The sequence below is a fragment of the Malaclemys terrapin genome, chromosome 3 (genome assembly GCF_027887155.1).
Source record: "Malaclemys terrapin pileata isolate rMalTer1 chromosome 3, rMalTer1.hap1, whole genome shotgun sequence".
In the NCBI taxonomy this organism is placed as follows: domain Eukaryota; kingdom Metazoa; phylum Chordata; order Testudines; family Emydidae; genus Malaclemys; species Malaclemys terrapin.
In genome coordinates, this window is record NC_071507.1 from 44,989,045 (window position 1) to 45,059,028 (window position 69,984).

Sequence of the window (69,984 nt, forward strand, 5' to 3'; positions counted from 1 at the left end):
GAGTAGTGTGATGTGGCATACTACTTCCATCTAAGTCCCATGAAGACTCTGGAAAGTTGGGCCTTGATTTCTAAGCACTTACATGAGTTAGGAACACGAAGTGCACTCTTGGCAATCCTGAGAGGGCAGACAATCCTTTTGGGACATCTCCCAGCTGGCACAGATCACAGCAGTACTTAGTTGGCTCAGGATATGGAACCAGGGAGCTGCAACCAGTTCTTTTACACACTGTGGTGACCACTTTAAACTGTTGTCCTATTAGCTCTATACTTAGCCCCTGACAACTCTTGAAATGGCTGAAGCTTGTGATCAATAAAACCCCAATGTATGTGTCTTAAAAAAGATTTGTTAGAGTTAATAAACTCCAGCACTTCCTGGTCCCAGAAAGCTGCAACTAGTACCAGGTTGATGATATTTAGAAAATGGAGGAACTGTCTGAAGCATAACACTTTAAGAGCTGCTCCTCTCTCCCTATCTAGAATCCAGGAGGACGCCAAATTCTCAGCTGGTGTGAATGGCAGAGCTTCAGAAACTATACTGATTCATACCAGCTGAGGATCTGGCGCCTTATCTGAATCAAACGTAATAATGCATGTTTTGAAAACATATACGCTTCAGATTGTCCACCTATAAAATAAAAATATATTGTTTTAGTTGCTAATAGGAAATTTCATTCTTCTGTCTAAGCATTATACTCACTAATGGTATCTCACCTGTCAGTAAAAGTTCAGTGCAACTAAAAAAATCAAATGTTATAATATGCATTTATACAGTAGAGCAGTGGGAACATACATTTACACAAAACTTGAAATCCAACCCACATTTGTTAAAGATGTAGTCACTCACAGTCTTGAACACTTCAGAACTAATTGTTTTTGTTGGTAGTGAAGCAGAAAACAAAAACTCTTCCTTCCAATCACCCTCACTTTCAAAGCGCACATACACCATCAGAATTGCCCTATTAGCAACGTCTGTACGTTCATCAAGCTGCAAAGAAAATTACTTTGCTAATTTAATCTGTCCTATGAGCTGATCTTCAATATCGTGAGCCAGATTGTGAATCTGTCGAGCTATAGTGTCATTTGAAAGTGGCACTTGAGCCACTTTCTTTGCTGCCGGCTCGCCCAGCATTTCCATGCAGACATCTTTAATACAGCCTATCACTAGTGTCTCACTGATTGTGTATGGCTTTTTAGCCTTAGCAACGCGAAATGCTACTTTATAAGAAGCTCGCAAAGCACAAGTATTTGTGTGTGACACTTCAAAGATCTGTTTCTGACGGCCTTTTAAATCACCATGCTTTCTTTCGAAGAACTCTTTCGGCTTTGAACTAATTTCATTATGTTTTGTATTTAATTACCTCTTGAGCTTTGACGGCTTCATTGCGTCGTTAGCCAACACATCGCCACAAATAACACACTGTGGTTTTGGCACTTCACCATCATTCATGGCTATGAATGTATGAGGAGTCAAATTTCCAAGTGATCTGCTGGTCCCGCGCCTTCTGCGTGCCCGCCACCGAAGCCACAGGACCAGCGGGCTGACTGCCGCCCTCACAGCTTGCTGCGCTGGTGCCTGGAGCCGCCCCTGCATACAAAGCACACGGGATCTTTTCAGGGGGAACAGTCACTCTCTCTCTCTCACACACACACACACTCACACACACACACACTCTCTCTCTCTCTCTCTCCTGCCAGTTGATGTTTATAGTTACCAGTCTGTTGTAGCTCGAGTAAATCTAATGGCCAGTTAGATGAGCACGAGTGAGGAGCTGGGCTCTGTCGGTCGTGATCCAATGCTCCAAGACTTTGCAGGACTGAACCCAGAGTTCCATGGCAAAGCACCCCGGCTTTATAGTTGTAAATTCCCATTTGAGTCCATGCATTTTGCAATGTCATCCTGTTATCATTAGTCCTTAAGTGGTGTTAATATTGGGGGTTTCTGCTGTTATCATTTGATGGTTATTGTCAGGCTTCCCATCATTATCTCCTATTTGTTGTCTCGCCTTCGGGGGTGCCTGCCTCACCACTGAGGTCGTTAATGCTGCTAACATGTTTAGCATCCAATACAATGGATGTTTTCGGATTGTCTCCTCATCTTTCCAAGTCTCTCACTTTTTCCTGACCATCTGGACATTTGTGATGGCTTTCACACCTTATCTTTTCCTGATTCATTCATTCCTCATTCACACAGTCTCTCACAGAAACCTTCTAACATATACAGACAGCAGTATTTTATATTCAGCAGAATACATTGTAAATCAAGCTATGCTAAATGTTATAACTAAAACAATTCACATTGGGGCTTCAGGCCCTCAACATTTCTCTATTCTATTTATCATAGACACAATACAAAATCCTGTCTCTTACTAACTAAACTTCATAACAGGTCCTAATTGTAATGCATATTGGAAACAGGATCCCAGTCTCCAGACATTCCTTTCTGTTGTTCAAAAAGGGTGGCTGGCAGAATGAAATCAAAGTTTACATCAATTCTTAAAATACAATTAGTACAATTATAAAATCCTGTTCCTACAAGGACTATTTGGCTATAGGTGTGTGGTGCTCAATTGTCTATCTACTTCGTAAGGGATACGGCAGGATAGGATAGAAAATAATTATTCAAATTTATATTATTATTAGTACTTACATTGTCAGTGGGTTCGGATGGGGTCCCAAATGACGAACGCGCAGAGATCTGTATGACGCTCTCTATTTAACTTTTCGATGGTAACTGCCAGTGGGGTGGGATCTTTATATGCGAAGGAGTGGGGTAAGCGCACGCTCGCACGTCTCATGCAAAACATGCTGTAGCACTATGGCATAATTATCAATATTATAATATGTGCTTCTGAAAACATAATATTATTTAATATTGTTGACTTTTATCGACTGATAATTATTCTTGGTGGAATTCCGGTGTGATTTTGAAATTATACTATTATTTCTCTTTCTTTCCTGGAAACTCACCACGGACCGGCAGCCAATGGCTTGCGGACCGGCACCGGTCCATGGACCACCACTTTGAGTAGCACTGAACTAGGGCACCTAATACCTGAAAAGCTTGTAGGTACACATTTGTGCAGACAACTCTTTCAAAAGGAGGGAGGAGGACTTTTTATGACTATTGAATAAATATATATTTTGAAGTGTCGTAAGCCTTGTATTTTTCAGTACAATTTGTAAAGTATAATAACTATTTAGAAAAATCTATAGAACTAAGTTACAGCAACGTTCTGTGTGACTTAAGCTCACTAAAGCCAAACATTACACTTAAAGATGAGAACAGATCCTTAAACAAATCAGATTAAAGTGTTGTACAACACTGGCAGATCTAACAGATCATGCTTTTTCCTGTTTTCATAGGTTCAGACCAATCGTTCATATTTTACTAGCTTTTCTGTATGGGATCTATGTGGGCTCTCTGTAAGACCAAACAGTTAAAAGTTGTGTTAGCATTTCTACTAAAAGCCTCCAATTCATACTAACCTAAAAGTAGAAATACTACTCCTCAAGGTTCTCCCTTCTATTTACTCTCACTTCTCCAGCTGCCTCTCAAATCATCCTCTTGGATGCCACACAGGTTCCAGCTCAGTCTCTTCAAATCTGAAGTTCTTGGATCAGATTCTGCTGCCCTGCACCGTGTGTCGTCATTTACCCCACTGCAAAGTTACTTTACACTTGTGTAGATGACTACCACACAATGCAGCACAAAAGAGAATCTGGCCCTTTATATCTTTGCTATTAATTAATCTCCACCACATTTCACCTCTATCACCTCTGATATAATGAGACACCTACTTCACGGAGATGTTTTGGGGCTTAAATAATTCTTTGTGAAACAATGAAATCCTGGGATAGAAGGACTAGTATTATTATTACACCTCTATCCCATCACCTTCAACTCTTTTCTCTCTCTCATATTCAGTCTCTTCTCAAATCCTGCCGCGTCCTCCTTTTAATGTAATCACAATTGACTCTTTCCTCACAATCCCCAATGCTGTAACATTTGTCTTTATGCCTAGATTACCATACCGTTAGACCCACTCTACCAAGCCCTTCCTCCCAGGAGTAGTCCCAGTGAAGATGTGTGAACACAACATTCAAAGTATTACGTTTATGACATACTATACACATTCATTTTTCCCATAATAATTATCGGAAGAAAGTGCTTTGAAATACTATAGCTAAGACAACCTCTTTTGGGGGGATATTATATACACATAAGTTGTTTGCTGAATATTCAAATCTTCCTTAAGATCCCCCGTGCCCTTTTCTTGTTTGCTTTACCTTTTTCTTTGCTTCTGCCAGAAGACCTTCATGGTTTTTCTCTACTTGATGAAGTCTGCTCTGATATTCGGATATTTCTTTTTTCATTTCGCTCTCTTTTTCCTCCAGTTCTTTCTGAACCCCATCCAAACCTCTTATTTGGTTCATTTTTTCCTGAAGTAGTTAGATCCAGTTGAATCCACAAACAAAAGTTGCTCAGTCTTTGGTAATTACATTTTTATAGATGGGGAAATAGCTGACAAGGTAAAAGAAAACTATTTAATGGCCGTATAGCTACAGTAATGTAGCCCCAGACTCAAACTTTTTAACATAAAACAATAGCATATAAGATTACAGAGAAGATGGGCCTCTCTATCATATACAAAGGCATTTTAGCTCTGAGTTGTACAAGAAGCTTCATCCCACCAATGATGTTAGCAATAAAGCCAAAGCTAACGTCACAACATATACAGTAATTGTTCCTACTGAGGGTGTTCTGAGAGCTTCAGGGTCATTAGTCTGACCTTGACAAAAATGTTGCAACATTCTTTTAGTATTTAAGCTGTCTATTTTTGTGACTATTCTGCAGACATATTAGGATATAGAAAGTTACTTCTGGGTATGATTCCTAAAAAATCATACTGAAATTCATGGTATAACATCTATTGACATCCAGGAACAGGCCCATAGTCATGTAGTTTTGCACACAGTTTCTGCAGCTATGTAGAAGGGCTTGGCCGAGGCTCGTCCCTCAGCGGGACTGTGGGGTATCCCACCGCCTCGCAATAGTTCGCTATGGGCCCAGGCCCTGGATCAGGACGGGGCAGCAAACAAACAGTCAGGAGTTCAGGGTTCTGAGCATCTGGTGCAAGGGGGAGACTGCCACCCATGAGTGGGGTGGCAGGGGGGACACAGGCCCACCCACTCCACTGCGTCCCAGCCCGGGGCCCTAGCAGCGGCAGAAGACTCGCTGCTGTGTCAGTAGGGATCCTGACTGCAACACGCTGACATTGGTTCTGGCAGGGCTGCGACCGGATCAGGGTCGGCTGCCCCCGGGCTACTTCCGGACTCCCCCTCGTATGGTACCTGGATTAGGGCGGTGTCCTCAGAGGTTTCCAGCATCATCGGTTCCTCCGGGTAACTGGCAAGGGGTAGGCTCGGCTGCTCCCCTGGGTAGCTGGCCAGGGGTAGGCTTGCCTGGCCCAGCCAGTCCTCGGGTCGGCCGCAGCCTGACGGCATTTCCCAACCCGGAGCTAGGCGACAGGCATCTGGCCTCTCCAGCGGCTGGCTTTCAAGTGAGCTCTTTGCAGTTGGGCTTTTCTACTTCCTATCCTGCACCATGACGTCTGGGGTGCAGGTGCAGGATCCACTGGCTCCGTCCACGTTGGTGCTAGGGGAGGCTCACCCCTCAGCGGGGCTGTGGGGTATCCCACTGCTTTGCTACAAGCTAACACGCCTATTTAAATTAGAAGCAATGGTTAATATTTTACATAAACGAAAGCATAGCTGCACATCATATGATTTGTAAGACATCAAACTCGGAGAATGAAATATGAGCACTTTAGAATAAGAGGCTTAAATATGAACCTAGGTTTTATCTACCCTAGAGAGAGCTGTGAAAATGTTTATTTTTTAAAAATAAATACTTGAGGAACATTATACTTGTTATCTAATTGATCTCAGATACTCCACTGATGGAAAACATATAAATGTCCGAAATAGAGAAGAGCCCTTTGTCATATCAGCCTTTCCAGGTTGACATCCTGAGGCCCCCTATCCCCAGTGAAACAGTTTTCAAATACAAAGTATGAAGGAAAGGGAAAGAGCAGTGAGTTCATCTTCATTCTGTATTAGAGGAGAATATTAACAGAGTATTAAAATTCCTAAAACGTTGGAGCCAGAACCTCAGTTGCTTTAAACTGGCAGAGATCCACAGACTTCAGTGAAGATACACAGATTTACACCAGCTGAGGATCTGGCCCTCAAACCTGGAAAAGTCAGTTCCTCATTCAGTAACTAACTTGGCTGTTTTCTCTGTTCCTGAAGATTATTCATCTTTCTGACTGCTTTTTCCCCAAACTACCTTTATTTTCCCCCATGTTAATTTCATTGTCCTTTCTCCTCTTCCCTCCTCAGGGAAGAGAAAGATTCTGGCATTACACTTACTCTTACTCGCGTGATCTCTCCACGCCCTAGTGGCCGTCTCCAGCTCTATAACCATCACACACCCTCCTGGAATACCTTGATCCAGGATACATTTTAAAGGGCCATTTTAAATAGGCAATAAGAATCTGATTCAAAACCCAATGAAGTCAATGGGAGTCTTCCCACAGACTTCCATGGACTCTGACTTGGGCCCTAAACCTGCCAACAGTACCACAGATACAAAAATTGAAAATACAGAAAATACACAGAAGTATACAGAAAATACACAGTAGGCCTGTGGGTATGGGCAAACAAACAGCTACATTGCGTACACATTACCAGGTGAATGAATGTATATCTGTTAGTGCATACACCAAAATCTTTGTAGACTTGCAAGTGCACACATACAATCTTATGGCTTTTCTACATTGAGAAGTTAATTCGGATTAAAGTAGGGTATGATTTTAAAGTAGCATAGTTATTCCTGATTAACTCCCTGCATGGATGATCTTATTCCAGAGTAAGAGTATCCACACAGGGAGTTAATCACAAATAGCTATTATAGAAGTCCATGTGACAAACGTTCGCTGAAAATCAGACCTATTCCTTCCACAGCACCACAAATTTTTGTCAGTGATTACTGTACAACCCTCAGTTTAAACTCTTTTGGACTTTAATTTGGCAAGGAAGTGGTCAGCCCAGAGGACATTCTATCCCCATTCTTACAAAGAGGACTGTACAATAGCTTAAACTGAATTATCTTTTCAACAAGAGCAGATTTTTCAGACCGTGTGGACTCCAGCTCCTTTTCAAGATCTTTGGGGGATGCTTTTAGATTTTCTAGGTTAGTGTTCAAAATTTCATTATTAGATAGATGTTGAACCTTCTGCTTCAATTCAGCTATCAAATTCTGCAGCCCTTCTTTTTCCTGCATCCAGCATTCACGTTCACTTTCCGCATGTGACAGCTGTACAGAGAGCTGCTCTGCATCTTTAATCTTCTTTTGTAGTGCACCATTTTCTTGGATCTTCTCGTCCCGGGCTTGTTTACAGTCTGCAAGTTCCTGTACAAGTGCGCCTAGTGATTGTTCTAGTTTGGTACTGATGTTTCTTGCTTCCTGAAGATCCAGTAATAGTTGTGTTTTATCATGTTCAGGACAACCCACTCGATGAATTAAGTCTTGTTCTTTTGCCTTACAAATTTCTAGCTTATTGAAAGAAAGCTTTATTTCGTCACTTGCATTTTTCAGCTGAGATTTTATCAATACCATGACATTTTCAGACTCTTCTTTAATTTGCATATTTTCTTTCTCCTTTTCTTCCAGCAGTCTTACAGTGTTAGAGTTAGAAGATTCTAATTCAGATATCTTTTCTTGCTTTTCCTGTAGTTCTTTATTCAAACCTTCTTTTTCTGACCTGAAGGCATTAACTGTTAATTCTAAACTTTTCAACCTTTCAGCCATCTCTTCCATCTCAGTTTTTAATGTTTCTGTCTCTGTTAGCAGTCTCTGCCTGAAGAATTGCATCTTCTAGATTTTCTTCTGACATCTGCAATTCTCTTTCAAGCTTCTCAATTTTGTCCAGAAGAAAGTCTGCTTTCCGTTCACTCTCTTTCATTTTTTCAACTGTGTGGCGCTTTTTCTTCTCATCCGATTCTATTTTTATTTTCAACTTCTCAATTCCATATGGCAGTTGATCCACCTCTTCTTGTGTTGAGTTCAGACTAGCAACAAGTTCGCCTTTTTCAATTCATGAGCCTTCCAAAGTTTTGGAAAGCTTAGAGTTTTCCATTTCTGATTCACTTAACTTAGTGTGCAACATTTCAGACTCCCTTAGAATCAAATTTTTTTCCTCCTCCAGATCCTGCATTTGGTTTTGAAACTTATTTTTCTAATGTCAGAATCCCTGCATCCTTCTCCACATTCTGCAAGTGCTGAACAAGATAGATCAGTTATCAAGGGGAAAAGACTACATCAGATTTTGTGGTCTGAAGCAGTTTGGTTTGGGTCTTAGCTTCAGACCACAAAATCTGATGTAGTCTTTTCCCCTTGATAACTGATAACTAATATCCCGATAAATTCAGTAGCATCCACTTTGATTCTAGCTCTTTTATTTTCTCCTGCATTTTTGATACAGTTGATCCAACTCCTCTTTGTTCTCTGATAAAATGCTCAGTTCTTGACTGAGTTGGTTTCTCTCCGTTGTGATTACAGCAAGTTGCTCTTGAAGAGTTGAAATAGTTTTCAGTTTATTTTCACTCCCTTTTTCTAACTGTTCATTTTTTCTCTGAAGTTCCTCTGTGTCACCTTCTATGGACAGGGCATGGTTCTCAATGTTCTCTTTCTCAGATTTTGTCCTCCTCAATTCGTTTTCAGTTTCAAGGAACTTCTCATGCCAGTCTCCTTTGGTCACTTCTAAGTCCTTCAGCATGTCTGTTACATCAGATAATCTAACTTTGTACACATCCAGGTCAGACATTGCCTTGTCAAGTTCTTTTTCTAGAATCATAACTTTATAAGATATCTGCTGCTTATCAAAAGAAACCAGATTCAAGTTTCTCATTTAAGTCTGAGTTTTCTTTTTTAAGAACTGTTTTTTCTAGTTCTGCATAAGCAGTTATCTTTGCAGTTAGTTCTGTATGCTACAAATCCAAACTTGAGTTTAATTCTTTGATTTCTATGAGCAGAGCATCAACTTTAGTATTGTTTTCTTCTATGCCATGGAACAGCTTCAGGTTTTCTCTAGATGTCTGCTTTATCTGTAGCTGAAGAGTTTCAATTGTTACTTGATTTTCCAAGAAATCCAGAGGCGTTATAGAAATGTGATTGGAAAATGACAATTCACTGTGGCAGTCTATCTTTTTCTCCAATGTATTTCTATATTCAGTCTCTGAGATCAGTTTTGCTAGACATTCTTCTGCAGATCTTGCTTCCGTGACCTCAGCTACATTTTCACATTCAGAGTTTTCTTCTATAGTAATTTGTTCACATAGTTTTATCTCAGGTTTCTCTCGCTTGGGTGCCTAGTTTTCATTAGGCAAACTATGCACTTGCAACTGATGCATGCCATTATTTTCTTGTTCAGTAGGAGAAGTCTGCAATTGGTAGAAGTCAGTGAAAGACAAGAGTGAGTCTACAAAGAAGACTGAGAAATTTCTTACCTGGTAATTTTCCACTAGCAGCTTCTCTCATTCATAACAAATGGGTAATGTCACTCACCTGTGCAATTTGATCCAGTGTTGTTGCTGGAGGCTACAGGACTAAGCCTTGCCCTTCAACTCAGACCATTAGAAGAGTGATTCCAAAGCTATAGAAACACTAGCAAACTATTACTAACCTTAAGAAAACATTAGTTATTATAACTGCAGGTTAAGACAATTATATATTTAAATCTCCCTTTAGAAAAAAATATTCTATGGTAATTTATCAGATAAGGACAGTGGGCTGAATTAAGAGATACTACTAGTAGAAAGAAAATTATCAGATAAGACATTTTTGTTGTTGTGGATTAATTGCAGTTAACTCACGTGATGACCTCAAAAAAATTAATCGGTTTTAATTGCACTGTTAAATTTCAATTGCTGATCTATTGTTTGTTTATTAAATATTTTTGGATGTTTTTCTACATTTTCAAATATATTGATTTCAGTTACAACACAGAATACAAAGTATACCATGCTCACCTTACATTATTTTTATTACAGATATTTGCACTGCATAAATAATAAACAAAAGAAACAGTATTTCTCAATTCACCTCATACAAGTACCATAATGCAATCTCTTTATCGTGAAAGTGCAACTTACAAATGTAGATTTTTTTTGTTACATAACTGCACTCAAAAACAAAACAATGTAAAACTTTAGAGCCTGCAAGTCCACTCAGTCCTATTTCTTGTTCAGCCAATCGCTAAGACAAACAAGTTTGTTTACATTTACGGGAGATACTGCTGCCTGCTTCTTATTTACAATGTCACCTGAAAGTGAGAACAGGCTTTCGCATGGCACTTTTGTAGCTGGCCTTGCAAGGTATTTACGTGCCAGATATCCTAAATATTCATGTGCCCCTTCATGCTTCCGCCACCATTCCAGAGGACATGCTTCCATGCTGATGATGTTCGTTAAAAATATAGTGAGTTAATTTAATTTGTGACTGAACTCCTTGGGGGAGAATTGTATGTCCCCTGCTCTGTTTTACCTGCATTCTGCCATATATTTCATGTTATAGCAGTCTCGGATAATGACCCAGCACATGTTGTTTGATTTACGAACAGTCACTGCAGATTTGACAACATGCAAAGAAGGTACCAATGTGAGATTTCTAAAAATAGCTAAAGCACTTGACCGAAGGTTTAAGAATCTGAAGTGCTGTCCAAAATCTGAGAGGATCAAGGTGTGGAGCATGCTTTCAGAAGTCTTAAAAGAGCAACTCACTGATGTGGAAACTATAGAACCTGAACCACCAAAAAAGAAAATCAGCCTTCTGCTGGTGGCATCTGACTCAGATGATGAAAATGAACATGCGTCGGATCATTATTGAGCAGAACCTATCATCAGCATAGACAAATGTCCTCTGGAATGGTGGTTGAAGCATAAAGGGACATATGAATCTTTAGCATATCAGGTACAAAAATACTTTGCAATGCTGGCTACCACAGTGCCATGCGAATGCCTGTTCTCACTCTCATTGTAAACAAGAAGCGGGCATTATCTCCTGCAAATGTAAACAACTTGTCTGTCTGAGTTACTGGCTGAAGAAGAAGTAGGACTGAGTGGACTTGTAGGCGCTAAAGTTTGACATTGTTTTGTTTTTGAATGCAGGTTTCTTTGTACATAATTCTACATTTTTTATTTCAACTTTCATGATAAAGAGATTGTATTCTAGTACTTGTATGAGGTGAATTGAAAAATACTATTTCTTTTGTTTTTTACAGCACAGATATTTGTAATAAAAAAAAATAAAGTGAGCACTGTACACTGTGTTCTGTGTTGTAATCGAAATCAATATATTTGAAAATATAGAAAACATCCAAAAATATTTAAATAAACGGTATTCTATTAACAGTGAGAATAATCGCGATTAATTTTTTTAATTGCTTGACAGTCCTAGAAATTTCTCATTATGATGAAGAGCTTCTCTTCATTCATCACAAATGGGAAACAGAAAGCAGTGATTCACAGAAGTGTATGTGGGAGGGAAAAAGGATAAATCAGAATTTTAGCTTTTGATAGAATAGGACAGAATTAGGAGTCCCCCCCATATAGAGCAAGCGCTTCATATTGAAGGAATTATTTGGGAACCAACCAAGTAGCAACCTACAAAGGATGCCTCTGCAGAGAAATGGGAACCTACTTTGCAAATCTTCCTCAGATGAGGCTCAGATTCTTCTGTCCCACAATACCACTAGGGACCTTATGGAGAGAGCCTTGATTCACTCAGTGAGTGGTTTCTCAAAGGCCTAGCATGCTAACTAGTGAAGGATTTTAACATCTTGTCTGTAGCAGCTTTGAAAAGCCCAGGTCCTGCATTTTGGATGGAAAGAGATGAAGAGTGTATGACTGGCATAAATATTTTTATATGCTTAAGATACATCTTTTAGATCTCTAGCAATCCCTGCTAATGCCACAACTTTTCCAAAGTTAAGTTGAAAAACTAATTTCCAAGAATTGTGGAAAGAGAAATTTACTTTGGGCAGAAAGGTTTCCGGGCTGTAAGAATAACCTTTTCTTTACAACCAACCAAGAGTGGTTCTCGTACAGCTGCAGGAACTAATTCCAAAATCTGACTTTAGGAACAAATAGCAACTAGAAAAAACAACTGCTGGCCAGTCTGATGAATCTTGACATTTGGTGCTCAGTTGGGAGTTTGATGTACCTGCATAAAGAACACTTATGGCTGGTACCCAAATTTTATTATGGTGCTTGGTTGTAGCTCTCTAATCAACCATATGGGAGAAACTCTAGTGTAGCTAAGATCATCAACATTTTGTGATTATTAATTTTTTGTACTAATTAGAAACCCAGGACCCCATTGTGCCTGGCACCAAAAAAATATAACATGAAGATTTATTGTTACTGTTTCCTTTGCACCATAAGTGAAACTTTACATGAACAATAAATGAAATTTCCTGATTGAATTCTGTCTGGATACCAAAATGTATCAGTGAGGGTAATGGATAATCTCTGCTGAACTACACTTTTCTTTTGACACCCAGGCTGTTAATTGTAGGCAGCTCAGGTACAGATGAAATAGGGGCCCATACTTCAAGAGATCTGGTTTTTCTGCAAGTATAGAGGAGATTCCTTAGCTATCAATCAATCGTGTCCAAAAATTCCCAGGACTTCTGGCTAGTGAAGAACTAGACGGAGGACTTCAGCTCTGCCCTCTTCCCTTTATGCGAACTGTCTTGTAAAGCAGCAGATTCTTCTCTACATCTGACATTATTTCCGTGGCCTCTGAGAGAAGCTCTGACCTGTTGTTACTTACTTATTTTCAAAAGGGACACAAACATTCATACTTCAGAGCACAAGCCAACCTCTTGGCTTCTGGAGATAGGAAGAAATTTCCCTTGTGGGTCAGTTATTCCATAACTGCCCCCAACAGGGTTTCTTGAACCGTCCTCTGAAGCAACTGCTACTGGCCACTGTCAGATGACACAATGGACTCAATGGACCACTGGTTTGATCCCATCTGTCCATTCCTATGTTTTTGTTCTAACACTACTAAATTCTGTAAAAATAAACTAAAAGGACGTGTACCCTGACATACTGAAAAACTGTACAGCACAAGGTGTGAGGTTGAGAAAGCTGGATGCTCTTTTTTCTGAGTGAGGGACCATAACCCTGGGGTCATCTTGTATTCCAGGTATGCGCTTCACCAAGTGAGGTTTGTTCCTGTAGCAATCATACAAAGTGAAAACTGGGTTGTTTTAAAATATGTTGCTTGTACTTACCTGCCCAAAAAGAGACATTTGGACAGGATCTGAGAATGACATGTCCATAAAAGGAATTTCTAGAGGCACATTGTGAAATCCCACTCAGTGGACAGTACCAATGCATGGCATCAGCAAATCCGGTCACTGGAGAAGACTGGCTACAGGGTGATTGCTGCCAGGATACAACTGATGAGATGAAATTTTGGGTCTTGGTAAATCTTTTCCACAGTGGTAAATTTATAGTCAAAGCCATGCCTATTTTTAACCTGGTTGAACAATTTCCTGCACTGGATTCAGAATATTCTTGATTTTGAACTCCAGGTGGGTTGGAATCCTTTCTAGCAGCTGGCAAGTTATAAATGGATCTGTTTCTCTGGACAGGGCACAAATAGTGATGTTGTTTATAAATGGACAGGATTGTGTAACTTGAGACCTCAGCCTTGCTGTGATACTACTAGCCATTTAAACCTCTGGACACAGAGGGTAGGCCAGAACGAAGAGTCTTGTATAGGAATTGTAAACTCTTCGCACACAAATGGTCATTTTGTCTTTGTGATGCTGAAGATTTAATTGTTTGGGAAGAAAAATATTTAGGTCTTCCATGTGAGCTTCTCCTTCATACTTTCCCCTCTGCTAGGCAAACACTCCCTTCATGAATACCTTTGGTGTTGGCAGTGACCAACAGATTACTATGCCAGTTTTGACAAAGAGGGTTCAGGCTTCTGTTGTCTCAGCTACTAATTTCACTGGTTTGCCAAATAGCCTTGCACTTGTGAAACTGGAATCACAGGGTATGGATGATTTTTTTCACATTCATGAGTGTAAACAGTTTATAGCCAGAGAGTTAGAATGGTTTGTCACAAATCACATCAAGATAGAGGAAAAATTGCCATGTAAGAGTATCTTGCACACCACTTCAAGGATTTGACAAGAATGTAACCCAGAGACCTCTCACACTCAAATCATACCCTAGAGACTATGACCCACTTGCTTGCACCAAGTTGATTTATAAGTTGAGTATAAGAAATGGCCACAGTTGAGGTTTTGAAATTTTGATGCAGCATCCTCATCCTTTTGGTCAATGGAATCTTTTGAAAGGAACCCCCTTCTGAAGGCATGGCCATCTCTCTCTGGTAGGACTACTGCTACACTTAGGTTCCCCAAACTAATACATTTTCCTTATATTTTTATATAACGTTTTAGTTTAACATCTAGTTTTAACCGGAAATGATGATCTCAAAGGAGGAAAGTATGAGAAAGTATTTAATTTTGAATGAAGGGATAGATAGTTTATTATTATTGAGGGTTTTTTTTTCAAGACACTGGCTTCTAGTGCTGAGAGAGTTATATGGGATTGGGTGTTTTGTGTGTGTGGTGGTGGTGTACATGGGGTACTTCTCCCGATTGTTTACAGAAGTGAGGTAGCACACTAATCATCCTGCTCTGGGAATCTCTCAACTAAGGAGGGGTACCAAATGCTGATTGTTGGAATAGCCTACTAGATGGCCCCAGGTGCCTGAAAAGGTGTCTGTCTACACCCTCAGGCTGGCTTGGTTAGAACACAGTAAGTACTTTGAAGAGAATTAGTACTACTTAGGACTTTTTACTCAGTAAAGCAGGAGCTATTTTGAACATGGGAAGGGATTTCTCCTTGACACCTCTGTAATCCCCTGATGGTGCAGCTACATAAGGAATGGAATTCTTATGTGCCTCTGTTCTGGGCACACACTGTCTAAAGTGCTCTTTAATCCTTCAACGCTGAGCAAGCCTATGGAGAGGGGGCGGAGACTCCAAACTCCTTTCCCTGGTAAAGCCTGGGTCCTTGACCTGATAAACAGACAGGGACAATTCCCACTCCATTGTGGCCTCAAATTTGGGCCCCCTTCCCTGGTTGAAAGAGGGTCCCAGGTTGAAAAGCAGAGATGAACAATTTACATTACCCTGCCACCTGAGATAGGGCTTCACAGAAGTAACGTGTCTCTGCACACCCAGATATACTCCAGGGTGGGAGGGGGCAGGGAGCCTGATACAGAATACTCCTGGAGATCCGTATATAGGAGAAAACTCCAGCAAACACATCCTAAGAGTGGGGAGGCAAGAGAAAAGGTTTAAAGCCTGATGTTTATACAATCTGCTCATTAATTATACATATTACTTCCTTACAAAGGGGACAATTCCTTGTGTCTTTTTGGGACCCAGAGCATATGGCATTTCCAAGTGTTATTCCTTAGCAGACTATGTGGGGTTCTCATCTCCTTGAGAATCCTCATGCTCCTGATGAAGCCTTCTCACAATGGAGTCAAGGCTTCAAATGGGTGTGTTTATGTGCGCATGCAGGGCACTAGTATGCTGGTTCAACAAAGCCCCATCCCCTCACAGAGCAAGGATTGGTTGTTTGTAGCAGCAGGACATAGGTCGCCTTCTAAGACTCCTAACAAGTTGCCCACTGCATTACTTGGACTTAGCTTGATCTTGCAGGGCTTGCAATAGCAGTCAAAGGGAGTTACTGAGAAGTGCTGTGTTTGCGGATCCAGAGAACTTACTAAGGAGAGGGAGAGAGGAGCAAGAAGTTGAAATGAAATCCGTATTGCAGAAAAATGAATAAAAATTAATTATAAAACAAAGTTGTTGGGAGAAACTGAACTGCCAACTTGTTCTGCTACTGGACACAATTTCTGGTGGCCTAAGTTGAAGGGTGGAGCTTAGTCCTGGAGCCTCCAGCAATAATACTGGTCCACCTCCCAGTTCTACAGGTGAGAGGAATCACCGCTTTGTTACGAATGAGGAGAAAAGCTGGGACGCAGAACAAACAAAACTTGCACAGTTTAGCATGTTTTCAGGTGTCCCGCTAAAGACCTCCTGTATCTTTGATAGCCAGAAGTTTGTAAGATAACAGATTTAATCAGATTTCCATGCTACTATTAGAATACAGAATAGTTATTAAAAAGGACACAATTTAATATTTTTGCTGTTTATAATACTCTTAAAAGCTTAAGTATAAAATCTCTTATTAATTGTCAGCAAAGGATATTGATTTTGCTCTTATCCAGCTATTGATAACAGAGACTGAAAATAACATGGTTTTGCTAGTTTCTGTACTGTACCATTTCAACTAAGATATAGGACAAATCATTTTAAATAGTTTCCGTTTTACCTAAGTGAACTGGTTTTGGTTTTACTAAAAATCAAATGAAAACAATGATGTACACAAAATTCATTACTTACATCTTCAACATCTGTGCATAATAGGGAACGCGAACTTAAATCAAGATCTTGTAGCTGGAGTCTTGCTACTTCTAGCTCCAGAGACAAGTGCTCAATCTGTTTCTACTCTGCCGCCAGCTTATATTCCATCTCCATGGTCACATTACTCAGTTTTTGTTGCCACTGTTCATAGTCAGATACATTTTGCTTTCTGAGGTCATCCGATTCTTTCCTTTCAGAAATAATTTGTTGTTTTAGCTCTTGTATCTCATTTTTCATATTTTCACGAGACTGAAATTGCTCTTCAAACCTCTTGATGGACTTTTCATATGTTTGACATAATATCTGAAGTTCTTTCATTTTACTCTCCAGACTAGATTTTCTGTGTATAACGCTCTCTCATCGCAATGAAGTCCAATGCCTGATCATTATGGGGCTCTTCTACTACACCAATTTCTGTTGTATCTCTTTGAACAGATTCTTGAGAAATATTCAGCTGAATACTTTCTTCTCTCCGTTTCCACAGATCACTCTCAAAGGACAATTCCAAAAGATTTGCGTCTGCAAAATATGGCATCTCATTAAGACATGATGGAGAAAATGTGGATTTGGTTTCCTCTCATTTAAATTCTCCATCTTTTTGGGAAGAAGTCACCTGGACTTCCACTGAATCAGCATTAATTTTATTCAGACTTGTTGACAATGCAGAATTTTCTGCCTTAAGAAATTCATTACAGGACTGTAGTTCAGACACTTTGAAGATCATACTACAGTGTTGCTCATGTAAGATTTTATGCTCTCTTTGTAAAGAGAAAATTTTCTCTTTTACCTCAAAGTGTATTTTAACTGCTTTGTTGGACAGTTTTAAATCTTCATAGTTATAGTTAGGTTCAGCACTACATTCCAGAGATTTGAAAGACATTTGCTCATTATCAAAGTGTATTCCCACTTCATTTAACACTTTGATCCATTAATACATCAGGAAAAATAGCTTTTTCATCTTTTAATATTTTAACTTCACTCACTACTTTTTCTACCTCTTCTGCCATTTTATCAGTAGTGGTGCATTCAGTTTTTGAGTCATTAAGTTCAGATGTTAACGCTAACTTTTCAATCCGCAAAATTTCACACATTTTCTCCAATTCATTTAGTCTGGAGAATTGGACATCATCATTCTGGCTTGGTGTCAGCTCATGAAGAACCAAAGAATACTGCTCATCTATTGCTCTTTCAGAGTTGACCTGGGAAACAGCATCAACAACAGACTCCATTGTTTGGTCATTCTCATCCACCACTATAAGCTTAGGATCTGGAGTTTCTAGTTCTTCTTTAATAGTTTGTAATTCTTGCTGCATCCTCTTTTTCCTTTTCACTTTCCTCAAGTTTTCTTTCCACACTTTTTAAAGCAGCCTCCAACTGTATTACCTGTGTGCTGTAGTTTTCTACAGATATTTCTCTGTCCTCAAGATCCATCTGAAGTAGCTCAAGTTTAACTTGATATTTATTCAGCTCATTCTCCTTTTCTTCCATGGACACACTCAACTGTTCTGATGTAGGCCCTCTGTCATGAACTAAGTCACGTGTTAGAGATTCACTCTTTGTTTTTAATACCTTGCTCAATTGCTCATTCTCTTGAAGCAAGATGTTATGTTGTTCTTGCATTTTGTTTTGTTCTGCCCTGACATTTAACATTTCCTGTCTTAAACAATCCAACTCGGCTGAAGATACATTTTGGATATGAGCAATCTCAGCTTGTTTAAATTGCAACTCTGACTGCACTTTCTCAAGTTCCTGAATCAAATCTTTATTTTTTCCCTCTAAAGACACTAGTTTAGAGAATTCATTACGCTCATCCCTATGCTGTTTCTTTTGTCGTTCTGATTCTGCTTTACTCTCCTGAAAGTGACTTTTTTGCTGTCTTAAAATGCCTTCTATGATGACACTTTTTTCTTCCATTGATTTGTATTTTCCTTGTAGATCTACAAGTTCTTTTTCAATTTCTTCATATCTTTCAATGAGTGACAGTCTTTCCTCCTTATGTCTTCTGGACAACTCAGAAATGCTTTTTTCTCTTTCGTTTAAACTATTAGAAAAAATTATGTTTGTTTCTAATAAGTTTATTTTTCTGTCTTCAAGATCCAGAATATATAAAAATGATCAAGGTGTTTGATGGACTGATTTATGAAGTAAAATTAAGAGACGCAGAGAATACAAGAGATTTCCTGAATTACAAATAGAATTCTATTGAATGACACCAACTTACCATAAGAAACAAGACTAAGCATTCTCTCTACAGGACAAGTAAAATTCAGTGTCTCCAAGACCCCAGAACTTGGCGAGAAACAGTGACAGAGGGAGGGGAAGGGAAATAATAGCAATCTACAGTTATTTGAAATATGTCAACACAAAGGATGGAGAAGGACTATTTAGAGTGGTGATTCAAAGGGGGGAAATGGTATAACTAGACAGGAAAATCAGAGACTAATTAGAGAGGAAGAACTGTCCGGGGTTTAAGGGTGACAGCTTAGGACTCTGGGCACCCACATTCAGTTATGTTTCAATTAGGAAAAGTTATTGTTGGTTGCAGTGAAGAGCTACAGCACAAACATCTTCTGACTTATTTTTTTATTCATAATTCTTCCCTCCAGAAAACTGAGATAATGCTCCCATTTGACACCTTAAGAACCAGATAAAAGATAGCGAAAGCAAGAAAATGGACTTAGAAGGCATTACATTTTATTAACTAGCCAAAAGTGCTGCCACTTGCCAAGAATAAGATCAAAATACAAAGCAGTTATTTGGATGGCCTCATGGATTGGAGAGTGCAGAAATACTGATTAAAATGGGAGCAGGACTAGGTCCATAAATTTAATTTTGAAGTCTCATTAAGTGAGGTTAGATTTCTACAGAGATAAGCGGGAGCAGTCTCCTTCTTTACAATGGCTATTTAGCAGAATTACCTGTTCTCTTAAACCTCAGTCTGCAAAATGCATTTTCCCAACCAAATAGACAAATGTAGGGAAAAGTCAAATTAGGGCTCCGCAGGTAACATTTCATCATGTTTTAGCTTGATGGAGTCCATATACAAGCTAAAGGATAAAAGGTATATTACCTTTTAAAACACAGGAGCACATTGTTGTATTTAATTTGCTGACCTTATAGTTTTGTTTGGGACATATTTATTCCTCATTTTAAATCGCTTCAAAAACATATAATTTTATGAGTTAGTATATTTGTATAAAATAGTTCCATCTCAGTTTGGAAAGAGAATTGTGTGTATTAGCTAAAAGTTAATTTAACTATATCACACAATGGGATTTTTTTTTTCTTGGGCATGCTTCAAATCACCATTTATAATGAGGTTTACAGATCCTCCACACTGAAGTAATAGTTTGTAACAGGATTTAAATAGGTAGAAATATGTATCTCACTTTTCATCTCTTCAGCATAATTCTGGGTCTCCTTTAGAAAGTGTTTGGCTGTTTTTAGCTCTTCTTCCAGCTGATGGATTTTTCGCGATTTTTGGTCAGACTGGCAGCAAAGAAGGCTTTTTTCCTTCTTCATTTCCTACAACAAAACATTAGTTACAAAACAGTCGATTAAGTCAATCTTAGAGTAGTGTGATGTGGCATAATAACCATCTGAGTCCCATGAAGACTCTGGAAAGTTGGGCCTTGGTTTCTAAGCAGTTACATGGGTTAGGAACACGAACTGCACTCTTGGCAATCCTCAAAAGGGCAGACAATCCTTTTGGGACACCTCCGAGCTGGCACAGATCACAGCAGTACTTAGGAGGCTCAGGATATGGAACCAGGGAGCCGCAACCAGTTCTCTGTTGCCTGCCCATAGCAGATCTTGACACAGGATATAATCCAGTCCACAAAAATGGAGTCAGTGAAGTTAAGTGACTTGCCCAAAGCCACAGAGAGGAGTCAATTTCACTGCCAGTAACAGAACTCAGGAGAAGTTTCCAGTTCCTGTTCTCAGACCACCCATCTCTCAGTGCTGGTCCACACTAATCCCCCAGTTCGAACTAAGATACGCAACTTCAGCTACGTAAATAACGTAGCTGAAGTCGAAGTACCTTAGTTCGAATTTAAAGGTACTTACCAAAGGTCCACACGTGGCAGGCAGGCTCCCCTGTCGACTCCGCCTACTCCTCTCGCGGAGCAGGAGTACCGGCGTCGACAGCAAGCACTTCCGGAATCGATTAATCGCGTCTAGGCAAGACGCGATAAATCGATCCCAGAAGTTCGATTGCTTACCACCGAACCTGGAGGTAAGTATAGACGTACCCTCAGTGTGGATGATTAATATATGAAGTTGCTCTTGTTAGCAAGATAGCATTAGATGTAAAGTATTATTAGTCAGTAATACCTGGGGGTTCAGGATAGTATGTTTTCTAAGCCTCTTTTTTCCAAATAAGTTAAGAAAAGTTAAAATACCCCATACAACTATGTCCTATCTGGGAACTTAAATAAAATTATTTCTAAAAAACTAACTCCTTCTACCCAAACTCCTGCATTGCTGGGTAACAGATGGCATGGCACTGGTGGGACTCTACTGGAAGCAAGCCATCACTTATTCATCTACTTACTACGAGCAGATGGGCACCAGTGCACAGAAGCCAAATTCAAGAAAAGGAAGGGTCTGGATGGAAAACAAATTAAAACCTTGCTGGCACAGCAGGTCTGTATTTTCAGCTATTTAAACAAGTCACCCAAAGAACATAAATAAAACCATTGCTGCCTCTAGTTATTTTCCTTTTGTCTCACAACCTTCTAGTCCAAAATATCCAACTGTTATACCGAAATACACATACACACACACACAGCTATCAATCATTCTAAAACACACAGGTGTCAAGAGACAAAATTTTCAGACAATGCTGATGTCTGACAAATGTCTCAAAGCTGTATAAATTGTCAGCTTCCTGTGTTTAAAATACCAATGAAATTCAAGGGGTTTAAATGGCTGAAAAGCCCTCCCCTCTTGCTGTGACTCAGCACAAGTGGCTCTGATTAAGAAGCATTCAACAAAAACCTGGAACCAACAACCTAACATAGCTGCAAAAAAAACCCATGCTCTGATTCTGGACTTTCACAAAACTATTTGCAAGAAAGGCATTCTCCCACCTTAATCTGGTAAGGCTACATCCCATCTTTTGCAATTACAATTTGGCCTCAATCACACAGGCCATCATTAACTCCTGATTGAATAAATAAAATCCAATGTATTTGGAATTGAATGCATCAGCCCTGAAAAATCTGCAACAGTTACAGAACACAGCAGTACATCTCCTCAGTAATACAGGTTCACCTGAGTACATCAGTCCTATGTTTCACTCACAACAGAACACTGAATCAAATCTCACTCTTTATTTTCAAAGCTATAAAGAACATGGACCCAAAATACATCTTACTTGCTTAGACTTCAGTAGCTGTGTTCCTCAGGAACAACTGTCTACAATCAGAAGTAAAACTAGCAGATGCAGAAGACAGGGCCTTTTCAGGAGCTGGCCCAATACTATGAAATTCACTCCTGCAAAATGATAACTAACATCACCATTTTTCATATTTACACCTCCCCAGACACACACACCCTTTTCCCTCTGGGACAGTGGTTTTCAACCTCTTTTCCATTTGCAGACCATAGAAAATTTCAAATGGAGGTGCAGCCCCTTTGGAAATCTTAGACATAGTCTGTGGACCCCCAGTGGTCCACGGACCACAGGTTGAAAGCCACTGTTCCATTGTAACGACAACCTTTTGAGGACCCCTTAGACAGTCTGCGAACTCTCAGGGGTCTGTGGACAACAGGTTGAAAACCACTGTTGTGCGGATATGGGAGAAATAGAAACCTCAAATGACAGATGCTAGTCACCTTAATTATTCTTAACTCTGGAAAGCATTCAGATACAACAACAATTGGCACAATATAGGAACTTAAAAAAAAATCTCCGATGTTGCTTCTATGACTATTCTGAGCTCTCATTTTCCTTCTACCGACAAATTAAAGGAAAAATCTTGTACTGAACAATCAAGGTTTTTTAAAATCAAAACTTACAGCCATATCCTTCTAGTGTAAATTGGAATACCTTTATTGATTTCAATGGAGCTATGCTGATATATGCCAAGTCAGGATCTGGCTTCATAGCTAGAATGTTGATAATGCTGATCTATAGTGCTTGCAAAAGTAAAAATGTACTTGTTTCGGTTGTTAACAAAGCAAATATAACTAAAAAGACAGGTAATGGAACATTATACTGGAGGAGGAGACTTATCCATGTGAATGCTAAGAGGCACAGTTTGCCAGTACTTCCCAGTGATTCTTTATTTATACAAATCATTTTGGGGATTTTCTCTTGCGTGTGTCCAAAAAAGTACTCATTCCACCATGAAATCTTGGAATTAGGCAAAACACACTTATACTTAAGAAGCAGCTAATGATTCTAGAATTTCCAAATGAACTCAAACAGATATTTAATATATTTTATTTTTAGGACTAAACAAAGTCTCTTGAACCATATGACATAATTAGATTAGACAAATAATTCCATGTGAACTGTAACCCTATCTGTAGTATGCTGGTGCAAAACAATTTTTTTAAACCCTCACCGTACAAGCAATTTTGCGCATGGGGTCAGTCCACATGGAATCAATTGCAAAAACTGCAAGATCAGGGCCCTATTTTGTATTACAGCTATAGGCCTTTTAAGATGGTCCAAAAAAGTACAGCCAGAATAAGACAGTATCAAAACAACTTCTGGTGGAAAAACATTATTCTCCAACATACAGCTTGCAGAGTTGAGTTGCCCCTCTGATTTCTTTACCTCAAGTTTCTCCTCAACTCATTTTCCTTTGACTGGTTTCCTAGTAAAGCCTGTTCTGCTCTGCACAGCTTCTCTTTAAGCTCACTGGAGTAGTTTTCCAAACGGTGTTTCACTGCTATTGCCTATGAGGAAAACACATCACATTTTATTTATAGTCATATTTAATCTATTTTAAAAAATTAAAAATTCCTGATGTCCCTTTAAATGATGAGCTCCAAAGATACGTTATAAAACAAAGCAAAAAGAATAAGTTATCTTCTGCTTCCTCTTACAGAAAGAGAAGTCTGGAGTAACTGTTGACTTCTGTGTTGTATAACTAAGAGCAGAATTTGACCCTAAACCTTGAAACTCAGCATGATGGCTTTAAAAACGTGCAATTAAAAATAGTCCAGATATCTGACAAATCCATCCTCCTTTCACTGTCCAGTCCTGGGTTCTAGATTCTGTATCATACCAAAAACAGTACAGGTTAAGGTAACACAAATCTTTAACTCAAGACTGGGCAAGGATATGAAAAATATTTTCAGGCACATTTTCAAGTATATATATATAATGTATAAATATATTCATAATTTAAGCAATATTTATAGTACAGTCTTAATCATTGGGAATCCTAACCAGTGCTTTCTTTTAAGTTCAATCATAAGGGCAGCAGATTTAACATTTGCTCTCAATTTTTTTAAAGTAACATACTTTGTCAAAGCAAGCACCTATTAGGTTTAGAACAGTGTTTCCCAAACTTGGGACGCCGCTTGTGTAGGGAAAGTTCCTGGCGGGCCGGGCCGGTTTGTTTACCTGCCAGATCCGCAGGTCCGGCCGATCGCGGCTCCCATTGGCCGCGGTTTGCTGCTCCAGGCCAATGGGAGCTGCTGTCCTCCAGTCCTCAACTGCTCATTTGAGAGGTAACATTTAGGTGTTGGACTGATGATCAGCTATCACCAAATATGCCATTGAACAGCCAACAAACAGAAAGGATCAATACCAAACTAGACTCAATTCTGTACAATCCAAATACCAAGAGATTGACAAGTTACTCTACCTTTTCCACTTACTGTATATCCAAGGAATAGGCTATATGTTCTTAAAAGCCAATATTTATACACCTTAGTTCCCCGTATTTATGGACCAACAAAGACATTCAGCTTGCACCTCTGTCTCCAGAACTACAGTCTTCAGGGGGAAGGGAAATTAGTGTAGTGCTATCCTCAATCTTAAATTTATCACCTGACTTTACACTGCTATCTAAACCAGGAAGTTAACAAGATCGTATCTGTAACACCACCAAATTCTAATTGGTTTTCAACCTTTGTAATCTGTTTTATATCTGTCATAATAGCTCTATAGTACTCCAAATTAAAGAGGAAGTAAATTTATTACCAACATCAAGAGAGAAAAAAATGAGAATGAAATAATCTAGTTCCATTCTAGAAAGGAGTACGCTTTTCTGGATAAAAACCTATAGACGTCCAAGTTTCAGTATGAATCGAGTGTTTCGAGAGTAAACATGGAAAGAAGAGTATGTGTAGAGAAAATACTAACCACCTCTGTAGAAAATGTTTGATTAGTATGCTCACACAGCTAGGATGACACATAGCTATGCCGGACAGCTATCGTGGACAAATTTAGAACCTCTGTATTAATTAAGTCAGTATAGACCACGTATATCATAAATAAAAAAGCAGTTTTCTATTAGAGAGTGTGGGTAGAAAAGAAGCAGTGCTCAAATAAGAACAAAGCTAAAGGGAACGGTTCAGGGCATTACCCCCAGACTGCCTTGGGGCCCATCTGCTACCTCAGTTTACCTTCAATCTTGCATCAAACCAGCTATCACATGTGGAGATTTTACAGTAGTGCTCTCTTCCAGTTTGGTTTATTATCATAACACAACACTCAAACATACCTTTACCAGCCTCAATTATTGCTTTCACTTTATAATACCTCATAAGTTTTCCCAGGTCTTTATCAGAGCATGCCCATCCTTGTAGTCCTACCCCTCTCCTAGCTGGGATTTCTGCATCCTGCAGGTCCATCAATGGAGGTTTATCCCTGCACAGTTTCCAGTTCCTTGTAAATCTCTTCCCCCAAAGGTCTTCTGCCTTGGAGTTCTGGAAAATTGTCACCTGTCCTCTTCACAGGCTCTCTGCCTGGGAACTAAGGAGAGAGAGTTGAGCGTTCCAACAACTGTCTCTGGTGGAAAGAAGAACCTGAGAGGGCGTGGGGCCAGAAGGGCCCAATATACCGGCGCATAAGCACAGGGCTCCAGAGATTGCCAGAGCTAACCCTAGGGATACCACTAGGGGGGAAATTTCTGACAGCCGTGCATGTGGGCATGCACACAAACATGGAATCAACATGAGCAAGCACTCAAAGAAGAATCCAGCCTTGCGTGCCTGAGGTACATATGCACCTAGAGTGGGATCTACACGGACAAATACTCAATGAACAAGTTGTTCACTCTGTTAATAGCAGTCTGGAGGCAACTTTAAACTTGTGAAAAAAATGGGTCTTGCCTTACACCTTTTGGTATTCCTTTTCCTTTTTTTTAACTTTCTATTCTAATGAGCGACGAGCACTTTCAGCATTTGGTCTTCGACAATTTAGTTCTTCTGACAGTTCTTTCATCTTTTGCTCCGCCATTTCATACTACAAAAAGTTTAATCATAAATCACAGTGATGTAAGGGGAACATTTATTATTTGTACTACAATAGCAATCCCGTCCCCGCAATCAGGATTGAAACACCACTTTAGGAGGCACTGTAAAAAAACAAAAACAAAAACCACATACATACGAGGAAGTCATGGTCTCTGCCCCAAAACTGCTTACAGTCTTCCATGACGCAGTGGTATCCCCGCACAGGTATCCCATACCAAACTGATAACAGATTACACTTGGCTATAGTACAAGTGTGTGCTAAGTTTCAATAAGTGAGCAGCAAAAACTAAAACACTAGAAGTGTTTAGGCACAGGAGATAAATTCAATGCAACTTTCAATTTACAGTCAATCAGCACATTGATTCAACAGAAAAAAAAATTGAACTATTTTAGTCAAGCAACTATTTTGAACAGAACAATTTTCATTGTTTAAAGTAGGCTAGATTGAAATTTTAAACTGAACATCAATATGCTAAGAATTTCCTTTCTAGAGGAAATTCTCCTATTAGAAGTGTTTGTTTTTTATCTGTTATTTTATTAAAATAATATATTGCTTGTAATTTTGGTGGTTTATAAAGAACCAGAGTACGCTGAAACCCCATTTAATAAATTCCCAGTGTAATTTCTATTGTGAAAACAATCTCCAGATATAAGTCTGAAAGTTCCCAAAGCACATTTTCTCAGTACACTATGCTACATTTGTAATGCTACTGCTCCTTTGCCTCTTACAGTTTTGTTATGTTCACAGAACTTTAGGGAGACTTACAACCTATTTAACAGAAAGCTGCCATAGCAGAAGAACTGTTTTTCTCTCTACAGGACACATTTTATTTTCTGAAATCTTTTCTTTAAGGCAAGTAACTATTCTTAAAGGTAACAAAAAAAGTGAACCGCTGATAAGATTTAAATCATCTTCATGGCTGGATGCTTTTAAAGTAGAAAACGAACAACCTATCCAACCCCCCCTGCTTCTCACCCCCTGATGGCCCCCCCGGGACTCCTATCCCATCCAACCCCCTCTGTTCCCTGTCGGCCCCCCAGGGACCCCTGCCCCATCCACCCCTCCCTGTCCCCCTCCCGCCCCATTCCTGACTGCCCCCCCGGGACTCCTGCCCCATCCAACCACCCCTTCTCCCTAACCGCCCCTGGAACCCCTGCCCCGACTTCCATATCCAACCCCCTCTCTCCTTCCTGATTGCCTCCCCCGGGACCCCTGCCCCCATTCAATCCCCTGTTCCCTTCCCTCTGACCATCCCGACCCCTATCCACATCCCTGACCACCGCGAACTCCCCTGCCCTCTATCCAAACCCCCCCCCGCTCCCTGCCCCCTTACCGCGCTGCCTGGAGCACGGGTGGCTGGCAGCGCTACAAGCCAGGCTGCCTAGAGCACCGAGTCAGGCCGGGCTCTGTAGCTGTGCTGCCAGGCAAGAGCTCGGAGCCCCACCTCCCAGAGCATTGCGCTGGTGGCACAGTGAGCTGAGGCTGCGGGGGAAGGAAACAACAGGGAAGGGGCTGAGGGCGAGCCTCTCAGACCAGGAGCTCAGAGGCTGGGCAGGAGCGTCCCGCGGGCCGGATGTGGCCCGCGGACAGTAGTTTACCCACCTCTGCCTAAAGAGAACAGAGATTATTACACACCTTTTTGAATCATAGAATCTTATCTGAAGGGTTCAGTGATAGTAGGGTTACCATATTTCAACAATCAAAAAAGAGACACGGGGTGCCTCCCTAGCCCCGCCCCCTCCCACTTCCCGCCCCTCCCAGAATACCCTTACCTGTCCCCCCCGACCCTAACTGCCCCCAGGACTCCACCCCCTATTTAAGTCTCCCTGCTCCCTGTCCCCTGACTGCCCCAACTGCTCTTTACACCTTCTCCTGACAGCCCCCCCCGAACCCCTGACCAATTTAACCCCCCGTTCCCTTACCTGCCCCAACCGCTCTCTACACCCCCTTCTCCTGACAGACCCCCCCCCGAATCCCTGACCAATCTAACCCCCTGTTCCGTCCCTTGCCTGCCCCAACCGCTCTCTACACACCCTTCTCCTGACAGCCCCCCCCAGAACCTCCGACCAATCTAACCCCCCCATTCCCTGTCCCCTGCCTGCCCCAACCGCTCTCTACTCCCTCTTCTCCTGATAGCCCCTCCCAGAACCCCCGACCAATCTAACCCCCCCGTTCCCTGTCCCTTGCCTGCCCCAACCGCTCTGTACACCCCCTTCTCCTGACAGCTCCCCCCAGAACCCCCGACCAATCTAACCCCCCACTCCCTGTCCCTTGCCTGCCCCAACTGCTCTCTACACCCCCTTCTCCTGACAGCCCGAGAACCCCCGACCAATCTAACCCCCCGTTCCCTGTCCCTTGCCTGCCACGCCCCCAGGCCGAGGGAGAACTGAGGGCTCTACGTGCAGCCAAACAAATAAGGCGCTGCTCTGCGGGGGAGGAGGGAGTGACTCTGGCTGCTAGAGACCCCAGTGGCTGCGAGCGGCTTTCAATCAGGCACAGCCGTCCAATCAGCCACACCGCAGTCTGCATGCGGGGAAGGGGGAAATCCCGGACATTTCTACCTTATTAGAAATCCCCCCGGACGGCCATTTAAAGCTAAAAAAGCCGGACATGTCCGGGGAAACCTGGACGGATGGTAACCCTAGTGATAGCGTAATCTGTCATAAGCAGGTGACTAAATCCCCAGGTAGCTGCTTTACATATTTCCACATAGAAATATATCAGCGATGATGCCTGAGCTCTGGTAGAATAAATGCTCAATGAAGCAGGAGAATTCATATTAACCACTTATTAAACAGGCCCTCACACAGTCATATATGCACCTAACTAGACGAAAATCTAAAAGGTTTCATCCTTTGCAAATTAACATGCCAAAGTGCATCTGATATTCGACATATGGAGTATAGAATCAGTGTTAGAAGCGGGTGGTTCAAAGAAAAATATAGGCAGATGAATCCTGGTTTAGATTTAAGTCTGTGACAATTGTCAGTAGGAACACAGAATATGTCCTAAAGACACTTTGTCTGGACATAAGATAGCATAAGTTGGGTCTGCATAAAAGCTTGGATTTCTCCACAGTTCTCTTTGAGGAGATCTTAGTCTGGGATCATCTCTGGGCTATTCCATACCCTGTACATTTTTTACAGAAAGCTTCTTGTCCAACATGCCAGATTTTGAAACAGGATGTTGCTGATGAGGCCCAGGAAGTTAGGGACCCAGTACTAGCACTCTAAGGAGCAGAGAAGACATTTACAGGATGGTTATATGACACAGGGCCTGAAGCTAGTCTCATTGCTTTACCCATTAAGTGCATCTGGAGCAGGGCTTCTCTAGATTTGCAGGTCCTACAAGTGAAGGACTTGCAAACAGTACATTTTCCAGGGATATGTGATTCCCCCAAACAAAATAAATATTTGAAATGCTAAACATTAAACGGTATAGTGCCCTTGTTTGATGGACAGTATGTAAATCCAGGGATCTTAGAAGAAGCCATTCTGGTACCAGAAAGAAATAGCTATTCTGGTTAAAAAATGAAACCTATTCCTAAGAAAAACCAAAATGCCAATGGGCAACAACTATCCCTATCTATGCTATGCACAAATTTGAAAAGAGCCAGCTATTTTGTTAGCACTGCTTACTGCCCATGTTCATCTCGAAGCCAGGAGGCATGAGAGGAAAGGACAATTACCTGTTCCATAAGTGGCATTCTTCGAGATGTGTTGCTCAGGTGTATTCCACAGTAGGTGTGCGTGCTCGCCACCTGGTGCTGGAAGTTTTTCCCTTAGCAGTACCCGTACGGGGGGAGGGCCACTGCGACCCCTGGAGTGGCACCTCTATATCGCGCTATAAGGGGAGCTACGCACTCCCCCCACCCTCAGTTCCTTCTTGCCGGACAACTCCGACAGAGGGGAAGAAGGGCAGGATGTGGAATACACCTGAGCAACACATCTTGAAGAATGCCAGTTACGGAACAGGTAACTGTCCTTTCTTCTTCGAGTGATTGCTCATGTGTATTCCACAGTAGGTGACTCCAAGCTATATCTGATGGAAGTGGATAGCAGTTTAAGGGTTTCCGGGACGGAGTACTGCCCTACCAAACCCAACGTTATCTCATGTTTGGGAGACGATTGCATAATGTGAAGAAAAGGTGTGGACAGAGGACCACGTGGCAGCTCTACATATGTCCTGGATAGGGCCATGAGTTACATAGGTGGCCGACGAGGCCTGAGCTCTCGTAGAATGCACCTTAACGATAGGGGGCGGGGGAACCCCTGCCAGATCATAACACATGCGTATGCATGAAGTGATCCAGTGGGAAAGGCGCTGGGTGGAAATTGGTTGTCCCCTCATACATTCGGCCGACGCAACGAACAGCTGCGAGGATTTCCTGAACGGCCTGGTTCGGTCCAGGTAAAAGGCCAGCGCCCTACGCACATCTAGCATGTGTAGGCAGCATTCCTCATTGGAGGAATGGGGTTTAGGACAGAGTACCGGTAGGAAAATGTCCTAATCCATATGGAAGGCAGAGACCACCTTCAGGAGAAAAGCAGGGTGTGGGCGAAGCTGGACCTTATCCTTGTGGAAGACCATATATGGGGGTTCTGAGATCAAGGCCCTAAGCTCGAAGACACGACAGGCTGATATGATAGCAACCAGGAATGCTACCTTCCATGACAGGTGGGACCAGGAACATGTGGCCAAGGGTTCAAAGGAAGGACCCGTGAGGCAGGATAACACTAGGTTTAGATCCCATTGCAGGACAGGGGGCCTGGCATACGGGAATGAACGATCCAGGCCCTTTAAAAAGCGGGAGGTCATATGGTGGGAAAAGACTGAGTGGCCCTGTACCGGGTGGAGGGAAGGCCGATATGGCCACCAAATGCACCCTGACGGAGGTGGGAGCTAGCCCTTGGGTCCCAAGGGACAGGAAATAATCAAGAATGAGTTGGAGCAATGCAGACGATGGGGAGGTTCCCCACTCCCCCCCCCCCCACCTAGAGAATCTGGACCATTTAGCTAGGTACGTCCGTTGTGTGGACGGCTTTCTACTTTCCAACAGAACTCGTTTGATGTTCTCCAAACACCTCCCCTCCTTGGCATCTAACCATGGAGCAACCACGATGTCAGGGCACAGTCCCCGCTCCGAGGACCGCTTGACCCCTCGCTCGACGGCTGGGTGCCGATGCTGAGGTCACCATCGACTGCACAGTACCATAGGAGCGGTGAGAGCGACAGTGTCCGTGACGGTGCCGTCCACATGACTGGGACCTCAACAACGAGGATCGGGACCCGTCCGAGTAGCTGCTCCTGTACTTGCCCCAGCGGCCGGAGCTACGATGCTTCGGTGCAGGTGAATCTCAAGAGGAGTTCCGAGTGCGATATCTTGTGGAGTGGGACCTTGAATCAGAGTGTCGACGACGGTGGCGTCTAGATCGGCTCCGGTAGCTGCGACGCGAGGAACAGCGTCAGCCCCGCTTATCCCGGTGCCTCTGTCTCCGATCGCGGGGCGTGGAGGAGGCCCGAGGCTCCCTCGCGGGCAGCGAGCTGGTCAGCCTGAGTGGAGTAGGGGGCTGGCGCAAGCTGTGGGAAGACTGCGTTGAGCGAGGGGTTGAGCGGTCCTCAGAGCGGGGACTATGCCACGTCAGGGAGGGCTGTTGTGCTCCCAGTGGCGGCTTCCCTCAAGACTGGGGGTCCGTCTCAGGCGGTGCCCCAGGTACCGGGAGGGCTAAGATGTCACACATGGCCTGTGCAGCCTCCGGTGTCGACGACATTCTCACCACAGGGGAGGCATGCGTGGACGGGACTGAGCTGCTCCGCTCAATGCGAGTCGGAGGCCTGGGTCCCCAGGGGAATCGCGAGCTGCCCAGCTTGGGTCTGGCCTCATCCTTATCCTTCTCTCCGCGTCGCTGAGTCTTCCCCTGCCTCTTGGAGGGGGAGTGGTGCCGGGGACTTCACTCTGTACCGAAGACGCGGTGCCGGGCGTCGAGTCTGTTCGGCGTGCCAGTGCCAGGTCCAGCGCTGATTCCATTAGGAGAGCGCGAAGCCTAATGTCCCGCTCCTTCTTAATCCATGGCTTGAATGATCTACAGATCCTACAGCGTTCACTTACATGGGTCTTGCCCAAGCAGTGGTGACACTGAGTGTGCAGGTCACTTCTTGGCATAGAACTGCGACAGGAGTCACACGAATTGCAATCTGGGGCATGGGGCATGCTCCGAGCCCAGACAACTAACTGGAGAAACTATTCAACTATTAGAAGAACTGTACTACTAAGGCTAACTAGAGACAGTGTCCCTTTAAGGTCATAATTGGCCACCAGATGTCATTCTTGCTCTATGCAACCTTATTGGTAGGGCCCCACAGTCCATTTTGTTCAATTTCACGGTCATAGGATTTTAAAAATCATACATTACATGATTTCAGCTATTTAAATCTGAAATTTCACAGTGTTGTAATTGTAGGGGTCCTGATCCAAAAAGCAGTTGGGGGGGGAGAGTAAGGGTTGTTGCAAGGTTATTGTGGGGCGGGTTGCAGTGCTGCTACCCTTTCCACTGTGCTGCTGCTGGTGGCGGCACTGCCATCAGAGATGGGTGGCCGGAGAGTGGCAGCTGCTGGCCGGGAGCCCAGCTCTGAAGGCAGAGCTACCATCAGCAGCAGCACAGAAGTAAGGATGCCATGGTATGGTACTGCCACCCTTACTTTTGCGCTGCTGCAGGCGGGGCACTGCCTTCAGAACTGGGTGTCTGACCAACAGGCACTTCTCTCCGGCAGCCCAGCTCTGAAGGCAGCGCAGAATTAAGGACCCCCAATTTGAGAAACACTGGTCTCCCCAGTGAAATCTGTAAAAAGCAACAGAGGGTCCTGTGGCACCTTTGAGACTAACAGAAGTATTGGGAGCATAAGCTTTCGGGGGTAAGAACCTCACTGCATCTGAAGAAGTGAGGTTCTTACCCACGAAAGCTTATGTTCCCAATACTTCTGGTAGTCTCAAAGGTGCCATAGGACCCTCTGTTGCTTTTTACAGATTCAGACTAACACGGCTACCCCTCTGATACTTGACACCAGTGAAATCTGTATCGAATAGGGTAAAAGTACAAATAAGACCAGATTTCACAGTCCGTGATGCATTTTTCACACCTGTGAATTTGGTAGGGCCCTACTTACTGGGGAAGATGTTCCAGATCTACAGTGAATAATGCCCAAAGGCATGAGGCTGCAAGATGCTAAGTACCTGCTAAGAAGTGCTTGGAACCTTGCAGAAAATGATAAGCTAATTAAGCACTTCAGGCTGTCCAACATAATACATACTTTCAATTTATTATACTCAGGAAGTTCTAAGAAACATTATTCAAGTGTCTTGAATCTTGTAAATATGACTGAATGTTTGACACACACTACTGCTAACAATAATTATAAAAGCAGCCAGAAGAGGCCTGGTGCAACATGGTACAGTACCGGGGCAGAAGCTTGATCATGTTGTGCTGTCATTCTATTCAATTCATCTCTAATTTTGTGCAAAACAGAATCTTTTTCTGTGAATTCCAGTTTTGTTTTCTCCAGCTGGAGTTGAATTTCTTGAAGTTTGTTCATATGGAATTTCTTTTCTTTTTCTTGATCTTGTAGCTGATGCTCCAGTTCTTGAACTCTGGAGCTTAATTCTTAATTTAAAAGAAAAAGGATTAATATGATGCCTTCTACTTAAAAAGGTATTTACTGTATTAGTACTTTAAAGCAGCCTACACATTCTAATTAGACATATTCTGTGCACTGGATAAGACTTCAGGAACCTATCAAATGCAAATAAAAAATAAAAACTATTTAAAAACTGCTTATCAGGTTAAATTTATAGCAATATAAAAAAATTTAAAATCTATTATCATATCAGGAAAATTGAAAGGCCTTTAAAAGTCTAGTTGGCACAATTTATGTTTATTTTTTGAGCTTGGATAGTGACTGTACATCAGTTTCACTTTGTTTTTTACTAGCTTCATTTTCTGATTCTTATGCACAATGTTGCAGTGTTTAGGCCACCAATTTTGCAGAGGCTCTTTGTTTTTAAGAACTACCTCCACTGGAATTTTCTAAAAAGTTATTGAAATATTTCTATTTGGTCTTAAGTTTTGAAAAAGCTGCTTCTTAAGAAAAGCTATTACAAACCTATTTTTGGGGCCAAATTTAACCAAATAGTGTTCATTTATCTTATTTAATACATGTCTCACTTTTTGCAGGGGGCCTTTAGTAAATACAATCTATGGTCTTTTTCACATCACTAAAACATTGCATATCTACAAATAAAAACTGCTTTTGTCATGATACACGTGTGTGTCTTTGGGGAGGCTCAGAATCTTTTCCACGCACTTCAATGGAATTTTGTACATGAAGAACAGTAGTCAGCAATTTCAGATTAGCACATGAAATAAATTACCTCATCATTCTTTCATGAGGACTGATACTCTAGCTGCAAACAAACAGATGGCAAGCAATAGCAGTTGAGAATTTTCCTTTTTTTGGTCACTGACCCTTCTCCATGCCCCATCCTCCCAAAAAACCCCTTCAGTCTTCCAAAGCTGAAACTTCAGAAAATCTAAAGACCAAAGATAGAATGACAGAGCGCAAGACATGAAATGACCCTAAGTCACCTGTCACCTTATCTGCTGAAGATAAAGTTCATCCTATAGTGTTTATTAAATGTCTACAAAGACTTCCAAGTGGATATCCTGCACAGCTGCACTGAGACTATGGCTACACTACAGTTTAAGTCGACATACGTTATGTTGTTCAGCGGTGTGAATTAGCCACCCACCTGAGCGACATAACTTGCACAGACTTATGCGCCAGTGTGGACAGCAGTATGTCAGCAGGAGCGCTTCTCCCACCGACATAGCTACCGCCACTTGCGGGACCTGGAGTAATTAAGCCGACGGGAGACCTCTATCCCACCGACTTAGAGTGGCTACACTACAGAGCTTACAGCAGCACAGCTGCACCGATGCAGCTGTAAGCTCTCTAATAGAGCCAGAGCTGGAGAGAAAGAAACGGGGGGTGGGGGGGGAAAAAAAGACTTGTCAGTTGAAGAAGTTCCATTCTACTATGGTTTTAGTTTAATCAGGCAAGGATCTCTATGAAAAATGACTTCTTGATAGTGTTAGGTAAAAAGCAAGTCCTCACTCACCTCTCCAGCACCCGAGTTCGTGCGGAGTTGGTATGGGGCTCACAATCTGTCAGAGACCAGACACCAATTCGTTGATCAACGGGCTCACACTATCCTTAGCTTGAAAAGCTTCAGAGTAAGTGTGGCAAGTTTATTAGGGGTGAGCATCAATATTTATACACAGAAGTAAACAAAGTGATTAACAGATCATAATGGTCATGTATAATCAATCAAGATTCTACAGGATAAAACAGGTTAAAATGTAAATTCAGAAAGAGAAAAGGGGAGATGACTACTTAAGGGGAGGGGGGTGTCATGAGTAGTTCGCAGGTCAGAGCTTTGATTAAAAGTTCAGACAGAGACATCAAGTCTGGGTTAAGTTTAAGCTCATCAAAAGTTCAGACTCAACATTCCTCCATTTGTAGCTTTGGGATAACTATTTACCAAAAGCTACACCCCATTTTAAGGAGCCAAGGGCCGCTTGGCAATTTCAGCCTGGGCCAACTCGAAGAGAGTAAGGCCCTTGGCTGAAGTAGGAAAAGAATAACCTGACCCACATGAGTCTATGAGGGAGGGGACACACTGAATACAGCAACACAGTATTATAAGGATTACTATGGCCCCAACAATACCCACCAAGAGTTTTTTTAACCCACCCAAATCCAGGCAGCCAATTTCATAAGGCTCCCCACCAATTATAAGGTGGCTGGCCAGAGGAGTAGTTCTTAGCCATTTCCCTTAGATGTTTGGTACATTGAAAAGTGTCAGAGTAGGTGTCATTTACAAAAACACAGCATTCTTCATTTATGAGGGCACAAGTTCCTCCCTGGGCTGCTAACATTATGTCCAAAGCCATGTGGTTTTGCAAAGCTAACTGGCGCAGCTGGGACATTTCCCCGGCCTGATTCTCAAATAGGGTCGCAGTTTCATTGGTTAAAGATTCTAGTAGTCCTGTTCTGCATTTACTGGAAATTGAGTACATACCCAGCAATTACTTCTATTTCCTAAAATACGAGTTTTAACCTCATGGGAATATCTAATAAAAGCATTATCTTCATAAGTAGAAAATAAACTAAAAAGGCATAATAAAAAACATACAGTTGTCAGAATAAAAGGTCCTCTCATTTTTGCCGAGTCAATTTAAGTCTGATGTCTGAAAGAGGTAAGCTGGTCCACTGGTCGGAGGCAGTGTCCTCAGTGGTGGCAAGAGCTGCTGGTCCGTCACTGTGGTCCACTACGGCTGGCTTGACGTGGGAGTGGTGGATCCAGGATTTGCGTCCTTCCAGGAACACTGCAGTCTGGGTTGTTAAAAGAACCTGGTGGGGTCCAGTAAACCTCGGCTGGAGGGTGTCGCCACGAACGAACTTTTTGGCCCAGACGAAGTCCCCTGGTTGGAACGGGTGGATCTGTTCTTCCAGCGGCACGGTCTGGGAAAACTGCGAGGCTTTCCAAAGGGTACGGAGGCGAGCCTGTAGGGAGAGAAACTGGCACACGGTCATATGATCCCCTCCCAATAGTGAAACATCAGCACGTGGTAGCGCCCTGCCTTTGAAAGAGGGGTGTCCATAGAGCAGTTCAAAGGGGGATAATCCCAATACACGGGTTGGGCGAGTACGAAGGTGAAACAGGACCAAGGGAAGTACCTGAGGCCACTTTAACCCTGTTTCCTGACAGTATTTAGCCAATGTAAACTTAAGCTCCCTATTCATACACTCAACTTTCCCGCCAGACTGGGGGTGGTAGGGTGTATGAAAGGAGTGTGAAATGCCCAGTCCTTGTTCTAAACGGCCAAGGACATGACCAGTAAAGTGAGGTCCGCGATCTGAGTCAAGCACGAGAGGGATGCCAAAACGGGGTACAATGTCTCTAAGGAGAATCTTCGCCACTGTGGCAGCAGTACAATTAGCAGTAGGAAAAGCTTCGACCCAGGAAGTCAGAGGGCAAACCAAAACAAGGAGGTGCTTTTTCCCAAAAGCCTTTGGCATATCTGCAAAGTCAATTTGAAGATGTTGAAATGGAGCAGCAGGAGGAGGTCTTCCACCCTTAATTTTGTTAAGAGGCGGAGCAGGTCCATTACGCTGACATGTGCTGCATGCTTTCACTATTGACAGGCAGTAGGGTTGAATGCCTGGAGCATACCAAAAGCGAGCGATGGTGTCCACAAGGGCGTGCGTGCCGTAGTGACCCCCCTTATCATGGTGCCAGTGAACTGCCATGGGGTATGTGGAGCGAGGGAGGCAGGCTCAGCCATCCGGCATAAGCCAGGTCCCTTATTTGTAAGATGCTATAAACTACTTCCAAACAGTCGTGCTGATCCTGGAGGACTGGCAGGTCAGGAAGCAAGGTAGCTGGATTAAGGGGCCCACACCTTTCAAAAATTAGGTTAGTGTCTTTTAAGAGTTCGGCCTCTAGCTGTTGCTGACGATGGACCGAAAAGACTTGGGTTGTGCCCCTACGCAGAAGGGCTGACAAGGCATGAGAGGTCCAAACCGTGGTAAAATGACCCAGGGTCAGGCTCTTTGCCTTTGTGATCAGCAGGGCAGCTGCTGCCAGAGTCCGGGTGCAGGATGGGGTTCCCTGAGCGACAGGGTCGATCTGCTGAGAGTAAAAAGCAAGCGGGAAATGGTGGGGCCCGCTCAGCTGGGTAAGGACGCCACTAGCAATTCCGCCCCTCTCGTGGACAAAAAGGTGAAAGGGTTGCTGTAATTGGGGGGGGGCGGAGAGACATGGAGGAGGCCACACTGTCCTTGAGTAACTGAAAGGCTTGGATTGTGTCCGGGGACCACTGCAAAGGGTCAGGAGCAAGGTTAGCAGTGAGTCGGTGGAGCGGTTTGCTTAACTCCCCGCAGGACGGCAACCAGGGGTGACAGAAGCCAATTAATTCTAAGAAACCTTGAAGTTGTTTCTTGGTGTTTGGCAGAGGGCAGTTTTGGATAGTCTTTATGCGGACTGGGTCCATTTGTCTCCCCTCTGGGGTTAACAGGAAGCCCAGATATTGGACCTTCTGTGAGACCCACTGAATCTTGTTAGGGTCTATCTTGTGGCCTCTGGTGTGTAGGTATAATAAAAGTGCCTTACCATCGATGCGGAGGGCAGCTTCTTCGCGGTTACCTAATAGGATGTCATCTACGTATAGGACTAACATGGATCCCTGCGGACTGGTGAAGCCTTCCAAGTAGTGGCGGAGGCATTGGCTGAAAATCATGGGGCTGTCTCTGTAGCCTTCAGGAAGTCGTTGCCAGACATAACTTTGTCCCTCCCAGGTGAAACCAAAGAGATACTGAGAGTTTGGGTGCACAGGAATGCTGAAAAAGGCTGATTTTAAGTCAATAACAGTGAACCACTTAGCATCCCAGGGGATTTGGCTGATGATAGTAGCTGGATCAGGAACTACTGCATGAAGAGGGACCACCTACTGATTAACAACCCGTAGATCCTGTACAAAGCGCCAACGAATAGGGTCTCCGTCCTTTTTAGGAGGCTTTTTGACAGGCAGTATAGGGGTGTTACAGGGAGTGCGCTGAGGGCGGACTAGCTTTTGTGCAATGAATCCCTCGATAATGGGGCGGATGCCCTCCCGGGCTTCCAGCGACAGGGGGTATTGAGGGACTGACGGGGGGGTTAAGGAGGGCTTCACTTGAATCCTTACTGGCTCTGCCGAAAGGAGCAGGCCAACATCAGTGTCAGAAATTCCCCAGAGGGTTAAAGGCAAGTCAGTGAGGTCGGGGGGGGGGGGGGGGGGTTCCCAATTACCCTGAGTTGGGGCCGAATCTCCTAACACTGTCATCAATAATCCTACCCCTTCAGGAGTGCAGGTTAAAGTAGCCTCAAGCTTACAGAGTAAATCCCGGCCCATCAAAGGGATCAGACAAGCTGGGGAAAAAAGAAAATGGTGAGAAAAACATTTATCAGCATAAATAACATTTAGAGGCAAAGTGAGTCCCAGAGACTGTGGTTGCCCTCCACCCCAGTTGCAGTTTTAACCTCAGAGGATAGCCAGGGAGAGGGGGCATGATTTAAAAGAGAGAAGTAGCTCCAGTATCATTGAGGAAGGAGACAGGCAGTCCCTGGACTGAAAGGGTTAGACGAGGCTCTTTGCTGGGAGGGGAGAAAGTGAGGAAGGAGCCGGCTAAAGACATTAAGGAAATAAGACCATCACATTGTTTGCCTTCGCCCCCGGGGTACCGTCATTGAGGAGGCTGAGTTTGCTGCAGCTGCTGCTGTTGCCCGTAGTTGATCCAGGCCTGGGGAACGGGCTGAGCTGGTGGTGCAGGGATGTATTCGTCCCTGGTGTAAGTATCTGCGGATGCGACCGGACTCTCTGGGCGTCCCCAGGGGAGGGGTATGCAACCTGCTGCATCTGCTTGATCTTTTGCCTAGTAATTACTCCTCCCGAGGTGTGCCCTTCCATTTCCCCCTTATCCCTCTGCAGAGATTCCGATCTGGAGTCCTGCAGATTCCCCTCTGCGCCCTGGAGAGAGTCCCCCTGCGGAGGAATAGGGGCAGGTGCAGTGGGGACCAACTGACGAGTCAAAACACGCCGTGGTTTACACCCTTCATCGAAATAACATGGAGGGGGGTTCACTCTCGGGAGAATACCTGACTGCCATAATTTTTAAAGATTTCCACAGCTCTGCTGCTGTGTCCCAACAAAACCAGTAACATAACTGTCCCGGATGGTCTTTTTCGATCTGGCTCCTTACTCCTCTTAAGGCAGCCTGTTCGAAAGAGCCATACGAAGGCCACCTCATCTCCGGGTCGGCCAATACCGCGGTATTCCCAGTCCAATTCCTTACACACAGTGTGTACAACTTCCTCCTAGACATTCCTGTCTGTACTGGGAGTTTCCCTTCGTTCCATAACTTATTTACAATCCCCAACGGACTCTCAAGAGACACGCTAGTCCCTTGACCCATGGTGTCTGACAGGAGCCCTCCAACTGGCGTTTACCCTGCTGTCCAGTACACGACCCCTCAATATTGAATTGGCTGGGAGAAATCTCCCGTGGCGCCTGCCAATTCGTATATGAGTGGTCTGACCACTGGACAGAGGCACCGCACCAGAAGGAAATCCCGGACGAGCCCCCAAATTGTTAGGTAAAAAGCAAGTCCTCACTCACCTCTCCAGCACCCGAGTTCGTGCGGAGTTGGTATGGGGCTCACAATCTGTCAGAGACCAGACACCAATTCGTTGATCAACGGGCTCACACTATCCTTAGCTTGAAAAGCTTCAGAGTAAGTGTGGCAAGTTTATTAGGGGTGAGCATCAATATTTATACACAGAAGTAAACAAAGTGATTAACAGATCATAATGGTCATGTATAATCAATCAAGATTCTACAGGATAAAACAGGTTAAAATGTAAATTCAGAAAGAGAAAAGGGGAGATGACTACTTAAGGGGAGGGGGGTGTCATGAGTAGTTCGCAGGTCAGAGCTTTGATTAAAAGTTCAGACAGAGACATCAAGTCTGGGTTAAGTTTAAGCTCATCAAAAGTTCAGACTCAACATTAGAACAGATTACTCTACAGAAATCTTCCAAAGAATTACATACAAGAACACAATAAAACAAGTCAATTTCTTAACTCAGTTAATTTTTTCATACTGGAAAAACTTTATAAATCAATAAAATAATTAATAAACATGTATATGGTGTTTTTTACCCAGAGATCTCAAAAAGTCTTACAAGTTGAGTAGGTATTTTACCCCCATTTTATACATAAAACAGTCTTCAGTGAAGTCCTTAAACACAGGTTTTAATTATCTTTAAAAAAAGACCTTCTTATTTATAAAATAGATAAAAAGTCATAACTATACTTGCAAGATACCTTGGCTCTGTGTTTTTAACTGCTCAATGACAGAAGAATTACCACAATTGTCAGAAAAACTGTTGTTGAAATCTGTCTTCTTTGATCTTAAGCCACTGTGGCTAGGAGTTGCTTCTTGTTCCCATGGAAAATGGGCTGAAGTGAAACCCCTCTTTAAAGGGGTTTCTTGACTGCTGGATGAAGGACAGCTTGGTGTCTTTTCTTGTTGCCACGAGAACACTGATGAAGAAGCCTGATGCCGAGCAATCTTTCTGTGACTCTTAGTACTTTGAGGATGAGAATGATTTATTTTCTATTTAAAAAGAGGGGGGGAAAGCATAGCTACCTTTGCACAGCTGACAATTTATAAGAGAATTCATTCACTACTGTATGGTAAAAATAAGGTAGGGCAATAGGTCAAGCTGTCAGTGACAATTTTTGATAACAGAGTCAGCAACACACATCATTCATCAGCGCAAAGGACTATACGATTCACACCACTCTGCTTTTACACCCCCAACAGTCAACTGACTGGAATACTTTGCCGATTAACATCACAGGCAGCTGAATAGGGTTCAGTTCAAATATATCTAAGCTGGCCAGCATCTCAATGACAAGAAGTTTGACTTGTGGTTCCTTATATTTAGTATATGAAGTTTTTTGTTTTGTTTTTTAAGAGAAGCATCTTATCAATTAACATTGAGGTACCTTCCCACCACATTCCTCATGATCAGATCAATTTTGTAGAGCTAGCTCTTGACATGCACAACATTCATTTATGTACTTAGTTCTAGACTTACGGTAAATTAGATCTGATCCTCATTTGTGTTCTGTGGACAAATATAGCTACATTTTAGACTAAGGGCTTGTAGCGGGGTGGTTGCCCCGCTCCCGCCTTAAAGGGCTTAGAACAGCAGGGGGGGGGAGAGGAGGGAATGAGCTGTGATTGGGGAAGCAGCCTCAGCTGGGGCCACGCCCCAAACAGAACACAGCTGGCCCTTATAAAAGGGCTGTGAGACAGGTGCTTTAAGACTCTCTCTCTCTCCCCTTAGAGAGAGAGAAGGGCCTGGCTGCTTGGGCATGTACCTGGGTATCTAAGGTGGAGCAGGACTGGGGGAAACCAAGAGGCGCTGGGGAGCTCTGGCCTGAAAACCCCCCAGGCTGCTGGCCTAGTGCAAGGCCAAAAGGTACTGGGGTTGCAGAGGGCAGCCCAGGGGTATGCAGAGGCAGCAGGCCCAAGCCCTCCTTGCCAGTGATGAGTGGCAATCATACTGCAGTCTGCCCCAGTGAATGGGGGCTAGATGGGGACTGGCAGTAGCCAAGACTGAGGCAAGGTGGACATAGGGAGGTGGGGTTTCCCTGGGGCGGGGACATCCACCAAGACTGTGAAGGTACTGCAAGGGCAGAACCCCAGTGGAATAGGGCACCGGGGTCTGGGTGAGACAGGGGCCTGCAGAGAGCATGCCAAGGCTGTGAAAGAGCCAATTTCCAGGATGACAGCAGGAGGTGTTGCAGTGGTGAGTCTTGACCCATTATAGGGCTCTAGTCATCTCCAAATGTGTGGTGATCACATTAGCAACAATTCTACATGTAAATCATTCCACACACGAGAGATTCATTTATTTGCACTTATTTTAACAAAATACCTGGACTCAAATAACATGTTTTGGTTCTAATATCAGATATTTTTCTTTCCCTAGACAATCTCTGTGTCTGTAAACCTCTGACTGCCAGAAGCTGGGACTAGATAACAGGGGATGGGTCACTCAATAAATTGCCCTGTTCTGTTCATTCCCTCTGAAGCATCTGGCACCATCCAGAAGGATAAGGGGCTAGATGGATCATTGGTCTGATCCAGTATGGCCATTCTTACGTTCTAAAAATACAAGGAAGCTGGTATTGGTACTTACTGAACTTGGTTTTCCAATATAGCTAACATTTGAATAGAGTTTGTGACTAAAGCACTAAGGGCCCCAATACTGCTCCCCGAAAATTAACAAGAATTTAATCCCTGACTTCAGTGGGATTTTGTAGGTTTTCTATACAAGTTTACTAAAAAAGGATTTAAGCATGCTGAACTAGTATATTCTTAAGGTCGTAAAACCGAACTATGCCCAACTTGAGTAGGTTAGGTTTTTTGTTTGTTTTGTTTTTAAAACAGAAAACATAAGAGGTCATTTTCAGACTTTAAATGCAAAAACATATGCATTCCCCATAAATTCTATCCCTCTTTATAACTGTAGGTATTGAGAAATTCTCAGTCGTGTGTGATTATTTACATGAAAATATTTAAAAAGTCCTTTTTGTGTATTCTAATTAATACTAAATTTTTGGAAAATGCTGCCAGAAAATTAACCATACCCACTGCTTACTCTTCTTAATCTTTAATCTCAATGGCATGAACAAATTTAATTTTACCAGTTTCCCTGAAAAATCATATGGTTAATTTTGAAGAACTGCACCTTTCTCCATTTCACACATTAAATGAGATTACAATGCTGAAATACTATATACCCCATTTCAAATTTATATTTACTTTAACCTGGATATTTCTCAGTTCTGCCTCCAGCCTTTTTCTTTCTTCAACTTCTTTATTGTATTTTTCTTGGAGTTCTTCAAACTTAGACTATTCAAATTGACAATGAATATTTGCTAATAATCTGGCTCATTTCATACATAATCTTTCCTATTCCATTTCTTATGCCTAATATTAGACAAGGGTGATAAAAGCACAGCCCTCATTAATCTCTAGTAATATATAAAAGACAACAACTCAAGGGGAGTTCTTCTAAAACTGAATAGTTCAAGGACTGAAAACTGAGATATGGAACTCAGTGCCACAATGAAAATGCAACCACTAGACTGAGGGACCAATACCAAGGGTACAAATGTAGATTGTAATATCACCTGAATGAAGAAATTTTTCCCATTGTTCCCCTGGCATTAACATTTATTTGTAGCATGACTAAAGTATCAGGCATTGAGATTCAGATATTCAAAGGAGCTTAAAAAGAAAAATCAGTGGGAGTTGGACACCTAACTTCTTGATAATGAGAATCACCACACATTTGAAAATCTCAGCCTAAAGTCACATCTTGCTTCTCTCCACTTTAATTCCTACATAACTGTAGCAGCCACTTTCTCAAGCAACACCATAGCCAGAATGCTTTGCACCTTCTGAAAGCAACTGAAATCTCAGCTTTCAAAGGAGAACAAGAACTGATCTCCAACTCGTTAGGCAGGTTGCCAAATTGACATTTTTGGCAATACCTTGATTTAGTGTCCATGAAATGTTTCTGTTTTGTATTGTAGATTCTGAATTTCACAACCCTAAACTCAAACAAATTGTGTGATGGTACATTGTCACTGGTAAGCATTTTGAAATCTGAGAACTTACTACTAAATCCCTCAAGCCCCCGATTCACCAGCCAGTAAAACTGAATTTCAATTATTTTTAATGAAAACCTCACCTGAATATTTTATTTTAGAACATAATTAGTTAGGATGCACATATATTATGTCCATATTAGTGTCTGCACTTGTATCCTTCCCTGAAGCAAGACAAAGCATATTCTTGGTCTCACAAAGCATGCTCACTTAAATTCTAACACACTCACTCATGAGAATTAATTTTCAAATATTGGAAAATTATAGACATTAACAAATTATAAGCCAAACACATGGTCAGCTGTTTTCTTAATAAACCTTTTGTTTTCTTATGCTTCTGGAATGACCTGTACTTTCAAAGGAATTTACATTTTATTCAATTGCCTATTAGACAAGGGGGAAAAAATTACCATTGTGATTGAGATTTGGTGATAAAGGAGCAGTAAAATTCTTCTGTGGTGTACTCCTGAATGATAAGTCTCCTGTAATCAATGTTTGCTGACTTCTCTCAAGTTTGGATTTGTACCTGTTTAAAAGAATTAGAAGTGCAAGGAATTAGTTACAGAAACAAATAGGGTCCAAGCATACATTTTTAAGAGCCCCAAATGCACATTGAATGGCAATTTTGGTTGCTCAAGAAATATAAAATTAGGCATAATAAAGATATATCACTAAAAATATTATTCTAGATGACAATACGACACCTTCAAATAAATATTGGAATCTGTACTTTACTTCTAGTGATATTTGGTGGTTTAAATTTTCTCTTATATGAAAGACAATTGTTGTATATTACATATACACTCAAGGTTTAATATTTCAGAAGACTCCAAACTAAAAGAATTATACACAAAAAGGACACATGGATGAGAAGCAATTACAATGATTATATTTCAGAGTAGCAGCCGTGTTAGTCTGTATCCGCAAAAAGAACAGGAGTACTTGTGGCACCTTAGAGACTAACACATTTATTTCAGCATAAGCTTTCGTGGGCTACAGCTCACTTCTTCGGATGCATAGAATGGAACACCCAGACAGAAGATATTTATACATCCAGAGAACATGAAAAGGTGGAAGTACCCATACCAACTGTAAGAGGCCAATCAATTGAGATGAGCTATCAGCAGCAGAAGAAAAAAACCTTAGAAGTGATAAGCGAGATGACCCATAGAAGATGTGAGGAGATCTTAACATGGGGAAATAGATTCAATTAATGTAATGACCCAACCATTCCCAGTCTCTGTTTAAACCTAAGTTAATTGTATCTAATTTGCATATTAATTCAAGTTCAGCAGTTTCTCTTTGGAGTCTGTTTCTGAAGTTTTTTTTGTTGCAAAATTGTCACCTTCAAGTCTGTCACTGAGAGGTTAGAGAGGTTGAAGTGTTCTCCCACTTTTTGAATGTTACGATTCCTGATGTCAGATTTGTGTCCATTTATTCTTTTGCGTAGAGACTGTCCAGTTTGTCCAATGTACATGGCAGAGGGGCATTGCTGGCACATGATGGCATATCACGTTGGTAGATGTGCAGGTGAACGAGCCCCTGATGGCGTGGCTGATGAGGTTAGGTCCTATGATGGTGTCACTTGAATAGATATGTGAACAGAGCTGGCACCGGGCTTTGTTGCAAGGATAGGTTCCTGGGTTAGTGTTTATGTTGTATGGTGTGCAGTTGCTGGTATTTGGTTCAGGTTGGGAGGCTGTCTGTAAGCGAGGACTGGTCTGTCTCCCAAGATCTGTGAGAGTGAGGGATCATCTTTCAGGATCGGTTTTAGATCTTTGATGTGCTGGAGAGGTTTTAGTTGGTGGCTAAAGGTGACGGCTAGTGGAGTTCTGTTATTTTCTTTGTTGGGCCTGTCCTGTAGTAGGTGGCTTCTGGGTACTCTTCTGGCTCTGTCAATCTGTTTTTTCACTTCAGCAGGCGGGTATTGTAGTTTTAAGAATGCTTGATAGAGATCTTGTAGGTGTTTTCTCTGAGGGATTGGAGCAAATGCGGTTGTATCTTAGAGTTTGGCTGTAGACAATGGATCGTGTGGTGTGTCCTGGATGGAAGCTGGAGGCATGTAGGTAAGTATAGCAGTCAGTAGATTTCCGGTATAGGGTGGTGTTTATAATACCATCGCTTATTAGCACAGTAGTGTCTAGGAAATGGACCGCTTGTGTGGATTGGTCTAGGCTAAGGTTGATGGTGGGATGGAAATTGTTAAAATCTTGGTGGAATTCCTCGAGGGCTCCTTTTCCATGGGCCCAGATGATGATGTCATCAATGTAGCGCAAGTAGAGTAGGGGCATTAGGGGACGAGAGCTAAGGAAGCATTGTTCTAAGTCAGCCATAAAGATGTTGGCATACTGTGGGGCTTTGCGGGTACCCATAGCAGTGCTGCTGACTTGAAGGTATATATTATCCCCAAATGTGAAATAGTTGTGGGTGAGGACAAAGTCACAAAGTTCAGCCACCAGGTTAGCCGTGATATTATTGGGGACACTATTCCTGATGGCTTGTAGTCCAGCTTTGTGTGGAACGTTGGTGTAGAGGGATTCTATATCCATAGTGGCCAGGATGGTGTTTTCTGGAAGATCACCGATGGATTGTAGTTTCCTCAGTAAGTCAGTGGCGTCTCGAAGATAGCTGGGAGTGCTGGTAGCGTAGGGCCTCAGGAGAGAGTCCACATAGCCAGACAATCCTGCTGTTAAGGTGCCAATGCTTGAGATGATGGGGCATCCAGGATTTCCACGTTTATGGATCTTGGGTAGCAAATAGAATACACCTGGTCGGGGTCTTAGGCATGTGTCTGTACAGATCTGTTCCTGTGCTCTCTCAGGGAGTTTCCTGAGCAGATGGTGTAGTTTCTTTTGGTAATCATCAGTGGGATCAGAGGATAATGGCCTGTAGAATGTGGAGTTAGAGAGCTGCCTACTTCTAAGGTTTTTTTCTCCTGCTGCTGCTAGCTCATCTCGATTGGCCTCTTACAGTTGGTATGGGTACTTCCACCTTTTCATGTTCTCTGTATGTATAAATATCTTCTGTCTGGGTGTTCCATTCTGTGCATCTGAAGAAGTGAGCGGTAGCCCACGAAAGCTTATGCTGAAATAAATTTGTTAGTCTCTAAGGTGCCACAAGTATTCCTGTTCTTTTTAATGATATTAAGATTGGTCACAGTTGTAATAACGCTCCCTCTGCTGGACATTTACAAAACTGCTGTGTTTATGTCCCAATATGCTTGATTTGTGCTCTTAAGCTTCCCTTGGCCTGAATAGGCTGCAGCATGGCCTTTTCCCTCGGCTTCTCTGGTACACTTCCAGGGCACAGGCTCTGTTCCACTTGACAGAAATGGGACCACACGACCTAGCTGTCTTAGGCACCCAGGCCAGCACTGACCCTGCAGACTTAAACACACCCTTTTCCCAGAGCTCCAACATTGTGGGCACTCTGGGTACACAGTTCACCTCTTCAGTGACATGTGGTAGTTCAGGGGTTCTCAAACTGGGGGTCAGGACCCCTCAGGGGGTCAAGAGGTTATTAGGGGGGGGGGTCTCGAGCTGTGAGCTTCCACCCCAAACCCTGCTTTGCCTCCAGGATTTATAATGGTGTTAAATATATTAAGTGTTTTTAATGGGGGGCGGGCGTCACACTCAGAGGCTTGCTATGTGAAAGGGGTCACCAGTACAATAGTTTGAGAACCTCTGTGGTAGTTGAACACAGACTTCACAAGGGTTCCAAAAAACCACTCTCTGTTGGCAAGCACAATAAATATACAGATCTGGACAAAAATAAATAAATAAAATAAAATAAAACCCTATACACAATACCCTGCCTCAATTTCCTCACCACACTTAGAGCATTTTTTTGGACTGAGGTCAGTGTCCTCTAGTTCAGGATTCTTCCTCTCTCTCTGCCCTCATGCACATGGTTTCTCCCCTGAATCATGGAGTATCTGTGGTCTTTTCTCTCCTTGCCTCCTTCCCCAGTGTTGTTTAGAGACCCTCTTTTATTACCTCCCCCTTCTTTATCAGGTGACTCCCAATCAGCCTCATCAGCTAATGAAAGTACTTTACCACAGATTCTGTTGCTTAGTTACCATCACTCCTAGAATTCAGAAATTGAACAACTAGTTTAGCCTGGATGGTAGCCCTTGCTTTGTCCCAGAGTGCTCCATTTAAATTATCATCAAAGTTTAACAGCCTGTCATTGTTAGTCCCATGCCCCCACCACTTGGAATTTTAGTCCAAGATGGAGGTAAAAAGACAGAGGCTAAAAGACCCCCATTCAAAATGGAGTTTGCAGTCTGACACAGGGTCCCCAATATCAAACAATTTGTAAACTGTACATACGCAGATTCCCCAAATGTTCATAATTAAATTGTTTTATTAAGATTCCATTTTATGAAGCTACTGCTATATGTACAACAATCCCCCTAAGGGTCATATAACCTCCAAACTCTTTATATTCTATTAATGAGAGTGATAAAGTTAAAGCGTTAGGTCAACATTTTCAAGCCTGTCTCAAAAAAGTTGCATTAGAAAGTTGCAGTGGTAAAAAATCTGTTATCATGGTGACAGTGCCAAAACTATTTTGGCAAAGTGCATTTTACACTCTGCCACTTCTGCTGGCATGATGTCTACATAGCATTGAGTTGTATTGGCAAAAACATGCTGCACTCTGGATAGGCATTCTAGTGTTACATTCCCAAAGACACAGCATTCAAAGACTCAGCTGTGGATAACCGGAAAATAAAAGCAGAGGCTAGTCTGTTATAGCTATTCATGGAACAACCACATTTGGTGGAGTGGGAGTTTTGAGCCTGTCTAATGAGTGGTGGGACAATCAGTGGTTCTAGAAGTTTTAGACACAAGTTCATTCCTAGAGTTGCATGCTCAGCTCACCCCACTCCCCCAGCATAAAAATAGCAAGGCGAGAGCTGCCCTTACACAGTAGAGAAACAAGCGGTGATTGCCCTATGGAATCTTACAACACCAGTTTGCTATCAATTAGTGGGGTAATCAATTTGGTATTACTGTAAGCAGAGTCAGGATGAGCTCTACCCTGACATCCAGTGGTGAATTATGGCGAGTGTGGAAAAGAACTCCAGGGGCTGATCTTGTTTGCATAGGCACACCTACCCGCCTGGCATGAGACAACCGCAACTGATAGTGGTTACTTTGGATGGGGTGGGATCCCCAGTTTCTCTGTTATTGGGGCAGGAGGAATAAAGTGTTACCCTGATTATGTGAATCAAGGACAATGAAACTGTTTTATGACAGAGTGTCTCACCATCACCTAAGTAGCACTCGCTAGACATGGGTTCCACAACCCAGTGAATTGAGAGAGAGGATGGGGACAGGTATTTGTACTTGATAGTATGGGCCCTCTTTGAGGGCTTGGAACACCAATTGCACTACCTTCTCTCTCGAATGCCAGAGCTAACTTTGATTCCATTAGGAGTCTAGTTACAGGCTGCTGAGCTGAATTCACTTTGGGCCAATGGTGCACCAGCACTGGGGCTCCCCTACTATGAGCTGAAATCACAAAAGAGTTAAAGTTATTAAGAGCTGAGATCACTGAGTGCTGTGTTAAATAGTGGGGGAGCCTGAAGCTATATTGCTAAGCAGCTGGCAGAGCAGTTTGCGGGGACGGCTGGAGGAGCAGCGAGCGGCACGGAGCCTTGTGGGGACGGTTGGAGCGGCCCAAGGAATGGCGAGCGGAGATGTTTGCAGGGACGGCTGGAGCGGCTCACAGGTCGGTGAGCGGAGCGGTGCAGCTTGTAGAGCAGAGCAGTTTGTGGGATGGCAGGAACTGGACTGGCTCGTGGTGAAGGTTGCGGTGGAACCCCACGGAGAGACGGCCGGCCTTGGATCACGTAAGGTGCCCCTTAACACCCTGCGTGTCCCCCTTTTAGTCTGGGGCTGCACTGACCAGGGACAGAGACTTTGGGGGTTGTTGGACTTTTGGTGGTTGCTGGACCCAAGAGACTTTGGGGGTGTTGGACCTTGGGGACTCTGGGTGATTTTTGGGTTGCTGGATTCAAGAACTAAAGGGAAAGTACACAGCCCAATGTGCTGGTATGGGTCTTTTGCTCATGGTTTGTGTTCTGAATCCTGTTTGTGGTGTTTTTCCAATTTAATGCTGATGTTGTTTACCTCATGTTATTAAACATTTTCTGCTACACTCAGACTCCGTGCTTGCGAGAGGGGAAGTATTGCCTCTTAGAGGCGCCCAGGTGGTAGTATGTAATTGTCCGAGGTCACTGGGTGGGGGCTTGAGCCGGTTTTGCATTGCGTTATTGAAACGGAACCCCTAGATACAGAACCTGGCCCTTGTTGCTGCCAACTTAGATAGGCAGAAGGTTTACATTACCCCCCCCCCCCCCCCCAAAAAATCCAATCAATGATAAGGACACTCATCACTGAGGTATGCAAGACAATAAAGCATACTCTGCTGTATGAGGTAGTTAGGCAATTGTGCAAAAAAGAATAAATAGATTCAATAAGCTGGGTTTCCGTAAATGTGCTGGAGTTATAGGTAGGGAATATCCCCATTCTGTGCTCCCCCTGCCCAGCATCTTAGCATATAAACAAAGAAAACTTCAAAATTTATGCAGGCCTTGGTAGATCACAAGGGAAATGTTACTGACAAACCCTGGCTGGGTCAGAGAAATTCAGGACACCCACGGTTTTAGAAACATTGTGTTTTATTACGTATTGAAAGCAGACTCCCCACTCCATCCAACTGGAATTAAAAACATTTCTGGGCCGAGCATAGTTTATGGTAACTGCCTACCCTTAATTCTCTGGCTCAAGAAGCCATACACTAGCAAGCTAGACAAAAGCAAGGAAAATTTTGACTCTCACATGTGCAGCTGAAGAAGGAATGTGAAGTGGGCAGAGTTGGAAGGGCTTATGCTAAAGCTCCATATCAACAAGTAAAACATTCTCAGTTCTTATGCAATGCACAGCATGCAGCACTCGCTGAGAGACCCTATTGCCAGGGTGGATGAGTGAGGTGGACGGGCTGGATCTAAAATAGGCTAGCTAACAGTTGCATTGCTAACACACTTCAGGTAAAGGAAGCTTTAAAAGGTTACTTCGACAGTAGGTAATAATAGTTTCATAGGAATAGGCTTGGTTAATAGAACTGGTGTTTTTTGTGATATACATGACTTTTAAGGAAGATAGAAACATTGTCAATGACCAGCAGTATAGTACAGGTGGTGTATTTCTAGACTAAATAAAAGGCACTTCTGTAATATACATGCATTGACTTTTTTAAAAAAGTATGGAAGCCTGATTGGTATTGCAGTGCTAAAAAATAATACAAAGTCAGTCACACCAACTTTCAAGTATGTACTTTATTAACACCACAGCATATTACACATACAAAAAGAATACTTATAAATGACTTTACTAGCTCTATATCTTGACTAGGTACAAGTACACTATGCAGACTGGATGTCAGTGTAGCACAGATGACATGTGTAATCAAAGTTCTTTGTTCTGACATGTTGTCCATGGAAGTAGAATACAGAGATAACTGACAAGTGGATGTGTCTATATCCCTACCAATGTCCCATATTTATCCATGCTTTGGACTAGGTGAACTAATGCAGCAAGATCCTTAATGCTCACTGATCAACAACTCATTTGAGCAGCTGGGTCAGCAGCAGCTTTTTTTTTTTTGCGCATCTTTGTCCTCCCTCTACTCCTTCAGCAGCTGTTCACACCCCTGACTTATTGCCTTGCATTTCACTTTTAGACCTGCACAACCTCACAGAGCATGTCCTTCTCTGTGCGCTTCCTCTTGGCTCTGACAGTGACCAGACAGCTGTGCAGGTGTTAGGGAGAATCTTGAGGAGAGTCCCACTATTGAGGTTAGTGATAAACAGAGAACTGTTAGGTGGAAAGGAAGGGAGGTGGCCTTCCATGCCATAACTGTGGCAACTACTCAGATTTTCCCCACCTTGTACAGCATAACTATGTGGATTGCCTCCAAATTACTAAGGCATAACGAGTGCGAGACCTTACATGGAGAGTAGATCAGGATTTCTTAACCCAATGCCTTGGGGAGGGGATGGAGTTCATTCTGATATAGAAAAAGGATAGTATTTAATAAAGACAACTGCACTTATTTCAGGAAGTCATACTCCTTGATGATCCCAAAATGGCAAAGAAAGAGCTGTTTAAGAGGCATTAGTCTGCCCATGGAAGTATTCAGCCCTGCTGCTTTCTGCAATAATTCCCCTCAGAGGTCCTGGCAAAGTGGCATGGGGATGTGCCATATCATGGTGGGCTGGCCAAACCGTATCTTCAACATAATGTTTGGGCAAGTCTTACATACTACTCACTGAAAAAAAGTTCTGTGAAATTGTGCCCAGAAAGCTGTGTGTGTAAAAAATTAACAGGCTGCTCTGTTTGTACCTCAAAGCACCGCAAGACACCAACTGATGGTGTGCCCACTGACGTGTTAACTTGCTTCCTTTCCTGGTCTCACCATACTGTTCCTTGAAATGTTTAAAATTTAACATGTCTCACCTTTGTGCCAGCTGTATCTGATCCAAGTGGTATGTATGCACTTGCAATTCAGGATGACTTTCCACACTGTGTATACTTCCATCAAATCAGTAAGATGGCAGTGCTATCTCAACTGAAAGGAAGCATAGATCATGTTGCCTTGACTTTAAGCCTAGAGTACACTACATTTCAATTCATGGGTTATAGTGCCTTGCCAAGCTACACAGAATGCCTTAAAGTCCTATTAGAGAACCACCTGTATACAAAGATTCTGTACATACTTGTAATCAACATCATGAAGCCAGTGGTCAATTCTGCCTCGTGCTGCTATTGATGCAGTTAGAACCTTTGCATTAAAAAAGGTGTTTTAAAGAAGTTTTCAGTACACTGGTCTGTCTTTTTGAGAGGAAGATTTCATAATATGGGCACTAGATCTGGATTTGGGTACAGTTCCTGATAGAAACTAGGTGAGTGGCAGATCAATTTGGGAGGGTTGAGAATGTAAAAACCTGCACCAGAGTGTTTCTTACAGGTGACTGACAAAGTGGGGAATGTGGAGTAATGACTATTTGCAGCCATAGTGGTGGGTATGCGGAGGATATATAGTGCGTCCATATTTAGGCACTTACATAAAAGGCCTTATTTTGAGAGGCAAAAAGGTATATATATTTTTTTCCAATCCTGTTAAGCTAACAGGTTTAAAACAACCTTTTTGCCCAACAAAGAAAAGGCCAAACATTCAAATGTGCTGAGTACCTATGAATTCCACTGGGCTTAGTGGGAGTTCCAGGTGTGCATTATGTCACATAATCAAACCACTTTATTTACAGGCCTAAACATGGGACTTAGGAACTTTGTTTTAAGCACCCAGGTTTGAAAATTTTGGCCTCAAACTTCTATTTAAATATGGAGTGCAGTTAAATTAAAGTAAGAAAGTAGACAAAGACAGTAATTTGAGAGTCATTTACATGTCTAAGCAAAATAATATTTAAATGAGATAACAGGCACACTTAAGTTAAAGCAGAACAGTATGGTCTCACCTTTTAAGTTCCTGTTCTAGTCTTTCAATTTGTTTCTTGCTTGAAGTTAGTTGTTCCACTTGATAATTAACGTGTGATTCTTTTACTTGATCATGTGAAATTTTCTGCTTTGTTTTCTCATTATCACACAATTCCATCACTCTGGTTTTCTGTTTTTAGCGTTGCACCTTCATTTTCAACCTATTTGATTGGTCAATTATAAAAAAACACCTTATTTTTAGATTTTGATCAAGTCTGGGAATAAACATCTTTATTCAGAGTGAAGTGTGGAGAGCACTTACAAAAGAAACAATTTCTGCTTTATAAAAAAAGTGCTATTTGAATATTTTTATTCACTAGATTTCAAAGGCCAGACAGCACTGAAAATTGCAGTTACACACAAAACTATTTTGCTATTCTACCAATGTCCATATCACATTTTTGAAAAGACGGCTTCCCTGTGTAACATTTAAAATCAAAATACACATTCACCACAATTCATCTAATTTCTCTAATCAGTGGCCCCACACCTGTTCTTGGAAAAGTGTATTGGCTATAAAAAGCACCTATCCAGACCAGTGAAGTGCTTACAGCCCTTGCACATCATCAGAAGAGCTAAACTTAAAAGCCGTATGACTCTGATCATCATCTTGCTCCTCTCCCTTCAAATCGGTCAATGTTAGCAACCAGTATTTCCTGAATGACTAGAGTTAGATCAATGCTCAAGTTGTGTTTCCTCAAGATAGCAGCTGGAGCAGCCATGTCCGATTTGAAGGACGGATGCAAGATAGTAATCAGAATAATGCAAGTTCAAGATACTCACTCTCTCATGATCTGTGTTGTGTTATGTAGCATTGGAAAAAAAATGTTGATATTCCCAGCCTTTGAAAGGTATACTGCATACACTCCTATCCCTGACAGTTTGAGATACTGGACTTAGAACAGTCCCCAAAAAGTACTACCAGAGCAAGAGGCCAGTGACAGTTTAAGACTGAATATACAGCAAGGCCTGGATAGTGGGCTAGTGTCATTTTCATTCACTACCTTACACAGGTGTCAATCACTGCTCACAGAGTGAGTATTAGCACAAAAAACTGCTAGTAGGTAATCTACATTTTACTGGTCTGGCAATTTTTGATGGCAGCAATGACGTTATGCAGATATTAATCTGATCAGCGATAAACCTAGGTGTTATGGCTTTTTTGTGACTATAGCCCTGATTAAATTGTAGGTTCTTTACCTAAGAGTTAGTTCTTTTAGCTCAAGCGATAGCAGTCTGTGCTACAATGATGAATGTTTGGGGTTCAAACTATACTGCCTATGCATAAGTGGGAGATTACAGTTGTACATAATATTTTTAAATCTTCAAGTCAAGATTGGATGTTTCTCTAAAAGCTCTGCACTAGGAATTATTTCTAGGAGGTTCTGTGATTTTTGTTATATAAAAGATAAGAACGGATGGTCACTTCTGGCCTAGGAACCTATGAAAATAGAAGCAGCAATTTTAATAGGCCATTGCAACAGAATGTACTCCAGTATTTTAAAACCACCACACTCATATAGACAAGTTGTTGTAAATTCTGAATGAGCCTTTTGCTGGGTACAAAAAAGTTGAGCTAATCGTTCAGAAAATACCAATGACTATCTGATATGAGAGACTGGGTGCAAATTATCAGCATGACAATTTTGGTATGTTTATAAAAATTATATTTTATATGAAGTGACGAATGTTCACAGATATCCATTTGTGGAAATAATTTGTTTTAGAAAGCACCCTGTACAATCATTTTATCAAAACAATTTACATAAAGGTATTTTTAATTTTTTCTCACCCCTCCCCCCCACTGTGCCTCATAAGATTAACATTTTGCACAGCATTCTAGACACATTGTATAAGTGACTGTTTGCTATTACCGTAGCACCTAGGAGCCCTCGTCATGGACCAGTACCCCACTGTGTTAGGCGCTATACAAATAGAACAAAAAGATGGTCCCTACTCAAAGAGCTTTCAATTTAAGTACAAGACAAGGAAAAAGGGGAGAGTACAAGGAAACAATGAGACAACATTGGTCACTAGGATAGGCGGCTTGTGTACTGAGACTACAGCCTAACTCAGGTAGGCAACCTATGGCACGCGTGCCAAAGGCGACACGCAAGCCGATTTTCAGTGGCACTCACACTGCCCAGGTCCCAGCCACTGGTCCCGGGGGCTCCGCTGCTGGCTTGGGGTACTAGCTGCCGCCGCCCCCCTGCCAACTGGGGTGCCGTCTGCCAGCCCCACTCAGCCTACTGCCGGCTCCAGGTCCCGGCCACAGGTCCGGGGGACTCTGCTGCCAGGCTGGGGTTCCAGCCGTCAGCCCAGGGCTCTGCAGCTGCCCCCAGCCTGGGGCAGTGAGTGGTGCAGACAGGGCAAGAGTGGGCACAGCTCAGCACCTCCACCTTAAAAATATTCCAGCACAGTGGCGCTGGAACAATTTAAGTCCTGATTTGCTGCTTACATCACTATCACGCCATGTGGAACAGCGCGTTGCATTTGACGTTGAGATTAGAATGTACGTGCAAGAACAGGAATCAGAATTTTCTGACAGATTTCAATATTTCCAGCGATTTGGCCCAATGCTTTCTTTTCTAATTAAACCTGAAAAGTTCAACAAAAGTGACTTGGATTTGTCTGTATTTCAGTGGATGGGCGTTGAAGATTTTGACATGCAGCTCATTCAGTTAAAAAGCTCAGAATCGTGAGCATCGAAGTTTGGAGAACTGCGGAGTGCACTTGAAGCTACCGAGAGAGATCATAGGGCCTCTATTCTGACCTGCTGGACGTCCCTGCCAGTGAAATTTAACTGTTTGAAGAAAATTGCATTTGCAATGCTTTCAGCATTTGGATCCACTGTGACAAAGTTCCTCCTCTATCTTGGTGGGTCCTGCGCTTATCGGCGGATTTTCTTGCCTCAGAGATTCACCATGTGGGTTGGGGAACAGCCCAGAGACCTTCCCCTCTGGAAGAACCCACAGTCCAGGTCAATTGGGAGGTTTGGGGGGAACCCAGGCCCGCTCTCTACTCCGGGTCCCAGCCCAGGGCCCTGTGGATTGCAGCTATCTATAGTGCCTCCTGTAACAGCTGCATGACAGCTACAACTCCCTGGGCTACTTCCCCATGGTCTCCTCCAAACACCTTCCTTATTCTCACCACAGGACCTTCCTCCTGGTGTCTGATAACGCTTGTGCTCCTCAGTCCTCCAGCAGCACACCCTCTCACTCTCAGCTCCTTGTGCCTCTTGCTCCCAGCTCCTCACACTCTCACCACAAACTGAAGTGAGCTCTTTTTTTTTAAACCCAGGTGCCCTGATTAGCCTGCTTTAATTGATTCTAGCAGCTTAATTGGCTCCAGGTGTCCTAATTAGCCTGCCTGCCTTAACTGGTTCTAGCAGGTTCCTGATTACTCTAGTGCAGCCCCTGCTCTGGTCACTCAGGGAACAGAAAACTACGCATCCAGTGACCAGTATATTTGCCCTCTACCAGACTCCTGTACCCCACTGGTCTGGGTCTGTCACACCACATACCTGCATGAACAGGTATTTTCACACAAGAAGTCTGTCCTCTGTCCCTCTCGGAGCCTGCTAACAACTAATCACTCAGAAGCCAGTGTGCAGCTTAAAGTATCCAAATACATGCCAGATATTGGAAAACTCAGCAAGGAAAAGCAAGGGCAAGGATCACACAAAACTGATAAGATCTGCATTTTAATTTAATTTTAAATTAAGCTTCTTAAAAATTTAAAAGCCTTATTTACTTTACATACCACAATAGTTTAGTTATATATTAGACTTATAGAAAGAGACCTTCTAAAAACATTAAAATGTATTATTGGCACGCGAAACCTTAAATTAGAGTGAATAAATGAAGACTCAGCACATCACTTCTGAAAGGTTGCCGACCCCTGGCCTAACTGTTAAGTTTTTTGTAGGCATCACAGTAAAGGAGAGTTGTAAGGAGGGCTTTAAAAGAAGATGAGGGAACTTTGCAGATAGTTATGGGAAGCTCCTCCCAAGCAGAAGTTGACAGTCAGCATGGGAGAATGCCCGAAGATGCTTGTTGAAAAATTTAACAAATGGATGTGTTATGGGCTGATCGGAGGCTGGAGTTGACATTTCAATAGTGAATGAAAAAAGGATACCTAGGATGGGGTAGGCCATGAAGGAGCTAGGAAATGAAGACAAGCAGCTTGTTTATTGCAATAGAGAATGGAGGGGCGCCAAGAGAGGTGACATGGTCAAAGTGACAGGTAGAAGAATCGTTGCAGCAGCACTCTAAATGGATACGAGCAGAATAAAAATGCATTAAAAGTTACTTGGTGCGTTAAGACTATTACCTTCTGCTTTTGCAAAGCTGCCTCCAGGGATTCAAGCTGAAACGGTCTTTGCGGTTGTTCTTTTTTAAGCTTGTCTAGTTGACTTTCAAGCTCTTGAATCTTCTGAAGCGTCATTGTGGAAAGGCCTTTTACCACTCTTCCACAACCCAGCTCATTTTATATCTGCTTTTTTCCTTAATACAAAGTGTACATCACTGAACCTGAAACACAAGGAGAACATTACTACAACTGATTTTTAAAAGGCTTAGGTTTCAAAATTTTGATTTTTTTATTAGTTGAATGCAGTAAAAAATATGTATTTAAAAATTACTCCTCACTTTTTAATAAAAATTATGACAGGGCTAGAAAGAATTTTAGTCAATGAAACCGTTACAATGTTGGATCACATTCTGGTCTCTTGAACCATGGTTAGGCAATTTATATCTGGAGAATAATTTCTAATTTGACTTTCTGCTTCCATAAGCAATTTCTCTACTAGAGACCTTGCAAGGTCTCCCACGTAGCCGCTCTATGCAGACAGCAAAGAATTCTCCTGTCAGGATAATTAAAACATCCCCAATAAGCAGCAGTAGCTATGTCAGCGGGAGAGTGTCTCCCACCGACATAGCGCGGTCCACGTCGGCACTTTTGTCGGTGAAACATGTTGGTTGGGGTATGTTTTCCTCAGACACCTGACCAACAAGAGTTTTGCTGACAAGTGCTAGTGTAGACATAGTCTTATTAAAATAAGTTGGATAAAGGCAAGTGACTTCCATCTCCTACAGGGATAAATTTTTACTCTACTGGTCCCACACTTGAGCTGCATTTCAGAAAGATGCCTCTTACTATGTTATTTTTATGATCACACGAAAACAGTTTGTTAAAGATCTTTCCATTGATGTGTTGCTATGCATACGAAACACTCACACATGCATTCGCTCTGAAAGCCTCACTTTCTCTGCTGAGAGAAATTATACCTTCATTTTAGGTGGCTGCTGTACTTTTCTCTTTACAAGTTTTACAGTTTTTGGAAAGCAAAACAGCTGAGTTTGTAACCACTGTTTCTGCCAGCATGAGGCAAGCACTCAAATGTAAACATGCATTCAACTGCTGTGTATATTGACGCGGCTGTAGGATTACCCTGTTTCTTCAAGCTGAACTGTAGTTTGATGTAATGGCAAATAAAGTAATCAGATTTCTAAGATTATTAAGAGAAAAAGTGTATTAGTTATGAAGCACTGTAAATAATTGCCAGGAAATCAAATCTAGATTTTTCTTTGAGAAGCTATTGTACTACCAAATGAAAATAAACACTTGGGTCTGGTGTACACTAAAAAGTTAGGCTAATATAAGCTGTCTTGTGTCAACCTAGTTGTGCATGTGTTCACACTTAAATGTCTCTTCCACTGATGTAAGCGCCCCATTACAGCAACACAACAACACCGCCTCCCCCAGCAGCATTGAGCCATGGTCAATGTACCGAGGTCAATGCAGCACAAATATAGATGCTGCGTTACCTTTGTCAGCCCTAACAATCCTCCAGCAGCTGTCCCACAATGCCTGACACTGACTGCTCTAGTCACTAGTGCAAACTCCCCATTGCCCAGGGATCACTGAGACCAGAATGCCTGCCCCCTCTCCACATTGAAGTCCTGCAACTTTTTGAAATGCCTTTTTCTTGACTGTCTCCCTAGCATTTTTCCATTCCTGTGTGCAGCTGCCCAGCCGACTATGCTGGCCAGATGCGCTTCAGCCTTGATTAGACAGGAGATATTGGATCTCCTGGGTCTCTGGGAAGAAGAGGCTGTGCAAGCACAGCTACGGACCAGCCACAGAAACGTGGACACCTCTGGGCAGATTGCATGGGGGATGCAGGAGAAGAGGGGCGACATGGACTAGCAGCAGTGCCATGTGAAAGCAAAGAAACTGCATTAGGCATATCAGAAGGCCAGAGAGGCCAATGATCAAACTGATGCCAAGCCACAGACCTGCTGCTTTTACAAAAAGGCATGCCATACTTTGTAGCATGCCATCACCACCCCACACACCATCGTGCATAACTCCGAGGAGCCCAAGCCACAGGCCCCTGGTGCGAACAGTGAGGATGACAAGGTGGAGGGGAAGTGAAGAATTAAGAACATGCAACTGGGAGATCCAGCTATGCCATGAGCCAGAAACCTGTTTGAGACTCCACTGCAGTCTAGTCAGTCCCAGCAGTTGAGCACAGGCAAGCCCCATGCAGGGTAAGGAACCTTAGGTAAGTGTTTGTTTTTCCTATTACAATGGTGTACTTATGGCGCCCCCCCAATTTACAGGGCACAGCTATTGACTTTTCATTAATTCACTCATATTAGAAGAGGAAGCGGTACAACAAAGAGGTAGCATTATCTCCTTTTCATTCCCCCTGTAGAATTAGGCAAGAGGGGCTATGTGGAGCAGTTTATGTACAAAGGGACAGTTCTTTGTATCCTCCTGAGACAGCACAATGAAGAGTACCTCCGTGAAAGTTTTAATCCTCTGCCGAAGGTTTGGGATGGAAGCCTTATTTCTTCCTCCGTAGTAGGATGCTTTCCCATGTCAGTCAGTGATAACTTTGGCAGGCATCATTGCAGTACCCAGGCTAGCAACACGCGGGCAGCTTCAGAATGCCAGCAGCAGCTGTGCTCTCTATACGTTTGTTACCCTCAGGAGTGAGATCATCTAAAAATCACCACCACCTGTAGAAAACAGTGCCAGTATTCAGTAGCATCGCCATAAACTCAGTTTCATGCAACTGAGCGATTTCCTCACCCCTAGTAGGCTATACTCACCATGGCTATTGCTCTTTAGAGTGCTTGTGCACAGCATCACTCAGAAGTGTCAATAAGTACATCTTGTTTAAACCTTTAGGGGAGCAAGGGAAGGGAGTTCTGAATTTTAAACTTGCACTTTCCATTGTGATTACAGTAGAACCTCAGAAGTATGAGCACCTCGGGAATGGAGGTTATTCGTAACTCTGAAAATGTTTGTAATGCTGAACACCACGTTATGGTTGTTGTTTCAAAAGTTTACAGCTGAATATGGACTTAATACCACTTTGAAATTTTATTAAGCAGGATTAAAATGCTGCCTTGCTTTTTTTTTTTAGTAGTTTACATTTAACACACTACTGTACTGTATTTGCTTTTTATTTTTGTCTCTGTTGCTGCCTGATTGTGAACTTCCAGTTCCAAATGAGGTGTGTGGTTGCCTGGTCAGTTCATAACTCTGAGATTCTACTGTAGTACCTGTGTGTTTTATCTGAAGCTGCTGCTGTTGCAGCATTCAGAGGTTCCCCCTCCACACCTATAGAACACCTGAGTAGCTTATTTGTTACTGTACAGCGTGACAACTAATAGGATCAGTGAGTGTAATAATCAGATGTACAGCAAGCACTGATAGTGTAATATTTATAGATGTACACCAAGCACCACATAATTCCCAACGGGCCCCAAAACAGCAGAACCAGATAGAGCACAGTACACAACGTATTACTATGGCTCACTGTTAAAGTACTCTTTGAAAGTCTCCCTGATCCGTACAGCTTCATTTTGAACTCTAACAACCTTCGTGTCTAGCTATTCAAACTCAATCAGCCACTCCACCACCAGCCTACTGGCAACTTTTCCCCCTTTGCTTCATGGATATTATGCAAGACACAGCAGTCAGCTAAACCATTAGGATCCCCCCCCCCCCCCCGCACACACACACACACACAGATCCAATTGTGTGATTAAACACCACCAGCGCCCCTTCTATCTACCAAAAGCGCATTCAACTGTCATTCTGCACATGTTGAGCTGGTAGCTGAATCTTTCCTGGGTACTGTCGAGGTGGATGGCTTCATGAGCCAAGGGAGCAAGGGGTATGTTGGGTCATCCCAGTATCACTACTCACATTTCAACATTGCCAATAGTAATTTGCCAGTCAAGAAAGTCCCTGATTGTAACTTTCAACAGTCCTGTGTTCTTAACAATGCAAACATCATGCATCTTCCCTGACTAGCCAACACTGATGTTGGTGAAGCATTTCTGATGACCCACCAATGCTTGCACAACCATATAAAGGTAACCCTTTCTGTTGATATACTCGGTGGTATGGTGCCAAAACAAGGATATGTGCGCCATCAATCATCCAACCACAGATTGGGAATCCCATTGCTGTAAATCCATCCACTATGTCCTGCACATTGCCAAGAGTCATAATCCTGCACAGGAGATGATAAATGGCCCTGTACACTTACACAACAAGGGCCCCAACAATGGATTTTCTCACTCCAAAATTATTTCCCACTGACCAACAACAATCCAATGTTACAAGTTTCCGCAGCACAATCACCACTCATTTCTCCGTACAGCTCTAATTTTGGTCTCCCTGCACTGGAAAGCTGAGGTGAGCTCAGGCCATAGATCCAGCAATGTGGCCTCGCGCATCCAAAAGTTCTGCAGCCACTGCTAGTCATCCCAAATCTGAATTACAATGCAATCTCACCAGTTAATGCTCATTTCTCAGCCTCAGAACCAGTGCTCCATAAACACCACCAACCACCTTGAATTGGTTCTCACTATGCCCCACAGCAATCTGTCCTCCAAGGAAGTCACATTCCACACTGATTTGATTCTTCTTATGGCTCTGGAAATATTGGAGGATTGTGCGTCCTGTGCTTGCAATGCTTATGACAATAGAGCAGAGCTCTGTGGGTTCTATGATTCTGTCAGAGCTAGCAGACAGCGAGGAGGATCATGCATGTTTGTGGAATCTTTAAAAAGGCACGGAAATTATAGGACAGAGCAGCAGTCCCCAAGAGCTGGGGCAAGGCGTGGAGCTGCAGCTCCGATGGGGGGGGGGGGCCAAGGAGAGGGGGCCAAGGCTGGGGCTGCAGCTGGAGGACAGGGTCTGGGGCCAGAAGCAGGGCCAAGGCCAGGGGCAGAGGCTGGGGATGGAGTGGAGCCACAGCGAAGCTGCAGTGTGGGGCTGGCAGCCGAGCCCACAGGACCCATACCCTTGAGGTGAGAAGCCACTCCAAGCAGCAAGCAACAGGGAGCAGTCTTAAGCCATGCCTCAGGGCTGTGGTTACATGTGTTATAAAACCCTAGCGAAGATATGCCCTAGATTAGCTGTGTCCTCAGCTCTACCAGTGAGCCTGATCCCAGAACATCTAGACATCCTGGAAGGCTTTCCACAAAGATCTAAAGTAAAATCCTCAACAATTTAATAAACAGCACCTTGACCCTAATCATACAAACTTGTAAAGACTTTGGACAAGGTGGCACCAGAAAAAGAGATAACATCCTATCAGCAGGCCAAATTGCTTGCCATTTGCTACAAAGAAAGAAGTTTTCTTACAACAGTTGACAGCACTCACAAGAAAAAACAGTGCAACAGGAGTCAGAAGATGCTAAACAAAGCGATCTGCACACAAACAAACAGTTTTCCAAGGAGGAGTGTACACGAGGGGGCTTGAGAAACAGTGACCTGCTGGCACTTGCTATGGAGTGTCTGCCGCAAATCTATTTCTACTGGCCAGTGACCTGTGCAGGCTGGGGCCGGCACAGCACACTCCCTGTGAGCACAGGCGGCCTGCTATGGGCCACGCTTACACACCCAGCTGAAGCCAGGGCTGCGGGGGGTGGCTCGGGAGGTTGATATACACAGCTGGTGCTGGGCAGAGCCCTCCCGCCCCCCGGCCGCCCTTGTCTCCGGGCAGGAGCCGGTTCTAAACAAGGCTTTTTAGGGACGAAGCCTAAACCGTAGCCCAGAGATTGGGGGGCGGGGAACGACCTCTGAGCGCCCGGGGAGAGCGGGCCAGAGACCCGGCGGCGCCCATAGGGGAGCAGCCAGAGCCGCACTGGGTGACCCAGAGAGAGAGAGAAGAAGGGCCGGGCCGAGGCGTCCCCCAGCCCCGCTGCCTGCGCGGGAACCAGCGCCCGCGCTCCCGTCCCTCTCCGAACCCCGACAGGAGGCGGCGCCCGGCTCCCCGCACTCACCGCAGCGGCCGGGTCCCCGCTCCCGTTACCTTCCTCAGCGCTGAGGTTCAAAAAATTGCCGCCGCACGGTCAGTTACACCCCCACACAACCCAGAATAGCGCTAATTGGCCATTAGCGCAGCCACTCACGAACCAGCCCTCCCCGTTGGACCTATGGGCTCAAACCGCAGGGCCGAGTCCCTTCGATTGGTGCGTTCGGAATGATTCAAACTCCATTGGCTGTTGCGGGAGGAGGGTGGGGTGTGATTGGCTCCGATGCTGCCCCGCAGGCGGGGGCAGGCTGTAGGCGCAAATGAAAAAGCAGCAGCAATAGCAGTGGGCATGGGAGTTAAAGGATGTTTATTAGGGAGCTTCAGAAGCAAGACGTCACCCAGTATGGCCAATGGGATGGTAGCTCCCTCAGCCAAACAGGGCTGTGTTCTGTGGTGCTGTGAAGGGGCAGGGAAAGGAAAGGTAGCATGGAAATGTTATGGTCCAGGATAGCGAGTGATGCTTCTAGTCTAACTGTACACGTCTGCCTCCACCCCCCAACCCCCTTCTTCACACCGCACCACAGCAGGAGGGTTGATCCTGCAGTTGAACTCCTACTTACCTCAATGGGACTCTTGCATAAAGATGATCTGTCTAGCATGATGCCTACAAAGCCTGCTGGTCTTGGCTAGACAGGTGAGAAGCTGTGCCTATTCCTTTCCTTTCCCTACTTCTTTCTTTCCTTTCTCTAACGCCTATTTAAAGGAAAAAAACACATCCTCACAATACAAGTTACTAAGAAAGCTGTGCCAACTCTTCACCATACTTTACATCCTCTACCATCCTCGGCTCAGGCTCAGGGCCCCGCGCCCCGGCGGCTCACATGCCTGGGAGCCGCAGAGCCCAAGCACGGTGAGGAGGTAGGCCAGGGGCAAATGGGGGCTGCCACCCGCATGCAACCACTGCAGCCTGCAGGAGCCCCTGGGGGTGGTGCTGGGCCGCAGCCTGGGCAGGAGTGGCGGGGGGCGTGGCTGCTCCCCGCTAGCAGCGCCGCCGCCTTTGCAGGGCTGCTGCCCCCCTGCACCGTGCTGGCTCCTCCATGGCTGGGGCTCGCCGCCCCCACAAGCCAACACTCTGGCTCTCTGGGGCCTCCGGAAGGCGGCTCCTCTCTGCCAAGCCAGGGCACTGCTTTTTGGCGCTCCCAACCACTTGGCACCCTAGGCGACCGCCTAGTTCGCCTAGTGGTTGCCCCGGCCCTGGGTGTGTGCGTAGGAAATGAACTGCTGAGGCCAGATGGTGAGTCCAGCAGGATCTAGAGGAATGTGGGGAGGAAGATGTCCCATATGGTGTCTCCAGAGGCCATGTATGAGATCCAGAAGGGTGGAACCTCATCCTGGTCAGCTCTCTTTCCCCTTAACTCCCATGCCACTGTAGCTTAGCGGGCTATTCTCAGGCATTGCCATATATCTGCTGCTGCTGCTTTGGGGGATGTATGAGCTCAACCTTTGAATGTTTGTGTGTTTGGTTATTCTCTTAGCATACAGCCAACATTTTATCGTGGAACACAAGTGAAAGAAAGAAATAATAGAAAAAGACTGACGAGGTCATTTCCTTCCCTCCATGATGAGGCAGGCTTAGACCATCCCTGATAGATATTTGTATGGCATTTTCTTAAAAGCCTGGTGATTTTTAACTGTTTGTACATCAGCAAAAGCTAAATGGAATTTCATGGGACAAAAAAAAGGTACTTTCCTAGCTTAAGGGCAGTCTCACTGTTGAATGTTAACGGACCGCTGCAAACACTAGAGATGTGAGAACTTCTCAAAGGAATTATCTCAAAAATCCTTTATAACAGAAAGTGTTAGACAATCGAATTTTAGGGGTTACTACCAGCTCCCCCTATATTCACTCCTCCTCCAACCCATAATTTGTCCATTTAGTCCCTCTGAGCAGACCCTCCCTTACATCCACCAAAAACATATAACATTGGACACAAACCTCTTGTACAGAATAGCCTGAAATGGCAAAACCAAAGCAAAATCCTGTAATTCTTACCCTGAGAAAGATACCCTCTTTATCCTGCATAATAATTAGTATAGCCAGGTCAACAAACAGTCAGTTAAAAGTAGGGTTACCATACGTCCGGTTTTTCCTGGACATGTCCGGCTTTTTGATAATCAAACCCCCGTCCGGGGGGAATTGCCAAAAAGCCGAACATGTCCGGGAAAATGCCAGCTGGGCACTTCCCCTCCCACGGCTGCTCTGCTCCTCCCCTGACTCTTCGGCTCTGTTTAAGAGCCGAGCGCTATGGGCTTTGGGCAGCCCCCATGCCTCCGGACCCTGCGCCGCCGGAGCCCGGGAGGGGAAGTGCCCGGCCAGAGGCGCAGGGTCCAGAGGCATGGGGGCTGCCCGAAGCCCAAGCACTACCGGCTTCATGGTTTGCCGGGCAGCCTCCAGACCCTGCGCCCCCGGCTGGGCGCTACCCCTCCCAGGCTCCAGCTGCGCTGGGGAAGCGCCGGCCGGGGGCGCAGGGTCTGGGGGCTGCCTGGCAAACCGTGAAGCAGGTAGCGCTCGGGCAGCCCTTTTCGCGTGGCTGGGAGTGGGAGGGAGGAGGGGGCGGGGTTGGGGCAGGGCTGGGGCTGGGAAATGGGCGGGGCCAGGGCCCCGTGGAGGGTCCTCTTTTTTTATTTGTTAAATATGGTAACCCTAGTTAAAAGGTGCAAACCAAATTCAGGATTAATTTGAAATTTGTTAGAAACTCCGAATATTTCCCACTGTACTGAAAAACCAACTACAGTGCAACTATCAGCCTCAGATATACAGACATATAGCATAGCAAATCTTGAAGGCTATGCAATTGTGCTCGTGCATACATCAGAATTTTTCCCCAAACCTCGTAAGAGGTTTTTTCCCATATAACTCAAGTAAGAATTTAGGCCTTTGAGTAATATCATTTGCATTTAAGGGTTTGTCTGCACTTGCCATTTATTTGTTTTGTCTGAAAAATTTCCAACTGATGCTAGCAGGCAGCCACAAGTGCCAACTTTCTTCTTTCTGGTGGGTGCTCTACCCGTGCACCTCCCCGAGACCCTGCTCCCATTCTGCCCCATCCCCTAAAGCTCCACCCTTGCTCTGCCTCTTCCCATCCCTGCTCCGCCCTCTCCCCCCAGTGCCTCCCACCCACCCACTGAACAGTGGATGGGCGGGGCCCACCGAGCATCTGATTGGTTGGAGCCCCTAAGCAGCTGATGGGTGCGGCCTGCCAAACAGCAGTTCAGCAGGTGACTGGTGGGTGCTCAGCACCCACTAGTTTTTTTCTGTGGGTACTCCAGCCCACAGAAACTTTGGTGATGCATGTAAAACAGACCCACTGTTATTGATTTTGTAAAACCTTTTAAGGTAGGTTTTGAAGTTTACAACCCCAAGGTCAGTAGTGAGTCTCATTGCGGAACTATTTTATCCAAACCATTACAGTTTTTTTGAGAGGGCCTGGAAAAGCTGCTTTGGGACAACATGACATTAAAAAACAAGAACATCTTGATACCACTGCCTCAGGCTGTGTTGTAGTATTGACCTTTGAGGCCATAATCCTCAAGCTGCTACATAGTTCCATGCCATCTCCTACGTCCCACACATTCTTTCCATCCTGCTTCCTCCTGGCACAATCTTTTCCACATCACCTCATTTTGTGATTGTTCTAGGCCACGTGATTACACCACACAATTTCCAGGATGTCTACCTGAGCACATTTGTAACGAAAAAGAGATCCATCTTCTCATACCATGTCATTGCCTTATCACTAACACATTGTTTGTGTGCTATCACTTTATGCTGTATCACTAGCAGAGGTGATTAAAAGTGTGAGTACCACTACCCTCTGCTGGGATCTGTGCCTTTTGGTTTTGGAATACTGTATATGGACCCTGAGTAATGCTTGAACAACAATTAATTGATCTGTAAGGCCTTTCAGAGTTCAGGAACAAAATCAAAGACCATCCCTTATGATGAATGATGAACTATAACTGTGTCTATATGGGAAAGTGTTACCAGTTTCACTGATTTAGTATTCTGGTAAAACACACCATGTGGACACTCTTATTGCGACATGAGTGGCTTCTTTCAGTACAGTTTAATCCCCTTGCCAAGCTACAGAAGCTGAGCTGAAAAAGGGACACTTACACTGGAATAAGAGCATCTACACAGGGTGTTGTACAGCTATAACAATATTTGTTTACATTCACACCTTAGGCTACACTGAAAACATTTCCTGTGTAGACAAGGCCTAATACTTTGCATGTGTATAGCACTTTTCTCAAAAGCACTTTACAAAGGTGGATAAATGTTATCTCTCTTTTACAGATGTGGAATCTGAGTCATAGATGCCTTGTTTACACTGGCGCACTCTGCATTCATCAGCAGCTAGGTCAGCTGCCCTGGTGTTAATAGTTTAAGTGCTAGTGTAATCTCCCTCTGCAACAGGAACCACATCTTTCTCTGTGTTTGTGCAATGTTTAGTACAGGGGAAGGCAAACTTTTTGGCCTGAGGGCCACATTGGGTTTCAGAAATTGTATGGAGGGCTGGTTAGGGGAGGCTGTGCCTCCCCAAACAGCCAGGCCTGGTCCACCCCCGCCCCCTATCTGACACCCCCGCCCCCCCCTGCTTCTCACCCCCTGACACTCCCCTGGACTCCTACCCCATCCAACCCCCCTGTTCCCTGATGACCCCCCCGGGACCCCTGCCCCATCCACCTCCCCTGCTCCCTGTCCCCTGACAGCCCCCAGAACCCCCGCCCCTGACTGCCCCCTGCCGCCCCATCCAGCCCCTCCTCTCATTCCTGATTACCCCTGCCCCAATTCAACCCTATTCCCCGCCCTCTGACCACCTCAACCCCTATCCACACCCCCGCCCCCTGACCACCACCACCTGACTGGACAACTACACACCTCATTTGGAACAGGAAGTACGCAATCAGGCAGCAGAGACCAAAAAAAAAAAAAAAAAAATACTGTACAGTACAGTAGTGTGTTAAATGTAAACTACTAAAAAATAAAAAGAAAGTTAAAAAAAAAAAGATTTGACAAGGTAAGGACAGGGGCGGTGAGTAGTATGGGTCCATGGTGCCTGGGCTCAAACAAATTCAGGGTCCGGGGGACCAAGTTCTATCAATGTTTGGGGTTGGGTCTCTCCCGCAGCCCTGCCTGCTGCCCCCGCATGCCTCATTCCCAGAGCGTCCCTGCATGCCCTGGGCAGTGGGTGGTTGTCCCCTGCAGTTCCGTGCTGTGCTCCCTCACCAACCGCTACTGCAACTGGCTAAAAGGGAGCAGTGCCGGGGGCAGATTGAGGCGGCTGCTGCACCTGCGAAGGGAGGAGGCGCATGGCAACCCCCCCCAAGCCCCCAGCAGGAGACTCTGAGTTGACTCCGGGGGGGGGGGCATATCCTGTGTGGAGGAAATAAAATCAATAAAGGAGGCTCAGGCTGTCTGATCCAAAATCAACCGTGTGGTCAATTTTCCACAACACCTGGGTGGACCTCCTGAGCAACAGCCTGGGGGGACTTGGGTGAGTGTCATGCTGGGGGGGCTGCCGGCAGAGAGAGGTGTGGGGAAGTCCTCCTCTCTGGCTCCCTGTCCCAACCCCAAGGCAGCCTGCCTGCTGCACCCCAAACTCCTCATCCCCATCCCAGCATCCCCTCCCATATCCCAACCCTCTGTCCCAGCCCAGAGCCTGCACCCAACACCCAAACCCCCTCCCACAC

The 69,984-nt window shown here is 43.8% G+C and overlaps 1 pseudogene; it reads right to left on the reverse strand.

Annotated features, from left to right (window-relative positions):
* Positions 1–7,086: 7,086 nt before the first annotated feature.
* LOC128833788 (centromere protein F-like) lies at positions 7,087–58,429 on the reverse strand (annotated as a pseudogene).
* Between the last annotated feature and the right edge of the window lie 11,555 nt (positions 58,430–69,984).